General features: G+C 40.4%; 4 protein-coding genes and 2 long non-coding RNA genes across 8 annotated transcripts; 2 read left to right on the top strand and 4 right to left on the bottom strand.

Annotated features, from left to right (window-relative positions):
* Nucleotides 1–2,730: 2,730 nt before the first annotated feature.
* LOC145435699 (uncharacterized) lies at nucleotides 2,731–5,658 on the bottom strand. Its single transcript, XM_080312992.1, has 2 exons — nucleotides 3,798–5,658; nucleotides 2,731–2,854 (listed from the first exon to the last, which is right to left on the bottom strand). The coding sequence occupies exon 1, from the start codon at nucleotides 4,953–4,955 to the stop codon at nucleotides 4,179–4,181; it is 777 nt and encodes a 258-aa protein (XP_080169118.1). The 5' UTR covers nucleotides 4,956–5,658; the 3' UTR covers nucleotides 2,731–2,854; nucleotides 3,798–4,178.
* A 9,195-nt stretch (nucleotides 5,659–14,853) lies between these two features.
* LOC145434838 (cytochrome P450 3A14-like) lies at nucleotides 14,854–48,680 on the top strand. The gene is made up of 13 exons (XM_080312069.1): nucleotides 14,854–15,382; nucleotides 15,791–15,896; nucleotides 19,908–19,960; nucleotides 22,259–22,355; nucleotides 24,268–24,482; nucleotides 25,509–25,663; nucleotides 41,885–42,015; nucleotides 42,394–42,475; nucleotides 43,088–43,248; nucleotides 43,329–43,417; nucleotides 43,477–43,614; nucleotides 47,892–48,048; nucleotides 48,239–48,680. Exons 1-13 carry the CDS (start codon nucleotides 15,312–15,314, stop codon nucleotides 48,323–48,325), a joined length of 1,542 nt encoding a protein of 513 aa, XP_080168195.1. The 5' UTR covers nucleotides 14,854–15,311; the 3' UTR covers nucleotides 48,326–48,680.
* Nucleotides 26,810–37,606, bottom strand: LOC145434896 (uncharacterized). Its single transcript, XR_013913625.1, has 2 exons — nucleotides 34,829–37,606; nucleotides 26,810–27,004 (listed from the first exon to the last, which is right to left on the bottom strand). It is a non-coding gene; the product is annotated as an uncharacterized LOC145434896 (long non-coding RNA).
* LOC145434854 (uncharacterized) lies at nucleotides 27,206–34,804 on the bottom strand. 3 transcript variants are annotated; one of them, XM_080312095.1, is made up of 7 exons: nucleotides 34,436–34,800; nucleotides 33,714–34,373; nucleotides 33,019–33,127; nucleotides 32,763–32,959; nucleotides 31,930–32,043; nucleotides 30,991–31,095; nucleotides 27,206–28,287 (listed from the first exon to the last, which is right to left on the bottom strand). In XM_080312095.1, exons 4-7 carry the CDS (start codon nucleotides 32,865–32,867, stop codon nucleotides 27,958–27,960), a joined length of 654 nt encoding a protein of 217 aa, XP_080168221.1. In that variant the 5' UTR covers nucleotides 32,868–32,959; nucleotides 33,019–33,127; nucleotides 33,714–34,373; nucleotides 34,436–34,800; the 3' UTR covers nucleotides 27,206–27,957. The 3 variants fall into 3 exon arrangements, with proteins under 3 accessions (XP_080168221.1, XP_080168223.1, XP_080168220.1); XM_080312097.1 differs by having other exon boundaries at nucleotides 32,829–32,959; nucleotides 33,714–34,804; XM_080312094.1 differs by having other exon boundaries at nucleotides 33,714–34,800.
* Nucleotides 38,796–40,126, bottom strand: LOC145434885 (uncharacterized). Its single transcript, XR_013913612.1, has 4 exons — nucleotides 39,735–40,126; nucleotides 39,148–39,633; nucleotides 38,965–39,082; nucleotides 38,796–38,901 (listed from the first exon to the last, which is right to left on the bottom strand). It is a non-coding gene; the product is annotated as an uncharacterized LOC145434885 (long non-coding RNA).
* Nucleotides 48,681–55,375: 6,695 nt separating the features above from the next.
* LOC145434837 (cytochrome P450 3A11-like) lies at nucleotides 55,376–71,126 on the top strand. The gene is made up of 13 exons (XM_080312068.1): nucleotides 55,376–55,885; nucleotides 57,140–57,245; nucleotides 58,511–58,563; nucleotides 59,691–59,787; nucleotides 60,334–60,548; nucleotides 61,637–61,791; nucleotides 62,456–62,586; nucleotides 65,902–65,983; nucleotides 66,181–66,341; nucleotides 67,675–67,763; nucleotides 67,823–67,960; nucleotides 69,069–69,225; nucleotides 70,866–71,126. The coding sequence occupies exons 1-13, from the start codon at nucleotides 55,815–55,817 to the stop codon at nucleotides 70,950–70,952; spliced, it is 1,542 nt and encodes a 513-aa protein (XP_080168194.1). The 5' UTR covers nucleotides 55,376–55,814; the 3' UTR covers nucleotides 70,953–71,126.
* Nucleotides 71,127–72,089: the final 963 nt, after the last annotated feature.

Below are 72,089 nucleotides of genomic sequence, written 5' to 3'. Positions count from 1 at the left end.
CAAACTTATGCACCCCTCAGACCCAACTCCCCCGATACCTCTTTACCGCTACTTCTTAGCACAAATTGTTGGACTCTTTAGTTAGTTGGCATAATTCGCGCTAAGCGCGAAAAATTTCTATCATTCATGATTGAATCGGTCTATATGATCGGGAATTGCATATATATTGCTGTCAATTTTTACCCTCTCTCTGCTCATGTATACAGATTTACCGGTAAAGCTGAGTGAGGTGTCTTGGAAAATGTAGGGCCCGTAAATAATAATTGAACATATTCGGGCGGACCCGTGGGTGTAATGTAATGACTTCGTTACGTAATGACATTTCGTGGCCTGTCTGTTATGTCAAAAGATATTCGAATCGCCCATACGTACTAAACTAAAAGACGCACACGATTTCAAATTGGCATTTCTGCACTGACAATTAATTTTTCTCTGCGATATGGCATTTTTTGTGGGGTTCTGATTGCCAGGACAGGAACATTTGGCGCCAGCCATTTAGGCGCCTATGGACAATTAAATATGTATGTATTATCGTGTATATATCGAAGTCGGTCAGCAGAAAGGCAGTCCTTTTCCGCCAAGGTTTTCTCGTTCTGGCACACTTCTCGGAGTCGCATGTTAAATGGCCTGAAAATTCATATGCCTTGGTGCGTCATGGTGTGATAATGGCTGACGCCGAGATGCCCATTTCTATAACTCGTGCGTATTATTTCTTGGAGGAAGGGTATTCAATAAGCAAGAAATATGTGAAATATAAGCACGAAATGACGCGCAGCGCGAAATTTTTTCGAAAAAGTTGTGTGCCCCCTTCGAGCTGGAGCCCCCCATCCCAATTGGGGGTTTGGGTGTGGCAGTTACGGTCATGGACGCCATTTCAACGCGTCATCGCCCCCTTCGTCCGTTTTCGCCCCCCTTGGCTATTTTCGCCCCCCTGGACCGACAAATCGCCCCTGGGGGCGATATCGCCCACGTTGGGAACCACTGGACTAGACACTCTCGATGTGCTGCAGTCACATCTGCCAACCATTCTACCTGACTATAATCAACTTTGCACTTCTCCAAAAACTCATTGATGTCGTTGAGATATATAGGAATCAGTTCCTCCACCACGGTGTTTCAGGAATCAATTCTTCCACCACGGTGTTTCAAGAGATGTATCCGGTTCTGGTCCAATAATCCATAACATTTGGCAATTACTAGATGCGGCTTTCAGAAGTTCAAATATATATTTTTATCGCTGGAGTTAACTGGGCGTGAAATTGCTTGGAATGGTTTGGAGTCTGGGACATGGAACCCCCAAAGGATGATTTCGGCTTTGACAGCCATGAATCCGGTAGATTAGTTTTCGATACTTCGTAACGATTAGCGTGTATGGTCGTTGCAACCATATGACTTCAGAATTTATTCCAATTGAGGCAGGAACGTTTTGAGCCGTCAACACAAATCTCAACATTATAACTTCGGCCTTTCATCGATGCTCGAACAATTCCGCGGTGTGTGTCTGTTCACTGTTCACGCATTGTCACTTGATCCTGATTTATACTTCAATTCCCTTTACAGAAAGCATTTTTGCCAGCATTGAAATGCTTCATCATGCCAGAAATAAACACCACTTCATTGACATTTCCAGCGGCCAACTGTCAACAGTACGACACAAGTAGGCTATTTATAAATCAGACCGGTATTTATCCCTGAATATTTAGAATGAAAGAATAAGGCAAGACGCATATGATAGAATTTATCGAAAATAGAAAATGCGCTAGCATACTTGATGTTCGACCAGGTAGTTGAAGCAGGTTTGGCTAACAAGTACCGTAGAAAAACGTTGTTAACATTGGTTACTAGGCAAGCCGTTTCCTCAGTATCCAAGTGCGTCATGTATCAATGGCTTCCCACCTTGCCGGTCGTATACTGTTGATATGAACAATGTACGATATCGCACATAAGGTCAACCATGGCCTACTAAAACACGGCCTCACACCAAACATTTTGGTAATCTTAGCATTCGCGGCCACACCTCAAAATTCAATATAACCGACCTCAAAGATTCCAATTGTTTTGGACAATCGCAAATCGCCTAAACAATGCGCGATTGACTCCGCCAGCCCATTGTGTCGCCACAAATAGTCCACTCGGACTTACGAAGTGTTCCCAGTGATACTTGGCTTAATCCACACCGCTACGCATGCTGTTGATCGCGTCGGCATTTAAATTTACGGGTTTTCTTTACAGTGCATTCATCTACGGACGGAGTAGAACAGTGGATCAGTATTTCGCCGGCAATCCCACAGTCGTCGAGCATGTCCACGTCCAGTGTCAAGTCGAAATACAAGCAATTTCTTCTAAATGGATACTTGCCGGCCTTCAGGATTACCGGACCACGACCTAACATCGACCTCAACCTCCGACACATGCCACCTCATTTTGTCTGCATTACTTTTCATTCTGTGTGCATGTCTCTTCTTTACTTCGCCTAGGCTAAGGTGGGCTGATCTTGAAGCTACGACTAGCGACAGGCCACTGCCCGTTTTCGCATCGCTGTTTCCGCATCGCAACTGTTTTCGTATCGCTAAAACTTTTCCTAGCCTATGACTCCTACGCAGTTATATTTATACCCCCGCCTATCAATATCATACCAGGAAACGCCTTTCAATAGCAACATTCTTCAATCGAACACTTCTGATATTGCTCCTCGTTTCTCACTCGACTTCAATAACAACAGGTACTCAGTTCAATGGAAGATTCGTATATTGCAAAAATGACATGTTTTGGTCAAAACTAACGACTAAGTTAGTCAGACGTAACAGAAGAAAACAAAAAGTAGCACAAAACAGAACATATCAACATACTGAGCCTATTAGCCAGTGTTGGGATGACTCGAGTCAGACTCGAGTCACCTTTTTCGTGTGACTTGACTTGACTCCAGTCACTTTGCCAAAATGACTTGACTTGACTCGGCGTATCAGAAATGTGGATTGACTCGTGAATCGGAGCAAAATTCACGAGTCAATTTCAAGTCATCAAGTAATCGGTGTCGATAAAAATCACGGTATCTTGAATATGTTTGGATTGTTCCGAAACGCTGATGTAAACTGTGAGAGCGACCAATCATTCAATGATCGTGTGTTTTACTGAGCCTCCATTGTTCTCTCACAAATAAATTAACCACAAACGAAGTGATCGAAGCTTACAGCTGATATTGTCGTAAACTAGTAGTATGGTAGATTATTGGCAATAATTTCATTTCTGTTTCCTGTTCATACCTTAGCCAAATCTCATGTTTTATTGAAATTGAATTCGAATATAGTTTAAATAGTACTCAACCATTGGCGCAGGCTCGAATTGTATCGTATCAATATGTAAATGGGTAATGTATTGCATGTTATCAATTCGTTTCTCTATTTTGGCTAGTAAATATAAACTGAGGCTATGTAATTGCTCCGTAGTTAACCAGTTCCATGTATATGTGAGCGATACAGCGCATTCTTTCGTGTATATTTAACGCTATGTCCGTTCATCGGTTCAGAATCAATGACCACTCAATCTGTCTTTCAGACAGTTAGCAAAATACAATGACTTGATCATACCTCATACTTCGAAAAGGCAAATTGACTTGAATTGTGACTTGACTCGTGACTTGACTTTACTCGACTTGACTCGAGTCACCTTCAAAAAACGAGTGACTTGACTTGACTCGAGTCACCTTCGAAAATCGATTGACTTGACTTGACTCGAGTCAAAATGTGCAATGACTCGAAATGACTCGTGACTCGAAGGTAGTGACTTGATCCCAACACTGCTATTAGCAGCGTACTTCACGGCGTCGCGTGTTGGCCTATACTCGAGGTGTTCAGAAACATTTCTGACCTATACTTACTCGAGTAGGCTACTTCTCATTTTCTACTTTACCTTCTACTTCCACTTACTACTTCTACGCGTTCGTTGCAATCGGTTGGTATATGCAAGCGTAACAGTGGCGCCGCGGGAAGTATTGCAACATTGCCACCAAAATAAGGACTAGTGAGATTGTACCCAGCTCCTTTTGGACAAGAATAAGCCATTATCACCAGCTTATCTCGCCTTTAGACTGGATAGAGTGTAGGCCAGTTGCTCCACAGGCCTAAGCTCACTTGCTTTTCAGCACCTTTGCGCTGGGTATTCCTGGGCGATCGTCTCAATCAACAGATTGTACAATGTACACTTCCCATCGACCCAAAGTAAGGGACCGAAACCATGCCTCTGATAAATGCGAGGGAAACAACTCCGGAGACGACCCTCGCATAAAACGGTTGATTTGGTTTTTGAGCGGACACCACGACGTCTAGATACACTGCGAGAGTATGCGCACCAGTTGCGGCCGACACAAAGTTACCTGAGTGGTTAACGGTATCGTGATGATATCCGATACCGCCCAGACCCCAATATCCGCTCCATTCATCGATCTGAATCATTGTGCCCAGTTCCAATTCGGCAAGAATCAAGCCATGAAGGGTTGGCTTGTCTCGCCGTTCCACTGGGAATAGCCTCAGCTCTCCTGCTTTCCGATGCGGTACATTATCAGAATCATAGGAAATTGAAACTTGTCGCATTTCAACAACCCACGGACCACTACGGTCGCGAGTTTGCGGAGTAGAAGCAGTAGTAGTACCAACATTTATGTTGGGATTTCCGTTGGACCCTGGACCATTATCAAGATCCGAATCAACTCTGGAATCCCCATCGCTATCACCACCATCGCTATCACCGCCATCGCTTTCCTCGGACACCCGCTCAATGCCATCCTCGTCACCATCGACGCTACTACTCACCTGCCGGTTATCCCCGCGTAGCATCCGACCGATGTTAGCCTTTCTTTTGCCACGAACAAGGGATTCATCAATCTCGACCACGATCCCGATTCCCCCCGGACTTCGTACGCCGTCGAAAAGCTGCGATGCATATCTCGCGGCAGACATTACGCCAGTCGACAATGGTAGACTCAGCGATCCCCAGTGACATCCTCATGTCAGGGCCCAATCTAGCCATCGACCAGTGATAGATGATCTGCATCACCTTCTGATAGCTGAGTTTGATGTTTGCGCGACTCATACCGTCAGCGAACGCAAAAAAGGTTCCGGTCCTCGGGGACACGCGAGTCTTGCAGGCGTTGCGGCGAATTCCAATACACGTGTCAGGGTCTTCGCCTTGCTCCCAGCAATCTCGGGCAGATGCAGATGTTAGGTTACGGAATCTTGCCCCCCAGCGAAGCCTTCCTGTCCTCCTGCATCTCCTGTTGGGGCATTTCCGGAATGATTCAGGCGTCCGAATCAATCCTTTGGAAACCAAACAATCTCGCAAACGGGTTTCATCGTTCAAAATACGATACAGTCTCGCCTCCATCGTAGTTTCGAAGTAGAAGAACTCCACGTGTATTTTTGTGTATATATAGATAATGAGGATCGTATAGTTCAATGTTACTGTAAGGAAAATCCGTGAATTTAAATGCCGACAAGACGGAATACGGGTTTTCATAGAAGGGCTATCCGAGGTTCCGTCACGACTGCAGACGCTACAGGGCCAAACGAGGTACCGCTGCATTCGTCTCCAGACCACGCGTTCATCGATACCCGATACAACCGTATCGGACGTTTGTCGGACTCGGAATCGGCCTCCAAAATATAGTGTCCAGTGGTTCTCAACCTTTTTCGCCTCGCGGACCGGTAAAATTTCAAAAAATGTCTGGCGGACCGGTGAACTTTCAAAATTGAAACGAGGCCAAAATGTAAAGTATGCAACCGTTTTTTGCAATTATATGGTGCTATAGAGTGACATTTAGAGGGTTTTGATCGTAGTTAATTATATTCACGATGGCACCCATGTGATTTTATGGTAGTGAGTCTTCCGAATCGACGTAAAATTGCCTTGCCAGATAAACGTGCTACCGCCGAGATTCGTTTACAGTATTTCGCGCCGAAGGCCGTGGGATTAAGCGACCACGCCAACTGCAATAATATTCTTCTATTTGATAATATCGAGAGAAGAAGCGTATCGGAGTCGAACCAAACATCTTGTCGTGCTACCTTGCTCATTCCCACTGCCACCAGACGAAGGCTACTCTGCCAACTACGAATACAATGCGTGCCGTAAGAAAACACATTACAGCAGCTATACCGGCCATCCACAAATCCGGGCCGAAAAGCACTTCTTCAGCCCTCCCCAAAACGTTGGTCTTGGGACCCCTACAGGGCGATAAGTCAAACTTCCGGGGGATTCGCCCCCAGACCCTACAGTTGGGTGGATATTTCACCTGTACTTGTGATCACATGTATTCTACCCAGCGTAAGCAGAGAGTTTACGTAACTGATCGCGCCAATGGCTAAAGTTTTCGATCATTCACAACCGAAGCGGTTTTTCGTGGCCGAATTTTTGGTCCACCTTTCTGAGTCCCATGTTAACCTAAACTTCATTATGTGTTGGTGCGTCGTGACGCGGTAATTGCTGACGCCGAAATGCCTATAAATCGGGTCGCCTATTAAGCAAGACATTTAGGCACACTAATTCGTGCAAAGCGCGAAAAGAAATTGAAAAATGCTGGAAAAAGTTTCAAATAAATACGCTGATTTATTTTCATTGGCGAAATAATTTTAGGCCCTTTTCAAGCTCGGCCCCTCTCCAATTAGGCGGTTTGCGATCCCCCAGTTACGTTCCTGCACAAAATGAATGGGCCGAAAACCAATGATCAAACTGCGCTGTTTAGCGAAGAGTGAGCTCGTATCTGTTCTGTATTTGTCGCTCGCAAGTCGTCAAATAAAACGTCTTGAACTTTAAGTCAAATCCAATATGTTTCCAGCCCTAATGTTACCTCACGAAGTTATGAATCAGTTTAAAATTTGATGTTTTATTTCTTTTATCAATGGACCAGCGTTCAACATTGCATCTTGAAATTAAAGAATAAAATTGTAATATACCTGGACCAGGCGGACAGGCAGGAAAGTCGTCGCGGACCGGCGGTTGAGAACCACTGGTGTATACGGCCGTAAACCAAACTTTACGCTGATTGGTCGAGAAACAATGGCCATAGAAACGGCGCAGCAACGGAAGACACTGCATTTACCTAAGCCTAGTTGGCACTACGATGTATTCCTATATCCGTGTAGACCAGGGGTGGGCAAACTTTTGAGCTCGCGGGCCGCATTCAACATCTGAATTCATTCGCGGGCCGCACCATATAAAATTGGGATTATAAACGAAAACGCGATATTGATATTTGATTATATAGTGAGGACATGGAGATAATATACGCAAGTGCTTATTCAAAACAAGTCAAACATTGCTTTGATGATATCGTACATGCGTCAGAAACATATAGTCGCAAGATTTCATAGGCTGGCGAACCTAAATAACCAATTTGTCAAAACTATAGAGATGAAAGTCGGTTGGCCCGATTCTTAGAACAGGATTGAAATTTAAATCTGTGAGCAGCGATCTGTTCATAGATTTACTAATTCCACTTTTGGTTCAGTTCCAGGACTCACAATGCTGACAGCATCGTAACCAGGTTAGCTTCAAACAGGCGTCTACTATGTGTAGATAAAATATAAATACCCAATCCTACGCATACAAACGAAGCTACCTAAGACACGCCCGAATCGTTTTTTATAAACACAACACTGAAATAATTAAAAACAGAGTGTCCAATCTGAAATCCCAATCGTGATCCAAATTATGTCAATCTCGTTGCAGCTATCCCGCTGTGATATTAAGTATTTACCTTAGATCAGTGACTCTCAAACTTTTTAAGACACGCACCCCCTTATGACGGTGAAAGATTTCACGTCCCCTTATCGTCATATCACAAAACGCAACCAGCATGCTAGCAAACCTAACCGGTAGTTTAATGGCATCGAAGGTTACGACTGTGGATGAGAGATTTTTAAATATGTAATTCAGACTAAATACAGAGCAATATCTTTGAATTGGATGTAAATCGCGCGGAGCGCGAATTTTTTTTCAGTTGCGCTCAGCTTCGCGCCCCCATCAGATGCTTTCACGCCCCCAAGGGGGGTCTGCCCACCAGTTTGAGAACCACTGTCTTAGAATTATCATGGTGAAATATACTAAGAAATAGTTAATCAAGTCCCTGCATTAATTCGATTTTTAGTACGCATTTTATCAATAATTTTTAAAAGTTTCTTTAGACTCTCGCGGGCCGCACAGAACGGTGTTGCGGGCCGCATGCGGCCCGCGGGCCGTAGTTTGCCCACCCCTGGTGTAGACTGTATAAAAACGACAAGATTACAGTTATATGTATATTTTTTCATCAATAATAGAATGAGGAAAGGAAATAAAATATTTAGTAACACCTACTAAAATATAATGCCGAAATACTGCTGTATTTATAAATGCAGTGCCACCAATGGCAATAAACTGGGGAAGAACAGATCCTTCCATTCATTTCCTTCCAACGCAAAATACAGGAAGGATTGGGAATGCAGAGTAAGAAGGCATGACGCCAAGCCTACTTCCACAAGCTTCGTTTGCTCCTACCACTTTTGAAGGGAAGATTTTGCTGCTAGTGCATTAGATACACCAATACAGTTTCGAAAATTACGTCTATAGAGAGATGCGATTCCCAATCACAATCTCCATGGTGAAGCAGAAGATACGCGCATTGCAAAAAGGCGGACCCTGAACTCCATGGCGTGTCAACTGCCTTCCTCCAATGTTGTGGATTATACCTATTCATGAACTAGTTCTGTTGAAGATAGAGATATGTTAGTCCAGTTCCGTTCCAAATATAATAAATTGAATTTTTTGGGCAATAAAGAATAGAGAAATGCGAGTTCGAATTATGACGTGAGTACTTGGCTGCATCACATCCAGATAAAATTGCTCTCGAGTTTGGGAATGTTTTGTTTCCAGTCAGGGTCTCTTGATACTTCGCAAATCCGCGTATCCTTTGTAGTCCAAACAACAAAATGTGCCCAGTCACTATTTGTGGCTGAATTTGATGCCAATAAGAGTGATTTACTTGTAATTATCCAGCAGCAGTCAAATAAAAAATCTTTTTCTCTGATATCTTTCCAAGTTTGAAGCTCATGAGCTCATCGACTGTTGTTACGATATCTCCAGGGGCACTTTACCTCAAGCACACCAACTGCTGTTGCTCAGGTAGAATCACTCTATCAGGTGAAGGAAACAGATATCCACATGGAAAAAGAACAAGATCAATCTTTGCTACATTCATATGAGTGATGCTACATAGTAGCCTTGAATAGCCCCTTCTTCGTGCTATAACCGCCACAATATTGAATCCCTGTTCATAATGCACTGTCCTTGAAGTGATTTGAAAAGAGATGGTGGATTTGGAGTACCTCCTGTCTTGTTCCTCTCAAAGCAGTCCAAAACCCTACCAAAATTGCTGCATGTGAGTCGAAGAGCCCTGTATTTACCCAATTCTGCACATTCTCTCTGTACTGATGTCCTGTTGGCAAGGTAGCTAATCTGCATATGACTAACTTTGATTGCTTCTAACCCTAAGATTGAGGTGATGGCTTTGAATATTCCATTTCAAGGCTAAACGATGGGAATTCTATAAATCAGGATCACCAGATGATAATGTAGGATTTATATGTGCAGCATTCACAACATTGGAGGAAGACAGTTAATGACACGACATGTATCTTTATTTGGAAAAAGGTGGGTTCAACCCCCTAACCCAGTGGTGAGCAAACTTTTGAGCTCGTGGGCCGCATTCAACATCTGAATCCATTCGCGGGCCGCACTATATAAAATTGGGATTGTTAACCAAAACGCAATATTGATATTTGATTATATAGCGAGGACGTGGAGATAATATATGTGCTTATTTAAAACAAGCCAAACATTGCTTTGATGATATCGTACACGCGCCATAAACATATGGTCGCGAGATTTCATAAGCTGGTGGACCTCAATAACCATTTTGTCAAAACTATAGAGATGAAAGTCTGTTGGCCCGATTCTTAGAACAGGGTTGAAATTTGAATCTGTGAGCATCGATCTGTTCATAGATTTACTAATTCCAATTTTAGTTCAGTTCCAGGACGCAGAATGCTGACAGCATCATAACCGTGTTAGCTTCAAATGTGGGGGAGGGCGCCATGCCATGATATTCTATAAAATAAAGGGGTGTTCGAGTAAGCAAAGGCTTAGTATCGCATTTCCATATCAATACTATCATTTACATCCCATGATGTGGACGACTTCTTATTATTCTGTCAAAAATTGACACCTCCTGGGATGCATCAGTATGAATCAAGCTCTCTACACCTTCCGCATAGCTCCACTTGCAGCTTTTGACAGTCCATGCGAACGAATCACGATCGTTTTCACAACTACTTACTTACTTGAGTAGATTTTAAGTCGGTCAATTCTATTTCAAGTAGTTTTAGGTTGCCAATGAAAGAAGTACTTCTGCTTGTACTTGAGTATATTTTTTCGTCGCTACTTCTACTTGAATAGCTTTATTGACTACTTTGACCACCTCTGCAAATTAGACCACGTCTACTCAATCAGGTTAATCCGCTCGCCTATACTTCATGTGCTGCTACAATCTCTCGCCTATAAAATATCAGTGTGTGTTCGAGTATCCAATAGTATTAACTTGGCAGGCCTGAAGCAAAACTATACCAAAGCTACCTGTATGTAATGCGTATGTTTGGTCGATTGAATATGCGACGAGTCTTTATCATTCGAAGAGTTTGAATAATTCAGTGAATACAATGCCATAGGAGCGACGGTGATTACTACGCCAGGACTTCATAATTATGCATTGTCTTACTCGAACGATTTGCTTTTGGTGTGATATAGGTAGGGTGGCAATTAAAACAAATAGTTGTTCAAAACACTTCGTTAAAAAATGTTTTAAAAAATGTTTTAAACAGTGTTTTAGGCAAAGGCCTTTAATTTTTTTTTTAAAGTTGTATAATTAATTAATTATGCCATAATTGTGTAAATACTTTTCGAAAACATGTTGTATGAGCTTACGGGCGACGATTTCCACCCGATATAGCCGACGTATACGATATGGGATGGTTGGAACCCTCGAAATATAGTCGGTTCCACAGCAAAAGTAAGTAGACATATATCATTGGTAAGGAATGAATGTTCTGATGACGATGACGACCGCCAACCGTAAAAATGCATCAAGACGATGTAGTCCTGGTTAAGATATTATTTTGGTCCGTATATGACATGGGTTGGAAGCCTATTTCGTCAAAAGAGCTATATATATGCTATATTTCCAATTGTGAATATCAATACACCATGATATCACTATTGAATATGCGTGACGCCGTGGCTCGAAAAAAAGCATGTTTTAAACAAGGGCCTTAGCCTATTGTTTTAAACATGTTCGTTTTAAATGGATTTTTGTTTTAAACACAACCCTAGATAGGATAGGCGTACTTCCATAGAGCATAAATCGGTAATAGCTTTGTCTGAAATCGCAACTCAATTTTGCTCGACGACGCGTAGGGTATATTGCGTATCGTTCAGGGTGGATGCGCAGTACAAACGCTAGCGCGTATAACACTGATTGTCGATTTTCGAATGAATCCAACGTGTCGACCGTTTTATCATTGTAGTTGCTTTTGTGTGTAGCGAGATAGTAAAATCTGTAACTTACTTTCAATGCTGCATTCATTGCAGGGAAATCGCAACTTAATTGCATACCTAGAATAATAGACGCCATTTGTCCTTATCAGTATAGCCTTATAACTTCCCGACAATAACATACACTCCTTCTGGCTTCGAATGATCTCATACCACACCGAGTGTTATGCGGTGTGCTTATCGTACTGCGGTCTTTCATAATACAATGTGAACCGCGTGGTGGCAATCGCAGCCTATAGCGTATCAGTGAAATCCCACCGTCGAGCCTCTCCAAATTAACCTAATACAGAAGAGCAATATGACTGAGTAAGGCCCTGAGTAAACAACGCTATCGTCTCAACGCTACAGGTTCTATTTTGGAATTGATGTACGGATGTCAAACCACCGCCGGCTCTAACTGACGGCAGCATTATCGCGTGTTGATGAGTTTGTAGACAGCATTGCCGTCACAATATCAGAAGAGATGTTCAGTGCGTTTTTGTACTAATTATGAGAAAATGATTGGTATTTGCTTTGGACACATGCTTGATACCGAAGGGTCATTGACGTGATATCACAGTGCGAGTGTTAGCTCTTCTGAGTTTGGAATACGACATATATACATTCTACAATGCCGTCATACTACACTTACTGAGAGCGCTGGCTGAACAATAATTTCCGAGGAAATACTGTTGTAGCTTAATTTCAGTGATACAGCAAGAACCCTTTGCAGTCAGACCTATAAATAGGAGCTGGTAGCTATCTAGCTAAGGGCTAGTGAATTACCCATTATATGTTTCCACGAATGTCGTCGTAGGTACTAGGTTATAGAATGTTGATATTTGTTTACGTTCTATAGTTTCATCTTTCAGTTTCAGGCGACTGCTGTATATACTCATTTTTGATATACATCAATGTTGGAAAGCCATTTTCACAGCAATAACTTGTTGAAAAGTAAATTATAACCACTGTCATAGCTTCCATAGCCCGACTTGCTGTAATCTTAGGGTGCAACAGTCGCGCTTGTTTATGTAGTAAATGCATAAGTTCGTCAACACATGTAAACTTGTCTGAGATCTGTGAATATGGGCCTTCACGCATGACGTTCTGAACTCAAAAAATAAATTGGTTCTATGTTGGTGAATATGAAATAAATTCAAACCCATCCTATCTTCGACTAGCTACACACCTACCTGGCAGTAATCAGCAGCAAAGACTGTAGTGGCATGATTTCATTTTTTACAATTCCAAAATAAAACTGTGCAGTGAAATCTGTTTCTAAATCTTCTCCGTGGCGCAACGTTCTTCGTACCCCTTAATGTCCAGTCTCGTACTGTAAAGGGTTACGAATACCCCGTCATGCACACTGGATGCAACATTATAGGGGGGGATTTGAGTATATTTTCAAGTTCGAGGGGCTGTCATTTTCATAAACTGTCCAATAGAAAGGTTGTTGGTTGATATTTGTTACATTGTATGGTTGAATTTTTGATTGAAAATAGTTTAAGGATTCAATCAGCTTGGAGTAGAAAAATATCGCGATTTTTTTTTCGAAATTAGTATACTCAATTTTCCCCAATTTTGTGGGAAAATTGAGCATACTGTCCAAATAGCACTAGAAGTAAGCCTTATCCCCGTGTTATACCCAAATGAGTCATTTTATGGGAAAATTGAGTATATTTACAAATTTTTAAAAGGAAACTGAAACAAAATCTGCTACGGTTGGTTAAAGAGAAGCTTTTTCAGAACGAACCGCATAACGAAATAATTCAATGGTGATGTTTTACCAACTGTTTGCATTTAAATCAAATTTGAGAACCCCTCTTCTTCTAGGAATTGGTGCTCTGACTTTTCCAATTTTCCAACACGCCTCCATTTCGCATTGTGATTATCTAAAATATGGCTTTTAATACTGATTGCATTCGTGTTTCTCGGGCCCAGTTTTTCAAAATATTCTTCTAGGCTATTTTCAAAGGCCTGAAAACTCCGACGTCCAGTGGCTGCAGAGCATGCAAGGAATGAGTTGAAGACAAAATAAGATTATGCCGTTATCTCGGCAAATTTCAGAGCATTTATATGTAATATGCCTGCCATGACCATCCAAAATAAGTAAGCAGGGTTTATCCAACGATTGTATTTGAGTTGCAAATTCCTTGAGCCAATTCTCAAATACACAATCTTGCATCCATCCACTTGGAGTAACAGCATAATGTGTTCCCTCTGGGCCTCCAGATGTTTAAGTATCATATATATTCGGGCCTTTGTAGACTACAAAGGGAGGCAGATATGATCCAGCGGCTGAGCAGCAAAATAGTGAGGAATATGTTGTTTTTCCACATGTTGAATGCATCATGTATGCTGCTTCCTTCCCTTTGCCCCATAAACTTTTTGAGACCTGGGGTCAGTGCTTAGGCCAGTTTCATCCAAATTGAATATTCTTGTGGGTTGGTTTTCCAAGTTATTTTGTTTCGGCATGTCAAGGTATTTACCGAAAAAAGAATCGATTACCTCACATGACAGGCCTTCTGCTCTTGCTTTCGTCAAAATCTCCGACTTCCTTCTCGAGATCCCTCAACTTCTCTTCTCGAATTGAGTTTCTTCTGAGAGTTTCATATGGAATTCTGTATAACAGCTTTTTCCTCCCTTAATTTTCTTTACTGCCCGTTGCAATTGCTGTGTTGTGTATTTAGGAGTTCGCTTTTTCTTATAATTCTTGGGCTATATTTTGACTGTTTTAACAATTGCATTCTCTAATATTTAACAAAACCTGCATAACAAGATTCAACTGAGTATGATTTGCAACCGTGGCGACATGATTTGCAACCCCTCTAATAATCGTGGGACGGAGAAATTCCGCATTCAATGGTATACTCAATTTACCCGCCACTTATAACATACTATAACCAAAATACCCCAAAACATTATTTTTTAAATTAAAACTTTCTCACACCACCATTGACAATATCCATAGCCATACCCTGTAGTATGATCAACTATCACTACTTGAGTGGTATATCGTTTTGCAATAACCATTTTTATGTCACCTGTGAAGAAGTTGAAAAACAGTGTTGAAAATTAAAAAATGCGCCACAAATTTTCAATTGCATGTGGATGCTTATAATTTTCCTGTAAGGAAAATGGTTATTAGTCTTATCTATAGCTTGCATAGTGAACTACTGAATGAAGGCAGAACTGACAAATTTGAAGCACATATGTTTGACCAGAAGAAGTTTTAGTCAGATGTACCCAAATTTCCCCACCTACTCGAGTCCCCCCTCTATTGAAGGACACGCGATGAAAATGAATGAGGCATATGTCGATAGGCGAGGTCGATACGTCAGATCGCGGCTCGCTAATCTCGAGTGCTCAAAACAGTATGCCTCTTATTTACACGTTCAAGGCCAAGGTGTTGTCTGGTGGGAAGACTAGGACACGTCTTCGCGACTCACTCCCATATTTTACGTCTTATCGCAATCTTGCGGCTTTTGGAAATGAGAAATTATTTATAACCCGAACTGATCTTAGTTAGTGGATGAAAATATTCGCGCCGCAGATTATGACAGGGCAGGAAGTATATCGTACAGAATTCATAACTCAACCTCGAGCCGTGAATATAGTTAATCCGGAATCTTTTGCAGAATTATAAAGGTCAACTTTAAGATTAACGAATATAATCGGAATATCAACCGGTACGGGTCATGTTGATTCCCTTCGATCTCTTCTCGCTTGAGACATTGGCGCTGATTGGCAGTATTGTGGCCCTCGCCTGGTGAGTGGTAGCATGTTCAATTTTGCTACGAGTTCTGTTTCTGTGAGCAGGGACAATACCAGGAATGGTATAGCTTGCCATACCTTGACTGCGTGTCCTTTACAATGTTGAATGTCACATATGAGGAAGAAAATCAGTGTAAATCCCCATTGACTTTTTGATTTATTGAATTGCGTGTCGGGCACCCGTAGAGCTTCTTTGTCATGTATTGACATCCTCCATCTGTCGTTGCAGCGTATTCGTGGCGGCATGATACCATTTAAATTGATCTCTGAAGTAAAATGTCTTGCCGGTTTTGCCTTTGCCTTCCTTATTCTCCGTTTATTCGAGGAGCCAGTTATAGCAAATCAAGAGTTCATTGTCCTATAGATCTTATTAGTTCCGTCAAGTAATGCGACCAAATTGCAGGTATTACGTTCACCGAAAGTGGCAATATCACAAAGAACTCAATATACCTCACGATCCACCATCGCTTCTCCAGTTTGGACACTTGGGCAAACTCTTTGACAAAGAGGTAAGGACCATAGTTGATCATGGTCACGCATTAAAAGGGGGCTGGATCGTATTTAATTCCAACCAAAATCTTAGCATTAGAGCAGTTCAGTAAAAAATCTTTCCTCGATTCATAAAAATTTGGAAGTTGAAGATGGAAATTTAGGGTTGCGACGTTTCGTAACAATGATATTACAACAACTATATGCTGATATCAATTGATGCGAAAAATTGGGATGGCGTGAACGTGAATTGAAGAATTCGCTTTGAAATAAAAAAAAATTCAACCCAGCAATTTCTACATGAATAGTATGATGTCATTTTCAAGAAAAGTCATTTTTTTGCTTTTTATTAGGGATGGTGTGAACGTTAGGTTAACGTTTGCGTTCTGTCACTTCTGTGTATGAAACTCGGAAATTTAGATGTTCACGTACACCAGTGGTTCTTAACATTTTTTCCTTCAGCGCCCCCTTTCAAAAATTATCGTGCTCCAGCGCCCCCAACCTCGTATTGTAAGGAATGTAAATAAAGACAAATAATAAAGTCAATTAGTAAGAGGGAGGGCCGTAACAGCACTTCGCCAACCCCCCTAAAAAGGATTGCCTTGCGCACCCATAGCGTGATAAACCAAACTTCTGATGGCTTCGCCCCCAAGAACCCCGTAGCGTGATTTCGATGGTCAGCAAAGTTTGTGTGGCCTGGTCGCCCTAGGTACCAAAATTTTCTATAATGTATGAATGAATAGGTGGTAATTACATATATAAGTCGCTATAAACTTATTATCCTCTCAGCCCACGTAATCAGATTTACCAGTAGCGCCGAGGGAGCTGTTGTATTGGAAAATAAAGGGCATGTAATTAATATTTAAATATATTCGGGCGTGCCCGTAGGTACAATTAATTCGTTACCAGGGCCGTAACAGCACTTCGTCAGCCCCCCCCCCCAAAAAAAACGTTGGTCTTGTCCCCCCCCATCGCGTGATAAACCAAACTTCCGGGGGGCTTCGTCCCCAGACCCACCTCTGACTATCCGCTATTTGCTGATACTAGTCATCTACATTGGGTGTCCATTTACTGAGCCAACTATTCTCGCCTAGACGCGCGAAGCGCGAAAAATCTCAATAATTATTGATTGAATTGGTCAATATGATCGGGAATTGCATGTATATTGATATCAATTTTTATCCTCTGTCTGCTCACGTAAACAGATTTACCGGTAGAGCTGAGTGATGTGTGATTGAAAAGGTAGGACCCCTCAATAATAATTATACATTTTCGGGCGTATACCCGTTGGCAGGAATGAAACGGCACTTCGTCAGACCCCCTGAAAAAACTTGGGTCTTGGGCTGCCATAGGGTGTTAAATCGACCGCCCCCATCACGTTGTTGGCTTTTGCCACGAAATCAGCTGTACTGTTTAGCGAGCCAGTGCGAAGCGCGAAAATTTTCGATAATTCATGATAAAATCGGTCAATAAGATCGAGAATTGCATATATATTGCAATCAATTTCTTGTCCTCTCTGCTCATGTTACCAGATTTACCGGTAGAGCTGAGTGAGGTGCAATGTTCCCTCTAAGCTGCGCACGTGCGCAGTGCTGACACGATCTCTGCGTACAGAAAATCGACGTTGCGCAAAACAAATCCGAAGTTATGACCTTTTTTTAGTCGTTACGCACTGTTGTCCAAGGGCCTGCGCAGTGAGTTGTCGCGTGTGCGCAGACTCGTCAAAACGTAGAGCGAACATTGTGAGGTGTCTTAGAAACTGTAGGGCCCGTAACTAATAATTAAACATATTCAGGTGGACGGACCCGTTGGTATGACTTCGTTGCATGATGTTATTTCGTGACCTCCTGTCTGCTATATCGAAAAATAGAGAATCGCCCAACAAGGATATCTAGTTTTATATATCCCTGTCGCCCAACTAAAAGATGCGCACGATTTTGAATTGGTATATCTTCACTGGCATATAATTTTTCCCTGCCAGATGGAATTCGTCTTCTGAGGTTCAGATTGCCAAGACAGGAACATTTGGTGCCAGTCATTTAGGCGCCCATGGACAATTAAACCTATATTTCTTTTGTAGGCTATATATAACGAAGTTTTCGGTGTTAATTTGCTCTGAATACTCATTAGGGATATGTCCTACCACCACATCATCTACTGCGAAGCCATTTTTATCCAGCGCCCCCCATATCGCCCCCCTGAAGCCAGCGCCCCCCATATCGCCCCCTGAGCGTTTCTGCCCCCTTCAAAATCGCCAGCGCCCCTTGGGGGGGGGCGCTGGAGGCAAGGTTAAGAACCACTGACGTACACAAACGAACCTTGGAAGTTTCTGCACCGTGAACCTTTTTCATATATTGCAGTTTTCACTTCATTGTTACATCTTTGGTTGAAATTTATTGCATTTAAACGGCGGGCCACTCTATGCATGGCACTGGCAGCATAAGAAATCCACGCAACAACGAGCATCATGCACCTTGAAAATCTCAAATATTTTACTTGCTTTGTTACAAAAGTTTACTGGAAATATCCAGTTTTTTTTTGTGAATGTTTAGGGCAGTGGTTCTCAAACCGGGGGGCCGCGAAGCGTTTTCAGGTGGTCCGCATAGCCTCAAAATAGTTGATAGGCTAATTTGAATTGTTTTTTAAAAAAAAACATCTGAAGTGGGGCGCGAAGCTGCGGTTAACTAAAAGTTGTTTCTCGCTCCACGCATTTCCCCCTAAATTTATGGTTGTTGCCCTGTGTATAGTCCGAATTTCGTATTTGAGAACTCTCTCATCAACAGTCATAATCTTCCATGCCATCAAACTATCCTTTGCGACTGCTAGCACTCTGGTTTCATTTTGTGATATGACGATAAGGTGGCGCGAAATTTTTCACTATCAGGGGAGCGTGTCTGAAGAAAGTTTTTTGAGAATTACTGTGCTGGATATCATTTACTAGGCTTGACATTAAATGTTCATTAAAAAATGTTTGTCAATGTTAGGGCCATATTTTTTGCGATTATGTGTCGTCGGAAGCGTAACGCGTTGTTATTACATTCGCCACCACCTATGTTGTGGAAATGGATTTTTGGCACTCGCTAATATCCTTTCGAAGACGCGAATTTCCAAGACACGACCACGTATTTCAAGAAATGCAATTGCAGAATTCGCTTTGGAATAATAAAACTCAGTTGACACAATCTCTACATGGATAGTATGATCGTATTTGCAAGAAAGTCATTTTGCTGCTATTTATCACTGAGCCTACAGGTATGACGTCAGATGACGATTGTACGATAAATGAGCTAAATCTGTACTAAAACTTTCTGGGGTCCGCGGGGGTCTTCACGGTTCAAAAGGGGTGCGCAAAGACAAAAAGGTTGAGAACCACTGGTTTAGGGGCTCTGATGTGAGCTTGACCCGCGATCACACATCATCACGGGTGAAATAAACCACAATGTAGGCAGTCCCCGAATGATGCTTATTTAACCAATCAATGAAATACATATAAAGAATACATCGTTGTCTAATGTAAAAAAATTAGCAGGCGTATGGGGTCCATCTTGATTTGATATGTTTATCGTATCATAAAAACCAAATCTGTGTGCTTGGGGTATATATATCAATTCACTGAAATGTTATTTTGGAATTAGCAATATGACGTCACGTGACGTCATGAGGTTCACGTCCGCGTTCGTACAGAACCTTCCAAAAAATTTACGCTTTTACACGAGCCTGAACTTTTCAGAGATTCACAGTTCACACCATCCCTATAATATATGTTGTGGCAAAACTTGGTGAAAGCTACCATAATGATGCATCAATAGGAAATTCCATGAACGAATATGAACATAGCGAATAGCTGAAGACTACTTTCGAATGTTGTTCTGTGATACTAAAACCGCTTTTATCAGATCTGGCCATGAATTATGTCAATGTGTCATGTATTATGTTATGAGTAATTGTGTTTTCAGATTTTTAGCCTAAGCTTTATATTCCAAGGCGTTGAATACTAGATCAGGAACAACTAACTAATTATCTGTTTCTAGACGATGTTTCAATATGATAACCAGATGAAGAAAAAGCATGGAACAATTTGGGGGTAGGATGTACTCGCAATTTTCTATATGGTTAACATTCATTCTTTTCTCCGAACCATGCATGCGATCATTCATTGTGTTGGTAGAATGTCATCACTATATCAACTGTAATAAAAGTTGGATGTAAATAAGGATCACATAATAAGATTATATCTGATAGCAAACATTAGCGAAGTTGTTGATGACGCTACTTTGAACAGTGGATCCCAACTCCCTACTAATCTTATAACTGCGAAACCCCCACACCCGGTCATGCTTATCAGTAGTTGCGTATCAACCAGTGTCAGCAAAAATTCATGGAATATAATCTATGAATTGCACTTGATATATTTCAATACCACAGAAGCAAAATACCAACTTGTATCAGCATTCAGCATGCTCCAGATTATGTCATGAAATCAAGTAGCATTAAACGAAATTAGTGAGAACCTTACGTCGATATCCAGTTATCCACCTTCCGACCCATTACACCGTTACAGTTGTTCACTTTTATCTCACCCTTACAATGCTTCATTTCTTTACTTTGAGAATCCAATTTTAAAGTGTGAACCTATATCGAAAGCAAGCCTATCTTACTACTAGTCAGTAAAGTTTGTGCATACGTCGCTTATATAGGTAAATTCCAACATGTTATACAGATAGGTTATCCACTCGATACCAAAATTAACTGAATCACATTAAACATTCTACTGGCTAGGTTCCTTTCTAGAAATGCACATGTCGCTTTACGTTATACAGTGATGGCAGACTTCAAAACAGGGATGAGAAGATTGTATATTTTCACATCCACATCCGCTTTCATAAAGTCCATAAATCCTGAAACTCACCAATATCATAATGATTTCAAGACGAAACCCGGAATTGGTTCATATTCATCAAAAAGTCGTCAGGCCCTTGAAAAATATTAAAAATGTACTGTCTCATACCAAATCCAGCTTCGAATTGATTTAGAACAGTGGCTCTTAACCTTTTCGTATTCTCGGACCCCTTTTAGACCGTCACGGACCCATCAGATCCCCCAAAGTTTTAGTTCAAATTTAGCTCAATTGTCCTGCAATTGTCATCTGTCTTGTTCAAATGATATCCGTAGGCTAGTGATAACCAGCAAAAAATGACTTTTCTCAAAAATAACATCATGCTACTGATGTAGAAATTGGATTGAATTTTGTTATTTCAAAGTTAATTTTGCAACTGCATTTCTTGAAATACGTGGTCGAGTCTCGAAAATCCGCGCCGTCGATTTGCTATGAACTAGTGCCGATAATCCTTTTCCACAAAGATAGGTGGTGGTGAATGTAATAAAAAACGCATAACGCTTCCGACGACACATTCGGGTATGATCGCAACAAATATGGCACCAAAATTGATAAACAATTTTAATGAACATTTAACGTCAAGCCTGGTCATTTTTATGAAGCAGCTCATCTTGGGTGTCTGATTTCAGAGACTACTCCTATTCGTTTCGAATCCTTCCTATGTTTTCATTTTATCGCAATTTTGTGAGTTTTTGAATTGATGACAATATTAATAAACTGATACTGATAATGACTGAAATTATTATGGCAAAGGGTTATGTATGTCACAAGAGAAAATCGATTTTTGTATACATTTCGAAGTCACCATGATTGAGCTTACTAATCCATATTTTTATTTTTTTTTCACAATCCCCAACAAAATATCGCGAAATAGCAAAATATATGCATTAGTAGGCTATTGGTAATTTAGCAATTAAAATGAGTCTGAACAGTAGGATATTTCAACTCGGACGGCCATTCTGTTGATGCGAGTTTTGGAGATTTAGGTACTAGTAATGAAGTGAAAGTACCTCGCGATTTTCCAGGTTTAAAAACACAGATTCAGGTTATCAACTATTTTGAAAATTCAGAGGCTTCGCTGATCCCTAGGGGTCCGCGGACCCCCGGTTGAGAACAACTGATTTAGAAGATCTTTAAGTATGATCACGATCAAGTAGTATATTGTTTCAGAGGTCATGTCACAGACTTGTTTGAAATAATATACTTTAATATGGGCCCAAGTAAAGATGAAATGATCAGCGTTCCTGGGCCCTTTGCGACCCGGCTAGTTTCGTTTTATTCGAATAATTCGCAGTTAGCATCCAGAAGATTATCGGTTTAACGTGACCACAAATGAGTTTTTTTTCAACGACGCACTGTAGTATAAAAATAGCACCACGTTACTTACCAGCCCAAAGATGATATATATGTATGACAGTTGGGGGTTGATAATTCAGGTATGACAGTGTTGGAACTGCCACTCAATAATACGTCTTCCAATTTCAGATCTTATGCATTTCTCAGTCCGAGTGTAACAATCCACGATCCGGATATGCTGAGACAGATATTCATCAAAGAATTTCATTCTTTTCCTGCTAGGCAGGTAACAAAAATTGACTATAAATTATATCTATGCGATCTCTAGCAATGTTCATTCTTCAGCCATTATGTGACTTTTGACACGTCACAATCCCGGATATTGAATGAAAGGGATGACATCCACGTGTTTCATTTATCAGGTGTATATGCGGAAACGAATGTTTTCTAGTCTACTACATGTGATCAGAGCCAGGACCGTAACTTCCGCACCCCAACACACCCAATAAGGGGGGGGGAGGCTTTAGGCGCCCCCAGAATTATTTCGTGAATGAACATAAATCATAAAGTATTGTTTTGGAAATTTAATGTTGTCAAATATATAGTGATTATTGGGAACCATTCCCCAAACAAAGAAGGAGCATGACTTTAAAAAAGGGCACTTCGGCGCACCAAGACATATGAAGTTATAAGCCATGTAACATGCGACTCGGAGAAGTCTGCCAGAACGATCAGCAGCGAGAAGACCTTGGCGAAAAAGAATTGCCTTGTGCTGACAGAAAACTTCGTTGTATATAAATATATGTTTAATTGTCCATAGGCGCCAAAATGGCTGGTGCCGAATATCCCTGTCCTGGCGATCTGAGCTCCACAAGACAAATGTCATCCTGAGGGAACATTATTTGGCAGTAAAGAAAGAGCAATTTGAAATCGTGTACGTATTTTAGTTAAGTACGTTTGGGTGATTTCAATATCGTTTGACATAGCAGATGGAAGGTCGCGAAATAGCATCATGTAACGAAATCATTATACCAACGGGTGCGCCCATAGCGTTGGGACTTCGGGATCAAATTTGAAATCCCCGGGATTTTCGCTTCTCAATCCCGGGATTTCCCGGGATTAGAAAAGTAGTCAAATACACATACAAGCAACACAAACAGCATTTATTCTTTGTAATGTTGACGCGAAAACGCGACAGTAACAAGAGTATCATCGTTTAGACCAGCGGTCTTGAACACAAATTTGCTCGCGGGTCAATTTCGTAGTTTCTGATGACGCGGCAGGCCGCAGAATTAAATAGGGGTATAATGTGTATTTCCCAGTAGGCCTTATTAGACGAAACTTGCAGACTGGCATTCCATACACAATGTGAAAATGTGATTCAAATTATAATATTCACGTTTGCCACGAAAAAGTCATATTTTTAAATATTTTCTTTAAAATGATGTTGTGCTTGGCATAATTTGGCGAAATAGTGAGTTATAGACAGTTAGACACCATGCGAGACGACAAATGCATCGTGTCATCGTAAAACCTGTCGCGTTGTAATTTCGCAACTAGCGGACATTTGACATGTGATTGCGATTCAGGTTTTTGAAGTGCTAAAGTACTGTTACGGTCTTGATCAGAGCTGAATGTTAACCATTACTTCCCGGGTTCCATACTATAACCAAGAATGCCATTACCGAGATGGACATTACCGAGAATGCTATTACCGAGAATGGACATTACCGGGAACGGACATTACCGAGAATGGACATTACCGAGAACGGACATTACCGAGAACGGACATTACCGAGAATGGCCAATGCCAAGAATAGAGCTTAATTTAACTGACGTTGTCGAGAAATTTATACTTGAGAATCGATACCGAATGTAGTAACGCCGTGATGCACACACACGACCTGTTCATATGCATGACATGCCTGCATTGCATATATTGCATTCTCGGTAATGTCCATTCTTGGTGGTGTTCATTCTCGGTAATGTCCATTCTCGGTATTGTCCTTCTCGGTAATTGCATTCTCGGTAATAGCATTCTCGGTATTGACCGGACACCTTACTTCCCGTTCCTTTACAATTGTAGGACCCAAGCATAATCAAATTGTATCGCCGCTAGGTTATCTGTTTGCGATAGTGAAGATGCCACAGAATGAATAATCTCGCACCACATACGAAGATCACATACTATATTTCAGAACAGTCTCATCAAGATAGGCGGAAAAGAGCTCAATGTAGGCCTCACGGTTGTTGAGGGTAGCCAATGGAAGCGCATTCGGTCTTCCCTCACTCCTACATTCTCAACTTCTAAGATCAGACAAATGATCTACATCATGGACAGATGTGCAGACAACGCTGCAGCGGCTCTGGACCGCAGTATCAAGTCCAGTGATGGAGTATTCAACTCGAAAAAGTGAGTGGAACGACCGTGTAAAAAGTATAGTCATGGGCGCGACAGGATTTTATGGGTCCATCATAACGGCAGTAGTCATTTTGGCTCCACGATGCTTAGAGACTGATGATTGCAGCCAATTTCCAATTTTATTGACGACTTCTTTGTACGCCGCGTTCTTCCCGACGCTGACAGTTTTTGGCAATGTATGGGCCTAATAATACAAGATATCTTTGCGGTGCGTGGACCGATTGGATATTGTTACGGCCGGAACGCACATAACATTGTACACAATTGACCATATGCCGGAGCAGGGAAGCGACAAGAGGCATCTGTTTTGTGTGGCGGAGGTTGCCCAGTCTAAATATAGATAATAAAGTATCGGTGGTCCAACCAGAAAATTAATAAATCTTATGTATGGCATTATAAAAGCAATTGATATAACCTACAGAATCCAACGACTCTTAACGTCTGGGATCTGAGTGGTTTAGCCCAATACTTGCGTCATGTTCTGATTTTCAATGGAAGTAACATGATTCTCGACATTTTGAGTATACGACACAATGAAAAACGAGAGTTGGGCTTGGGACAGTTTTTCCTCAAAACTAACTCATCCTGTACCCTAACTTCAAACCACATGCGCAAGTCTCATGTGCTCATTTCCCCCATGCCCATTGCCCATTGCTTGCCGTGGCTAAATAGCTTGGTGGTATGAACGGCAGCTGCAACACTAATGGATTGCGACTTCGAGTCCTGCCGGAGTCGATTCCAGAATTCCTGCCTAAGTGCTGGTGGTTTTTCTAGGCTCCTCCACGCCGTTTGATCTTCGCAAGCGGTGTCTTGAGCAAGCCGAGAAGTGGGCCGTGCTACAAGTCGTCAGTTAAGGAATCAAGATAAAGACAATCGGCCTGGTGTAAATGACCAATGTAGTCGACAAACACATTGAATAATACAAAAAAATATTGCTTATTGCTCATATCCCAGGCGACCGGTCACTATATGTAACGTGATTACAATTTACCGAAATACCCTCCTCTCTTTTTCCAGGATATCTTCCCGGCTCTCTCTCGACATCATTTGCTCATCCGCGTTCAGCACAGAAGTGAACTCACAAGACGATACCTTGAAGGAGCCGGAAATAGCGAAGCAAGCCAAGAACCTATTTTCGATATCTTTTTTCAGTCCGTGGTTCGTTCTGTGCTGTGAGTATATTTTCCGGTCGCTGCAAGCGATTTCAGTTAAGAGCGCCGAGTATATTGTTGGCACTACTACCCTGCAGCCATTAGTAAAATACGTATATGAAACTAAAACGGGATATTCAAAAGGTTGGAATTCCAAGGTTGTGATACAGGAGTTACACTGTGCCAAGATGCGTCTATATTTCACTCACGACAGACGCAAATCTAGTTAACAGTGACTCTAAATAAGGATGAAAATAAAAGGTTAAAATGCACAAGGAAATACGCTGAACCCGCAACCCATTGCAGTAATGCCGATAAAATACGGAAGTAACTAACAAAATTACTGACCTATTACAGATCTATTAAACATGAGTGACGCAGGTGTTTTCGAATTGGGGTGCATTGTTTTCCTCGGTTTGTTGCAGGTTGCAGGAAATTCGGCAAATGTTACATGCATATTAAAAGATCGCTCTAGTGTGGTCGCGACCCAAATTCATACCCTTCGCGACCCATACTTTGAGAACCCCTGCTATAGGCATAAGTAGATGTGTTACCGATGGCACAGTGGAACGTAAAGTCAAGTTATATCAGATTTGCCGTTTGCCAATTCACGTTTGATTGCTCTCAGAAAATGCCATTATTAATCATAGAAACTGAATAATATATTTACCCCTTTCTTGCATTTTAAATTTGTCTGGTTCGATGCGTCAAGAATCGGAAATATCCATCAAATATGTCAAGCACTTTACATTTTGAAATTGTACGTTAGGGTTGTTCAGAATTGACCGACTTTCAAAAAGTCCAGGTTTTCAGTCCGATTCCCATGCCTTATACCTTGAAAACATATTCTGGCTACTTTTTTTTGTAACTCGTCCCCTGCATCCGTGTGCACATTGAGCTGGAAGAATAGCAGCTGAAAATAGGGGATTCCCCTAAAATCTCAGTGTCACGATTTTACCTAGCCGAGTTAAAGTGACATATAACATGGATTTATGCAGCTGTTGCGGTTTGGAGTGCTACAAAACCCCACTATATAAGGCATTCCTAGTTCAGGATAACATTTCCATGTCCCACACTGCCTTAGAACTGCTCAAAACTACCTAAAACTGATGGTCTTTTTGTTGGATCACATATCCTACACCCCTCAAACCTACCCGGCACTGTTCATCAATTTCCTGGATCCCCATGTGCAAGAATACAACTGCAAATGTAACATCCACTCACAGCCACATAATAAACATCACAAGAAACGAAAAAATAAGGCAAAGAAAGAGATCAACTTGGCAAAATATTACATAAATCAGGTGGATGAAATGGTTGCTTTCGAGAAATCTGCATATCTGTTCCGGTGATCTTCCACAGCTTGTACACTGTAAGCTAAAACGCGTGCATTTATGCACAAAAAAAACACACAATATTCGATTTTTTTTTTAGATGTCACATTGCGTGGTAGCGATGTATGTCATAATATTGTGTGGTCTGAAGTGGCATGTCAGTACCTATCGCTGCAGAGCTCGAAATTATGTATCTGGAAATACCTCCACACTGTGGATCCACAGGCTCTTCTCGAAACAATATTTTATTTTAAAAGAGTCGGTTGTGGAATGTACAATAAAAGAAACAGTGTAAGTTGCCGTTAAATATGACAATACAAATTGAAAACATAACAATTTTTTGACACAGTAAGACAGGATTTTATACAGTAATAACAGAGATTCTTGCAGGTACAGAACTGCAATAAACAACTGAATAGTATGTGCTGTGCATGTTGAAATGAACCCAATCATTTTCGGATGACACTCGTCAGAGGTAATCGTCAGCAACTAGTGGAGAATTGGAAATAACATTGTATATCAACAATCGTATCACAAAATAGGCCTTCACCAGCATGAAATTTCGCGAGAGTGAGCGTTTAATGCACTATTTCCATGCAGGTGATACTATTTAACAGTAATAACAGTATAAAAGAACTGGATTCGGAACTAAAGCAAGGTGTATGTACAGTAATGTTGTCAATAAATATTGTTTCTCAAAAATTGTCTGGTTTCATGATCAAATGATTGATTGAATTGCCAAAATGCCATAGTAAACCAATTTTGGCTAAACAGTATGTTATTTGGAACAGCCCTAATATACAGTGCCACTAAAAACGAAAAATTTACTAATGAAGGCATAGCAAAAGTCTAGCCACTAAAAAAAACGAATTATTGTGCAAATGCAAAAAATAACGAAATCCACTATGTACAGGTACATTCCATACCAAAAGAAAGCACTACTCACAGTCCAAGTACTTGGAGCAAGGGAGATTAATTAGCCTACATTTTTTCAATCGATTGCTGGGCATTCTGATATTTTTTCCAAAAATGGACGAACTTGTTCGACTGTAATCCTGAATTTTTATCACCAACAAGGACACGTTGAATGAATGGCAATATTTGAAAGACCTTGGGATAACTAAGATCCCATGCGGAATAGCATGCTACGAGATCAATAATCATCTCAAACGGTCTTCTTTCGTTTTCGGATATGCGCTTGATGGTGATGCGATCGGCCGCAATCCACGACTGTTCATCTCCATTCTCACGACGTGCAATCAAAAGATGTGGAGGTGTCAACTTTGAAGTCGTTAAATCGACTGTATGTGCCTGGAATTAAAACAATATGTTAGCTTTAAATGATATTGCCAAATGTTCATGTGCGAATCCAGAGCACATGACCAACTTCAGCTAGAAATGCTTATTTGAGACTTCTCATAATGTAATGACTTTCTCTTGACTCGACTTGACTTTTGATTAATTTCTCAAAACACAAAAACGACTCGAAACAATCTGTGTATTGACTCGACTTGAGTCATTGCGCATGACTCGAGACTCAGATGGCCAAGAAAGACATTTCCACCGTAATTTTGAATAATACTAAAATAACCACACTATTGGCATTTCTTCTATTCGTACTGGCACTAAAAAATGCTACCAGAAACTACTAAAAGGAAAATCAATGTATTATAAATGCGAATAATTCGGTATCACCAAACAGTCATAAAAAATGGGTTCAACAGAACTGGAACTGGAAACTGAGCAGTCATCACAATGACTTGGACTCGGACTTGAGTCATAACACCATGAATCGGACTCGAACCTCTACTTGTTGACTTAGAATCGGACTCGACTCGGCGGTGAGTTGAAAATGACTCGACTTGATTCGAGTCAATCCTATAAAAGTGACATTGAGTTGTGACTCGGAGCCTTGTGACTTGGTTACGACCCTGCTTCTCATACTTAAGATATAAATGTAGTTGAATCGGCGAATAGTTTAAAGGGGCACTGTTCTCTAAAAATGATGTCGTCTCAAATTGAATGGGCGAAACGAGAAAAAGTTTTAGGCCACAGCCATATTTTTCACAATGCCACCGTGAAGGAGCTGCAATTTATTGAATTTTTTGCAGGGGAATCATGCTCCAGCAGTCACACAGAAATCGAACTTTATATCGTTGTCAGCCGATGTTATGAAGGAAATATGTCATACAAGCAAAGGTCGTTTAATCACCGCGTGCAACGGAAGATGTTCAGTCAACTACAGAAGACAACTATATGAAGTTCGATTTCTGCGTGACTGCTGGAGCATGTGGAAAATTCAATAAATTGCAGCTCCATTACGGTGGCGTTCTGAAGAAAATGGCTGTGGCCTAAAAAATTTTCTCGTTTCGCCCTTCACTTTAAGACCACATAGTTTTTAGAGTGCAGTGCACCGTTAACAAGCTTAGCTCCAAAGGGCAAATTTATAATAAGTTATTATATTATTCGATTATTAATTGAAGCTTCAATTAATGCACCAATTGTGTTCAGATGCATAAATTTCTCTACATCATCAGAATCTTCAGGGGTACCAATGAACCTCGGACCTCGTTCGATCATAACTTGTTAGCTGCTTATTCTTAAAGGGGCTCTGCGCTATAAAAATTATGAGGTCCCAAATTAACTCGCAGGTTGAAAAAAAATTTGCCATAGACATCGTCTTCAGAAAGCCACCGTAATGGTGCTGCAATTCAATTATGGTTAACATACGAACTGCTTTAGGAGGATTTGTCCTCCTTTTTCAGGTTTTTCAAATTGTCGTCCTAGGACGCCTAAATGTCTTCCTTTTTGGCAACTCCAGTACTGTTAGTGTGAAAATCCTCTCCCGATTACAAAATATGACAAACATATAAATTGAAAGAATTTTGCATAAGACCCGTTACGCTCGAGCTTTCGCGTTTCTTAACCCATTGCGAAATTTATGGTGCGTTAACTTCACCATCGCTTTACTCGTTGTGACTTCTATATTTTCGCAAAGGGTTAAGAATTGATGACTCGCAGCCACGTCAGTTGGTCTTAGTACGAAATTCTGCAGCTCCATTACGTCGAGTGCAGTGTTTAGCATAGCATAATATACCTTCGTTTTAGGACGGCTCAAGAATTTCGATCATATTGAAAGATTTTATTAATAGAACTTTTATGTATATCTAAAACAGAGGTCTCAAACTCAATATGCTAGCGGGCCAATTTCCTACTTTTTGATGGTGCCGCGGGCCGCAGGCACCAATAATAGGGGAATTCAATGTATTTCTGAGTAGGCTTTATTTGACGGGACCTTGCAGACTGACATTCCACACACATCTTGGAAATGTGATTTACTATTGTGAATTCATGCCTGCCACGAAAAAAATCACATTTTAAAATATTCGAACACAATTGTTGCTGCACTTGGCATAGTTGCTGTATATTTAGTTGTAGTCACCATGCGACTGTACAAATGCATCGGGACATCGTAAAACTATCGTGTTATAGTTTTGCAGCTAGCGGACATTTGAACTGGCACAATTATAGGTAGAATACTTTAAAATTTTAAAAAGATTGATCTGATGTCAGAGCATTGGAGCAGTGCCGCCTAATCCGGGTTTCGATCATACTCCTGATAACAACGCTATTGATGATGTCATTACCCAAGTCAAATTGAATCAGCATTAGATTTACGCTCAAATTTGGAACAGATCTATTTTAACTTGAATATAATGATTACTGTGCCATAGCGTTAGAAATTTCCAATCGCCGAAGTATTCATTGACCTTCCATTGCGTGGTAACTTTTGAAATTGATGTAATAGTGAAGTTTGATGAGTAGTTTCAGGTTTCTGGAGTAGTTTTGGGGCAAATTTCCAGTTTTCAAAGTAAAAGGGGATATTTGGCAGTTAAAGATTGTCGAATACTGCGAAATCCTAAATACCGTCACGGGCTGCATAAAATGGCCGCGTGTTTGAGACCTCTGATCTAAACTGAAGCAGATCCATACTAGACAGGTAGCAAATCTTACCTGACAAAGACATATTGCACTCAAACCATGGTTCGACTTTATTTTCTTGTCTGTGAGAGCCTTCTGGAGTTCGAGCAGGATATGAATTTCATCGTCTTCATTTCCCTGCAAACAATTAGAGTCATAATAGGCACAGGTGAGGGACATTCCTGCAATTCAAAAGTTTCCATTCCATCCATCACATTCCATTTTAGATAAAGGCAAGTTTGGGCATTAGCACTGTACGCAAGTTGTGGAATTATTGATTAAATGCGCGCTATCTCGTTTGCTATCATCTGAAGACTACTAATTCTTGTCTGCTTTTTTATACACTCGTATTCCCTCGGTGTCACTTGTCAGTGTTTGATTTGTTATTAGTACTGCGCATTGTGCAGTACACGGCGTTGAATTACGTTGTTAAAAATTGATGCAACACAAGATTCTCGATGGCGCAAATTCTGAATTTATTCGATTAGTTTGAGCAGCAACATTCTATGCTGATTTCACCAAACTTACGATCCTTATTTGATGTACAAATTCGACTTCATCGTTAGAAACGTAGATTTCATCGGGTGCTCCGAGAAAACCATCTCTTATTGCGATTTGACGAGCAAATATACCTTCTACAAATTAAAGTGCATTATTTGCATCGGTGAGGACCGCAAGCCGCGTTTAAAATATTTCAGCGGGAAATCGCATTGCGTAGCATTGTGCGATGCGATATGCGTGACCAGACGAATCTCGCTAAATGGTCGCGGCCCCGCGTAACACTGATAATACGACTTCTTGAATTACAACTGAATATTAGAGTCAGAATGGCCATTTTAAAAGATCGTGGTTTTGCGTTTCAAAAAGAGGGATTTCGACACCACCTGGTTACGCGCCTGCCGCCACCCCATGCAAAAATAAAAGTCAGTGCCTATGACTGTAGCACTGTTAATTATCAAGCATGATACCAACCTCTTGATCAGTCTGATTTCCAAAAACTTTATCAAGAGTGAGAAGCATTTCCATGTACTTCTCATGCATTTCTTCAACACTTCTATCAACAAGCAGTTGAAACTCATGTCTGATCTATTGAAAATAACAATGCGTTACTCAGAGCTGTTAGTCATGAATATGCACATCACTTAAACAGGTTACCTAGAGTAAGTAAATTCATCCATATTATTCATTTTAAAACACATAGCCTAGTTATTCAGAATAACGCGAAACAATAACTTCATATTGTTTATTTATTCGCTAAAAGCTTTTCGACTGACCCTCATCAGTAGCGAACGTCAGTGATATGGTGGATCAAATTCGAAATGTAAGAATTATTTTGTGTCTAAGATGTAATAATGACAAAAACAAACAACTAGTAGACGGGAAACATACGGTAGTAACGATACAATACAAACGTTAACGAGTACATATTCGGTTATAAATAACCGAGAACACAGCACACATTAATGAAATATTCCAAGGGTTTAGAGGCGTTCATTCTGCCTAATTGACCATGTTGTTTCGTAGTGAGCTAACAAAAATATCCGCCTCGTGCAACAGCACGACCAACTTTTCAGCTATGGCGCTGCAATTTGCAAGAGCTAAAAATTTTTTAGTTGTCCAAGCCTGGTATAGTGTACACTGTAAGCATGTCATGTAATGGGAAAATAGTGTATGCTAATGCAATAGGAAGATAAATATGCAATATAATTGCTTATTTTGCCGAGGCACACAAACAATTTCAATTTACTGATTTTCGCAGTTATGACTGCAAATTGAAGTCATCTGTAAAGAATGAAAGACCTCACCAGTCTAATATCTTGCAGCATTGGAAAGCTCTTCAAAATTTCAGCAACGCCACCAAATTCTAGCACCTTTAACTGATTGCGTCTGTCGTGATGAGTGAACTTCATGAGAGTGATGACATTCGGCCAATTGGCACCAGGTCTATTGAACTCTGTTTCCAACTGCACCCTGGCGTCTTCAATCGTTATATTAGGGTGACCTTTTGAATAAAATGAAACTTATAAATAATAAAAAAACGAATAACAATCATCCAATCACCTGATGAGCCTTGACACAAAGCATGCGCTCTCCATGAAGACGTACCAGATGCCTTTGTCTTTTGTCAGAGATTCCTCAACTTTTGCGACCGCTTTTTCGAGAAGTAATACTGAAAAGCATTTGATCATGAATGCACTTTAATATATTGAATTCGGATAGGATTCGGGCAGTAGGTCATAGTCAAGAGAAGACGGTGCTTCATAGCAAAACAAGTCCAGTGTCTTCATATTTTTGTGTCTCTTTTTACAATGGCTACAGAGATCTTCATATTTTGAATACACTATGCCACAGATCCTGCATGACATGATAACACTCGGATGTTGTCTGTGACAATAAATGTGTAGACAACAAATCGGTAGTTCCGATAAAAGGGCACAACCAACACTTTCCATTAGACATTCTACCAAACCATATTAAGTAATTGAAACAGGTCAAGTGCCAAGAAAGATGTACATAACTTCATTTGCAAATGAGGTTTCATCACTCGGTCTATTATGATATCTTCAGATGAAATTATTAAACAGCATTAGCTCCCATTTTCATGGTCTGCTCTTAAGGCGCATCAAGCTGCTAGATCGAAAATAGGTAATCTATATCTACTCATACCGCTGGGCGCTGGTGCTGCATTTGAAACTCGATAACATGAACATAACATTATTTACAGATGATGTTGAAAATTTACATAAACGAATTACCTTGCAGTAAATCAATGTGCTCCCTCTCCATTCCGTTTTGAACTAAAAACATCTCCATTCCCTCGCTATATGCTATTTAGATTCACGTAACAAAGACCGACAGATTCACGGTATATCTCACTCACTCTGGTCCTGCGTGGTAACGATCGATTGTCTCAGGATTGCGTCATACAGTCACGTGACTCAGTAAGTCATGCGTAAAGAAGAGACAGTTCATCAATGATAAAATACAAAGGGTACTACTATAGAATGTTTACATTCTATAGTACTACTAATAACTGAATGATTGCTATTCTGTTGGCAATGATAGCGGTACCCGATACGAGTAAAATGTTCAACGTCGGGGTGTTTCATACATATTTGTATGACAAATTTCTTCAGTAAGTTCGGTAGGGAAATAATATGATCAACCTTTTATTTTATCGCAATCTCTTAGTATGTTGATCTGATAATTTGTTTATAATAAACTGAAATGAGTAACAAGCGATTAACTATAAGGATTAACGTGACTATCGTAGGTATGTAAAGTCAGATCAGAGCAAACCTCAAGACAGCGAGTCGTCAGTCAGGTATTGGTACAGCATGACCATAATATCTGATCACCAACCTATTTGCTTGAAGCCCGGTACCACTGTCGGTTACGATCTTGGTTATTTATAACTGTAATAATATTGTTAATTAAATACTGCAGCCTGAAGTAAAATCTATAACTTAGGACATACCGATCAAATCACATATTGCGAGGCTGTTCGGCGTGTATCAATATTACCGCGCTTTAGGCTGCCTGGGATGATATATCACATCAATAGTAACCTCGTGAAGTTTCAGAGTGGAGATTAGCAAGCGACCTCTCAAACTTCCTCTCAATTGATATCCGGTATGAATGCTTGACACCACAGGAAATTTGTCCGGAATGACTATACTGATATGCATGTGAGCTCATAGACACATCATATGAGCATTAACCCACATCTTATGACATTCACTGATGATGTGTGGACGTGCACACAACATGGCGGATTCTCGATGTCAGATCTCAGCCGATAATATGTGTCAGCCAAATATTGTATCTACCTATGCACAATGTTGTGTCTCATTCAACGCTGTGAATTTACAGTGTAGGAGGCTCGCTCGCTGTTTTTTGTCATCCGTTATGAACGCAGCATAGTCGGTATTCAATTTTACCATACGCTCTGCTGCATCATTAACTACTTCAACAGTATTCACAAATTCTTGAGCAGTCACGAAATCCGGATCAGTATGCCATTCCGAAACTGGAAGACTCAACCAATCATGTTCCACATGTATAGCATCAAATAGAAACCACGATTCTGGCCCAATCAAATCGACCATACTCATTGACTTAGAGACAGAGTCAGAGATCAGACTGAGAGGCATACCTCTGCGAAATTTTTCAGGGATTGGCATTTTCAGCAATTTAGCAGCCATCGCTTCCTTCAGGTTGTCAGGAATCTTTGGATTAGCCGAGAACATGGTAAATACCACCATTTCCTCAGTTAGATACGAATGATGTTTTCGCAATTTCTTGTATGCCACATCAGCAACAGTGAGATCGCATAATGAAAAGTTTTTCATGTCATGAAGGAATTTGAGATCATTCCAAGGTGCGTCACATGCAATACCAGTTTTCAACCCAGCTGGAACATAAAACAAAGCAATGAATGTATTGATTCGTTCCAACTTTTCAATGAACTCTTCAGAATAGTTCATTTACTCACTCCACATGAACATTTTTGACAGTACAGGACTTGACTCATCCATCTAGCGCTATGAGTAGCACCAGGCTTGCGAAAACGATGATGAACATATTTGTCATCCAAACTCGCCAAAGTGCCTGTTGCACATTCTCTGTAGTCATCTCTTATCAAGACTTCTTTCTGCTTTCCATCATTGGGTTTCATCAGTGGAATTATTTCTTGCTTTGCTTCATCAGCTTTCATCGCCAACCAGCTGCCTTTAATAAACTTCAGCGCTTTATAGCTTCTTGATTTATCAATATGTTTCCACTTCTTCTTGAAGGTATTAAAATCCGTGTTTTCAGGGCCTGTGGTTGTCGATCCAAACAAACACTTCCAAACCTCTCGAATGATCAGTTCATAAATATGATGGCGACAGGCATTGTAGAAAACTTTCCTGTTATCAATTCTTCAAGTAACGGAACCGCACCTTTGTTTTTACCAGTGTTTGAGCATGTTGTGTCAAACACAAGAGCTCTAACAGATTTTGGTAAATTCCAAAGTTCCAGCAGTTCAAATGATGCATCAGCCTGTGCTTTTCCTGTAGCACTTTCCAGAGTTTGAATGCCAAGAAGTTTCCCTTTCTTAAATGCGCTGGAATACGCAGACGATGCGAGCACTGCCAAGGCCTCAAATTGATATCCTAGACGACTCTTAGTGAGCTTTCCATCACAGTGCAATGCAATGTGCTCTGGTGGATTGGTGGATATTTTTTCAAAGATAGATTCGGAAATTTTCAAACGATTTGCAATGCGTCATCGATAGGTCCCAGATCTTGAAAGATGGAAGTCATTAGGGTTGCCATCGCAAGCTTTAATCAGTGCTGCAGTTATCATGGTAGCGGCATTATCACTGACTTTCAAGCGATCAAAAACCTGGCATAGGTCTTCGTCGCTGAATAGGTTTACAGGAGCTTTTAGAGTCACAAATTTAGCGGAATGACCAGATGTCGACTGTGCAAGTTCAAAATCAGTGCTGTGAGAAGTGTCAGCTACCTGTGAAGATATAGATGAGCTCTCTGTAAATTCACCTTCGCTACTTGATGCTGGTGCAGACTCTCTTACACTCATGGTCCGTCTCTTTTGTTGCATGATTTTCGCTTTCAACACTTTATCTTTGCCACCGATCGTTGCTAATCTCGGACCCCTTTGATCCTGATAAAATGCTATGTCTTCACGTTTTTTATCATCAGAAAGAATTCTACTCGCTTCAATTGTCGCTATCGCGTCAGGGGCTCCTATATCCCATAGCTTACTCAGTTTGGCTTCAAAGTTTTTTTGATACATATTGCCGGCCTGCAGTTTTCTTTAGTGACAGCCATTGTTTCCATACTGTTTCCAATCTTTTAGTGGCATTGACTTTTGTGATAGTCTTTATGCCAGCAAGTAACCAAAAACGGATCACTTTGCATCTACTGCGATCTGAATGTGTGACTTGACTGGTTCATTTTTTAAAAATGAATGCTCTCTCAGGTGTAGCACATATTGCATAACTTGCCTCAGAGTGGGCAACTTCGATCCCGTAATGGCTTCCTCAGATGGCCCAACTAAGAAATGCTGTGTCTGCGATCGTGTTCTTCTAGTTTTCTTCGGTACTGCTGTACTAGATGACGATTTTCTTTTTTTTCAGACATTTCGCACTACAGCTAATCCTAGAAAAACAGATATACATAAACTCAGTCAAGCAACAAAGAATAGTGGAAAACATTTCAGTTCTTTTAGAGTTTTAGGTCAAACACATACTGCATAACTTGCACAGGAGTAGCCAGATTAGATGCAGTTATAGATTATCGAAGATAGTTATTCCTAAATTGGAAAAACTCATACCAGGATATTGATATCTTGGGATATAACAAAAAATTTAGAGCAACCGAGTGGCGGTTTTCCCCAGTCACTTTGCAAGCTTTGTTTCTATCCCAGTAGAAAGGAAAAGAGTATCAGGTCTATTATATCAAATAGTTGTATACTGCTATAATACTATGTTCACTAATCACGCGCTAAACTCGCTAATAGCATGAGTCAAAACGCCGCCTGATAAGTCCTGCACCTCAATCGTAAACACAGTCCATGAACAACAAAGCAGCAAGGCACCTGACTAATCAATGATCCCCGTTTCACAGCCGTGCTCAGCGCTTCATCAGCGCTAGAACCACTGAGCTATATAAACACTGGAGTGCGCTACTCGCGATATTTACGTTGTCACTAGAAACAGTTGCATTGTGGGGGATAGGCTGGACGATTTAGTGCAGGAGCTTATGGAAAAACGTCCAGTTCCAAAATATATTTGATTCGTATTGGGTTTGTAGTATTTTATACGAATGGAGCTTTGAATGAATAATCATCGTAACATTCAGGATTTGTTTCAGCCCAATATCTCGTGTTTATATCTGTGTTATCGGTGTATTTCAACATGTCGAAGATATAAGTGGTTTCGACTGTTCGTGGTAAAATAAGGTTGTCTATGTGTCATCGTATGTATTTTTTTGTGGTTATATTCCTGATGTAGATTGCTTTACTCGTTGTATCCAGCATATTTTACGTGTACAGAAATAACCAAGCTGTCAAAAGATGTATATTGCCAGTTCAGTTATCTTTCAGATATATGTATCTATAGGAAGTAAAAGCATCTACGATTGTCAGCTTGAAGTTATTATCGGAGCGTGCCTCGGAATTACCTATCCTGGATTCAAAATCTTCATACTTCAATGGAGCTGATGTGAATGCTATAACTGCCAGCTGTGAATATTGCTGATGGAGAAAATTCAGCATCATGGGACATATCAAAAGGCACTGCTGAAATCAACTGAATGCCATTGTGGTTATTCTACGTATTTATTGGTTCAGCGTATTTAAATAAATCCAAAAAAGAGAAAGTAAAGATATGTCTGCTATGTGTGGCGATGGGGTAGTGATTTCTGTAGAAGTGACTGAATGAGTTCATTGAATGAGAGAAACAAGAAATGCATGGGTCCTTATTCAGATGTAGCTAGAATTGCCCAATTCACAGTGAAATTGGGGCTATGTTGGTTGTAACAGCAATCTGTGCACTTTGGGAGTTCATAATAAATATTAATTTTATCGAATCAAAACGGCACAAGATACAATCTAAACGGCGTACATGTATTTTATCATAATTACACCTATAGCTACCCATATACGTGTGTACATGAAGCTTGGCTCGTTTTGCACTTTCATGAAACCAGAAATTAGTTTGGATTCAAAACTAACTGGAGATGTGAACTGTGCTGCCTCGTCACACGAAATACCGCGCTGTACTGTCTCGTACCAAAATACTGAACTCTCGTTTTCAGAAACACCAGCTTCGGTTATGAGAAACGAATTTTTCTATTAAAATAACAACATAACAAATAAAAACAGAAATAAATTAATTGTTATCGACTTTACGTCGCCTTCGGCGTAATTAACGGTGATCTGAAAGTCAAATGTGGGATATGTTAGGGCTTAATATCTGCGAACGAGGTATAATAAACGAACCGATTCTGATCTTAGTTCCAATTTAATGGAATTTCTTCTCTTCTTACGCGGCACAGGCACAGTCACATTGAAGGCCACCCCACTACGGGTCCTACGACGACGACGTCGTTTTGGGGCACTGTTCAAGATAAATGAACTAACATATGAGAAATTGTTCACTTGAAGACACATTGATCGACATACCTTGATGTCACGACAACGTCATTATACCAAAATGCGTATAAAATAGTAAAGAAAGTGTGTTAGCCTTCCTTAGTGGAATAATACTGAAGCGTCATTGCAAATGATTGCAGTTCCTTAGAGTATTTGACTCCTCTTCCACCAGCTTGTAGCTTCATACGTTGCAAGAGCTCACTTGGTAGACCACTGAATTTTTGTGACATTACCTCCACACACGAATCGCTTATCAAATTGTTCTTCTTAAGAGATGCAATGACCTCATCCAGAGATTTCACTTTTTTTTGCAGACGGTATGTTCTCATTCTGGCTGCAACCAACCTCTTTAATTTCTGCGACCCTACGGCGTTGCTGTTGAACGACTTTTCGAGGAGACGTGTGCGCACAGTAGCTGTGGTCGTGAAGAACTACTTCAGGTTCAGCGGTTTGTGCTTCATAATGCCGTTTCTTATCTGGAACTGCAGAAGGTCTCACTCGTCGGTTGTTTGAAGCCTGAAATTTGTGAATTTTATGTTAACTAGGGCTAAAATAAAGGTAAGTAATTGGAACTCAAACTTCATAAATATATAGTCACTGTCTAGTGTCTACCGTACCTTTGGCCTCATATATTTTGGAAAATTCAGAAATCTTGTCGGCACCGCATTCGTCTTTAAACGAATTCTCCCGCCAACATGGTAAATATCACTTTCTGAAAAATGATCAGAACAGATGACCGACGATCTTGCTGGCTCCCAGTCTTTTCTTCTAATACATTCTATCCATCTTTCTTTCAGGGAATCATTGGTAGGAAAGCTGCGTTGTAGAGAACATTGTATCAGTTCACAAGTAATTCTATGATACGAAGCACACCAAATTGACCATTCTTTGTTATGAACGATGATAAAAGTAGCAGGAACATATGTGAAATTATCTTGTTTGATTTAGATATATCTGTTACTTTCTACCCCAGAAGGATAAACTATTAGGTAACCTTTTAAATCCAAAGCCAAAGGTTAACCTAAAAAAAAACATCTTACGAGACAAATCAAACGTCTCGCACGCACAAAGCTATAATGAACTCGACCACGGAATTAGCAATTTGAACTTTAGTGTGAGCATCTGGCACCAGAAATATAGAGTTATTACTCAACTATGCTGGACAAAACCGTGTGGCCCTCAATTATACCTTTCCTTTTAGTCCTACCTCCAACCTTCACGACAATTTTAAGCAAGGATTGAGTACTAAGCTAGTTATTGGCTGAACTGCCCATACAGAATACAAACAGTGATCTGGCTGGTCATGCTATTACAGGTATACTGATGAACTGACATGGTGCTGAGACTGCTGATATAGTCTGCTCTGATCATACCAACATCAATATACTTGTGACAAAATGTTCTGGTATAATGACACTTCAACATGGCCTATTCATTAATGCTGTGGCTTATCTGGACATTGATTAACTGTGATGGTCAGGAAATATTAAAAATAGAAACTGATTCTTCAAAGATAGTCTTGCTGCCCTGCATATTCTGCCATTCACTCACCGGTGCAATGTTCTTGGATGCCGACGCTTTACCAAAGACTCTTCATCGCTACTACCATCGCTATTACTTCTCATATATGACTCCGTGGATATCTTTTTCTGCCTTTTACTGCACCCATAGGCGCAACAAACGCTACCACCAAAACGAGATGTCTTCGACATGTCGAAATACACAGATAACACAGATATAAACACGAGATATTGGGCTGAAACAAATCCTGAATGTTACGATGATTATTCATTCAAAGCTCCATTCGTATAAAATACTACAAACCCAATACGAATCAAATATATTTTAAAACTGGACGTTTTTCCATAAGCGCCTGTACTAAGTCGTCCAGCCTATCCCCCACAATGCAACTGTAACATGGTGACAACGCAAATTTGCTTAGCCGGAGATGGCAGTAGTTCGGGGCTTGGCTAGAACATACGCGTCACGTCAATGAGAACACACGCCATTCCTGTCGAGTCACTGACAACGGGGGAATCCCCTAATTCCGAAGAAATTTTTAGGTGCATGAGAAAACGGCAATGTGCACACGGATGCAGGGGATGAATTACAAAAAAAAGTTGCCAGAATTTGTTTTTAAGGTATAAGGCATGGGAAACGGACTGAAAACCTAGACTTTTTGAAAGTCGGTCAATTCTGAACAACCCTATTGTACGTGCGTTCAGGTTTTGCTATTTCGAAGAAGATCTTCAAATAATCATGTGGCTCAACCACGCCATATCATGTTGACGCTATGATCCACTCAAAACATTGTTATGTCCCACTATCGAGCCATGATCAATGACCATGACCATAGATCGAAAACCTCCGAGGTATAGCTTCCGAACAATAATATGATAATGGATTGTGGCTTGCATATGCAAGCATTTGGACGTGGACTGGACAATCACCAGTATTTATCAGTGTTTTTCAATTAGTCTACGCTCTGGTTCACATTACTGTATGACGTGACATTAATATCATATGATAGCTCTGTCCCCTCGTTCCAAAGGGTCGAGCCGAAGCAAATTAACCTTCAGATGAAATCTTTCTACTACATCATTTAACATTCACGAAACTACCGCCTGTGGCTGATCGGCCTCATTCGGCGGTAACGTGTATGGTTGCATAGCGTTGTCGTCTGCCGAAAACCTGAATTTCTTTTTACGAGACTTGTAAATAACGAGCTAAATCACATGATATTCAGGGTATGCAATTTATTTTCCAGCTCTTTTTCCGCCGTTCGAGAGGTTGATTGAATATTTCAACGTGACATTATACGACAGAGGGGCTGTTGATTACTTCAAAGCGCTCACCAATCACGTTATCAACAGTCATGAGGCAGATTCGGACAGTAAGGTATGTACGACATGGATGGGCCAATGATGGTATATAGACCCATACCTGAATTTTTTTTGAAGTTCACGAAATAGGTAACATAGGAGATGAAACAGTTTTTAAGGGCAGGGGACATGACTGAGAAATAACATTTGTGTCGTCCAAGTCCATCTCATAAATTGCTATTTTCAAATTTCGTTTGTTTTGTTCATCGTTTTTTTCATTATTATCTTGTAAACAATGTAAAGTGACAATGTTGAGATAGCTGCCTTAGATAGTTGATAGAGTAGAAAGTAGCCTTAGATAGTGGAGATTGATAAAATTTCCGGCAATCGTTGTTAGTTGACCATGGAATGCAAAACTGAAGCAATATTTCATTGCGTTATATCTTGTGTTTAGTCGAAGGGGGTGGACCTTATGCAACTTATGCTGAATGGAGAAATATCTGAGGAGAAGGCGAAATCGAACGCGGTTGAAAAAGGTATACTGCCTAATTTTTCTCGATTACCGTCCCTAACAAAATATTCATCGCAATAATAATTATTTTTCGAATCTTTTCACAAATACCACCTCGCGTTTAAAATAGTGAGGGTTAAAGGAACGAGTTTCGAAATATCAAGTCAATCCGACAAGCAAATTTCAAATTTGCGAGTGCGCAAATCTATCCATCATCGCAACGTTACGTAAGAACCTAACCTTATTTAAGAAAACAAGTCATGCAGAGTGCTAGCGAAATTTTAGCCATTCATCAGTCATGGATGAATTAGATTGACTACGAAACAAATATTTATAATTGTAATAACGAATAACTTGATGTTGAATTAGCAAACATCAATACCGAAAGACAGTATAGTATGGCATATGTTCTGTTTCGGCATGACATAGTCTGTAGTTAGAATGGTGATATAGTAATATGTTAATCAAGTTAATCCAATAAAAATACATCATAACCAACTGCGACACCAATTCCTCGCTGAATATGTATACGATAGCCATGATACATACGATTCATACTATGTATTGGTACACCAGGACCTAATACTTACGTGTTGATTCACTCCAATAGTAATAATAGTATTATCGTCCACAACAGGTATGGACAGGAACGAAATTATCGGGAATTCAATGCTTATGATCCTTGCCGGGTACGAAAACACTGGAAACACCATGAGCTTCTTCGCTTACAGCCTTGCTCAGTATCCGGAAATTCAGAGAAAACTGCAAAATGAAATAGACGAAACATATCAAAAAAAAGTAATCCCTTTTTTCGTTCTTAAATGGTGGACGTTCGTAATTCTTGTTCGGTGGGGATTTTATATAGATTTACCATTTAGGGGAAATTTGACTACGACAGTGTGAGTGAAATGAAGTATCTTGATATGTGTCTCAACGAAACGTTGCGACTCTACAACCCGACTCTGAGGTATGTCTGCTGATACAACCATAGTTGAAGTCCTATAATGTGGCTCCCATCGCCTGCAGAAACGCCCGTATCTGCGACAAGCAAATCACTATCAACGGCTTCACGATCCCAAAAGGAATGCAGATCAACGTTCCGACATTCGCTCTATCGCGCGATCCGGATTATTGGGAAGAGCCGGATCTCTTCAAACCCGACAGGTGACCTGGGTTGCATTTATAACTAATGCTTATTTAAAACATGTTGTTTAAATAATAGCTGATTTATACGATATGGGATGGTTGGTACCCTCGAAATAGTCGGTTCAACAGCTATAGCACGAAGATATGGATCATTGGTACGGAATGAACGTTCCGATGATGATGACCACCTACCGTTAAAATGCTACATGACGATGTAGTCCTGGTTAAAGATATTTTTGGTCCGTATCTGATAAGGGATGGAAGCCTATTTCGTATTTACTCTATATTTTCAATCGTGAATATCAATCCACTCTGATGTCACAATTGAATAAGCGTGACGTTATGGCTTAAAACAAAACACAATTAAAAACATGTTTTAAACAAGGGCCTTGGTTTTAATCATGTTTGTTTTAAATTGCTTTTTGTTTCAAACACAACCCTACAGGTGACACATTGTTGCTGGCAAACCGCAGCCATGCGTAGATGCGTGTTTTTGGCTGACATTCATATCTGCTTGATTCAACCGTTCTTATGCGTAAAACTCAATCGAAGGAACACATTCAATTCCTAATTCGTAACAGCGCTTGGGCAAGTTCAAAATACGATGTGACGCAATCATCCATGCTAGCAGTGGGTCACCTTGAGAAGGCTACAGGAAGAACTGATCTAAATTCAAAGGTCAAACTGCGCGCCCAGGTTAAATTCGCAAACCAGGTCCGCTATAGTGAGCTAGACATGTGGTTCTGAACCGCCGGTCCGCGGACCGGTGCTGGTCCGTGGCACGGCTCCCGTCTGCCCGCCGAATATATTCGAATTTTATACCTCAACCTACAAACGCAAGAAGTTGGTCGCTTGTCCATCAATTGAAGAAATTTAACATCGAATTTTAAATTTATGTGGAAGTTACTTGTGAAAGCCACGGATACTTCGATTTGTAGAGACTCAATAGAACGGCGTATAAATATCTAATACCAGATAGACAGTATTAAATGAAGCTTCCAATATTGCATACACTTATCTTATTTGGATTCTGGGTTCACTGGTCCGCAACATTTGTATAGAGTTTTTACCGGTACACGAGGTCAAAAAGGTCGAGAACCGCTTAGCTTTACTACAGTAGCGGTCATAGACAGTAACGGACTTTACACCTGAATTGTCACAAAACACACCATGCGGAGTAGTCATTCGGCCTGACCACGCGCGACTGTTTTGAGAGGATGATATTGTATTGATGACATGTATGTAATGCATGATTCGAGTTTATGGATCTGATGGACATAAGTTTACTCCGCATGACAGATCCGGGTAATTTCAGTCACAACAATAGCCTTTAAAACTACAAAAAGGCCCACAACTTCACTTGGAACGGTAATGGCATCTATAGCTATCAATTTTCTGCTACTTTTATTGCAAGAGAGAAAGATAAAATTTCCGGGGCAAAACCAGGTACCGTAAGTTCACGTTAGAATCTAAAGCTTTAAATAGTTAGTAAATAGTAAATTAGTAGTAATAAATTAGTAAATAGGGCCAAAGAATAGCTTCGATAATAATAAAAATATCATCTAATTGATGACTTGGAAATTAAATTATATCCTTAATAGTGCACATTGTATCATCGTAACAGTGCATTGTAGCACAAGACTGCGCAGTTGAACGGCATTGAACGGCAGTATTGTCATAAAATCGCTATGGAATAGGTATGACCGAAAATAGCAAATAATAGGGATTGTAGTGTCAGCTGTGTATTTGGCATCATGTAGGCCTATTTATGGTCGCGTAAGTATCTGAAATTTCCAAGATGTCCCAATTGAGGTATAGGTCGTAACGAGAGGTATACTCAAATATGCGACTCAATTCGAAGCCTAGCCGTATTCCTGACGCGAGTCATAGCGATTCCATTGGAAAAAAACTCCGTATAATAGGATATTATAGTATAGACTTAGAGTGGGTAAGCAAGAGACCCTCATTCCACCCGGTATTTTGGGCCTGCCAAATATCTTCAGAGAGAGGCATCGGGGGCCCACGAACGACCTTGCAAAACGGAACATAAATATCGTACATGCTGTGTTAGCCGTAAAGTTATAACTTTACCATCGCGCGGGAATATATAGTATCATGAATTCGCTCCAGCAATTTTCCGATAATGTAATATCACATTAGAATGGGGACGGTATTGTCATCGTTCCGAATCTGTCTATCCTCTACCTCTGGGGTGGGCAATTATTTTTCTCCGCGGGCCAAATGAGAAACATAAATACGTTGGCGGGCCGAGAGATTTATTTTAGCTATATTTTCCAGCGTATTTTAATTTCATTTGTCAACTAAATTCCTAATAAATGCTGCTCAGTGAATGTGTTGATATTAGGTAATGAGAAAGTGACGGTTAATTAAAAATATCTATTTGCTGACATGATTCGTAACATTGTTAAACATACTGCATTTTTGCTTTCTCAAAACCGCTATCCACGTTCTTCTATTATGAATTTAAAACAGTGGTCTCAAACTTTTTCAGGCACTGTTCTTTTTATGATAGCGAGCAATTTCGAGCCCCCTTATCATGATATCACAAAATATTAAAAAGTGCAACCGGAATGCTAGTAATCCCAATAGATAGTTCGATAGTATGGAAGATTGTGGCTGTTAATGAGAGAATTGTGATATATATAAAGTCCCACAATACACAAAGCAACAACTATAAACTGGGGTATATCGCGACCCTTCTGATGCTTTCACGTCTCGCAGTTTGAGAAAAACTGCCCTGAAAAGTATATGCAATAGTACAAAGCTTATTTTTGTGGTCGCTGCCTGCCGAGCAGTGTACAACTTAAATAACCTTTATGTTAAGCGAAGCTTGCAGTTTTTCTGAACTTCACCCTCCCTTGACCGGGTGTTTTTTCGTGTTCTTGTCATAAGACCGACTTTTGTTAAAGGTTCTTAATCTCGGCGACATTCTCGGCAAAAACTGAAATGACCGGTTTACCCCTAACTTCAGTATAGTGTATTTATATAGTGTTCTAAATTCTAAACCTAAATCTTCTTTGAAGTTCAGTTTTCGGCTTTCTTTTTTGGGCATGACGGGTAATCCTTTTTGTATGCTGATAGATATGATGAGTCATATAGCAATCACAAGCACTGATTGACCTGTTTTACGAATTAGGGATTGGGAAACATATCACGTAACAAAATGAAACTGATACCGTATATTGCGTAATTTGACAATGGTAACAAGGAAGGTTTGAACTAAACTATATGGAAAGAGCGATTTCTTTTGTCTTCAATTGCTACTCATACTTTGCCACGTTGCCTTTATTTCGAATCTGGACTACGCATGCGTACGTAGGTACCTAGGCAGCGTTATCGTGGCATATTAATGAACATACTTCAAAGTAAACGAATTTCCTGTCCATTTGATAGAGCCAGTTTTAGCCATTCAAAAAGCACGTTATATGTTTTGATTTACAAGGAACCTTTCGCGGGCCGCACAGAATAGCTTCGCGGGCCGCACTTTGCCCAGGCCTGCTCTACCTACATTGAAACAACCAGACATAAATTTATGCGTATAAAGCATAGACATTTTGTCGTATCCCGAAATATCGTGACTCAGTAACGTATATACCGGAGAGTCCAGCCCGAGCTATTAACCCCTGTGGCTGAATTCGTGCTATCATGTCGTAGAATTCTTTAAGATTTGATTTGTATATAGACGAGGTTGAAATACATTGCAAGGGTACTTATACCAGTAGGTAACTTCAGACCGTGGTGCATCAGACCCTTAAGGGAGATAAGCGCCACTACAACTTTTAACCATATTAATAATACTGCAATAATAGTATATACCGGATAAAAATATATTAACTGATCGGTAACAAAAATGGTCATTCTCTGGTAAAACGCACTTTTATCGATATAATCACAGACAAATTCGAATTATTGTAGCCTTCATAAATAGCAATAAACTTTATCTTTGAATTCTTGCATACCGGGCATAGAAGTGATTCCGCCTGATCGCGACTGCTTTAAGATTACAATATTCTATTAGGCGGATGTGCAATTCCACACTATCTGACTAGCAGATTGAATGCAATTCGCACAACCAACATTTGTAACGTTTTGGTACAATGCGATGCCTCTGATAGTTTCATTAACTGCCCATCGAACAGTACTTTTCATTTTCTCGAAGTGAATGGTGCTATTTGTAGGACTCAAGGTGCTCTCGGTAGTGTCGGAAACAACAATATCAAACTTGGAACAAATGCTATCTATGTGCAACATGAAATCTTGAATATACTTTGCAGAATGGAGGACATGAGCCAGATCGATAATATGGTCTACCAGCCGTTCGGCGGAGGACCGCGAAATTGCATTGCAATGAGATTCGCGCTGATGGAAGTCAAGTTCAGCATTGCCAAACTGCTTCACCAGTTTAATCTCGAGCCTACAGAAGATACGCCGGTAAGACTTGCGGTTCATGTAATGCAGAAACTCCTCGTCTAAGTATAGTAATCATATCCATTTAGGACAGGTAACTTATAATCTAATCTAGAACTCTGATATCGGGTCTGCGCGGCCCAGAACTCACAAACAAACCCCAAGCCATGACCAAAATTAAATAATTGTAATCATGATCATTTCAATCTTGCAGAAACCCCCTTTGAAGCTCGCACTTGGACTCGCCGTTCGACCAGCGGTGGATTATAATCTTCGGGCAGTCCGGAGACATCAGACATAGGAAACATCCGGATATTTGATGTTTGATTGTTACTTTCTTGTTAAATAGACAAGAAAACAATATCACGCGCTTTAGATATCAAACGATATTTTCATTATTGACTTGGCTCATTTTGCATGTGATAAGCAGACAATATAGGCAATCTTTCAGCCTTGGCCTTGCGTCACTCTCTTAGAGTACTGCCGTAGGTAGATCTGCATCGTTCACGGAACCCTGAATTCGGGTTGCAGTTGCATGGCAGTTGTAAAATTTCATGTCGCACATGGCAATAATCGTACATGCTCAATTATCTGTGTGAAATGTAGGCGAATTAAGACTGCTTGTGGACTGACAGAAATACATCCGATAGTCGAAAGCTCTTGGCGTCAAATTGCACTTAATTGCAATAGAAATGCAGACTTAGGGACAGTCATTAGTTGGGCAAGTTTTTGCAACTTTTTTTTACAGCTTCCTAAATACTCGTAAGATATGTAGAATGCTGTTTTAAGCTATTGGAAGGAATCTTATAGTGTAACTTTTTGCAGCTTCTGCCATTTTTTTCATGCAACTTTTTCGATTTTTCATGAACGTATTTTCGGTTTTGGTGAAATACACGGCCAAATTCGACTGAAACACCGTAAATCAGCATCGAAGTGCGGGTATTTCGGGAGCTGAGCCGGTAAATTGACCTTTTTTTAGTCAACCGAGAAAAATGTGGTCTTTTAGTGCAACTTTTGTCAAAAATAAATAAATAAATGCAACTTTCCGCAGATTTGACTGCAACAAAAACTTGCCCTAGTCATTAGTCAATGGCCGCGAGAACTTGATACTAGGGTTACCATATTCTGTAATCGGGAAACGAGGACACTTTTCAAAATTTTCAAAGCCAGAATCCGGGAGAAAAATCTAGAGAAAATGGTAAAATTTTCTCACTTCGTGGTCGGCTGACTAACAAAAAAAAAGATGAACTTTCTCGACCAGCTCCCGAAACACAGTTTTTTCCTTCGCGTTTACAGGTGGTTGACTAAAAAAAGGTCAGTCTTCCGACTCGGCTCCCAAAATGCCCGCCGGAGGTTTACTCTCACTCCAATCTCACAGTATTGTAACCCTACTTGATACGCACTGACACCCTACTTGACACGCACTGAGATCGAGGAAGTTCCATTCTGGAGGCGTATGATGCACTTGCATCTGTTACACCTGGTCTCACGACGTATATAGGGTATAAATAACGTGCAATTCATATTAATATTTGTCCACGAATTTTCATGAACAACTGATTTAGAATATTATACTGGCGTATTTTCCACTCAAACTCAGCACCGAGCAGAGTCTTCGAATGCAAAAATTATCACGAGGAGGCTTAACACACCAACAAGCTAAGCTTTTTGCAAGACGTAGGTCACGCGATGGGATTGTTTACGTTTCATTATTTTGCGGGAAAGTGACGTGAGACTTTGCTATGTCAGCTGTGTCTTCATTGTAAGTGATGGGTAGGCCTACTCGGTTCTGCAATAACAGGAATAAATACTCGGTGTTGTAATCTGTGTGTATCCGGCCAAGCAGTAATCGGCCAAGACGCCTTATCGGTAGCAACGAGCTCACGTCATCCCGACAAGACAATGGGTTTGCAATAAAGGATGCTAAACCAGCGACGCGTCGATCATTTATGCCTGCTGTAAACCACGTCTTTGTTGGATTGAGGTTTTCTACTCTTCTTTCACGCATTTTCTACGTCAGGCAACGGGGAGAAGACACACAAGACGCAGTGGCGTAGCAGCCACTTGGCGGTTCTGGCTCTGCGGCAGGCTCCAAGGGGGCGGCAAAATGTGGCTGCACAGTGAGAGAGAGAGATAGAGAGTCATGGTATTCTTTTTCACCTGCACCATCGAGATGCTTCGACGACGGAGATGCGGTACGGACTTTTTTTGAAAATAAGGTCATCTAGTCTGCACCCACGTTTTTCCCTCTGTGATTGCTGAGCGCCCTGTAGCGGGGATAACCGCGGATGCCAGTTACCAGTCAATGCCGATTTTTGGGGAATTCGCAGAAAAAGGAGAATGTCAGGTAAACAATCAGATGATGACGCTGGCCTCAGTGTTGTTGAAGAAGTTAGACGATGCATGTTTCAAGCTTTGGACAGATTTAAACTTGCTGCTGAAACTAGTTTTACCGGCATAAACCATTTAAATGATATGTTTGGATTTTGGAATTCCCACGCGTTGCTGCAAAGCGAAAGTCACAATTTACTCACCAGCGCTTTTAGAAGCACTTATGACAACGAGGTGGACTTTTTGGAGTTAGCTGCGAAGATTGTCATGCCTTATACCTTCTAATCATATACTGTAAATCATAAGATTGCTAACTTTTCGTACAAACCAATGTGAGGCCTCTGGAACGGACACAAATTAAGATATGATCATATGAAGTTGTTCAACTTGACATTTTAAAAGGCTTAAAAGGCTGGTGCGGAGCAGTGAAACCACGTTTGATCGTAGTGCAACAGCGTTTGATGTTTTACAGTGGTTAGTTAATGCAAGGCTACTTGATTCGACACCATATTTATGCTCGTGTCTGAAACTTATATGGCCATTGGTGCTTCAATTCCGAGCTGTGTGAGGCGAGATTCTCAAAGCTCCAACTGATTAAGTCTTATTTACGTTCTACCATGAATGATGATCGGTTATCAGCTCCATCCATTCTGTCTATAAAATGAGACTACGTTCAAAAACTTGAATTTGAGGATGTTACCACTGATTTTGCTTTGAGGCGGCTATTGATTTTCTATTTGCACAATACAATCATTCGCTATGTCTTGTCTTTATTATTTTTGGCCTTATTAACGTTGAGATGGCGAGGCTGAGACGCGGCATATTGTTTGTATTTGTTTTTATTGACAAGATTGCTTGAACATGAATCTATGTCGAAATTTGCTGCGGTCTACTTAGGGGAGGGGGCGGCATTTTAGGCGAGAGCCAGGGGCGGCAGCACACGCTGCTACGCCAGTGACAAGACGTAGCTAACTATATTCCGAGGGGGTGCACGGAATACCAATTGTTATAAATGACTCGTTTCTGAAGCGAAACACCAAGCCCTAGTGCGAAGCATGGACCGGAGCCGGATTTTTACAATTTTGGCCGGACCGGATCGGAGCCGGATCAGTACTTTTTCTGTTACGGCCGGAGCCGGATCACTACTTTTTTGATCCGGCCAGAATCTTTATGGATAAGCATGACTTTTATACCTATATAACTACCAACCAACCACACGTAAGTAACCTCCAAGCCAGTGTGAACATAAACGAGGCATATTTATCAATTCACGGAACCTCCGTACCGTGTAGGGCAGGATTTCTAGCCGGACTTCTTCATTTTTTGGCCGGACCGGATTGGAGCCGGATCTGTACTTTTCCTGATACGGCGGGAGCCGGATCAGAGAATTGAACAACCGGATCGGAGTTGGACAAGAAAATTTGTCGATCCGCTTGTCACTACCAAGCCCCCGTGCCGAGTTATCGGCCTCGTGAATTTCTATTGCCTCTGATTCGTAACTCGCAAGTACAGGAGCTTGATATTTTGTCTCACTTGTATGGCCAATATTGAGAGCCGGCTGACGGTCAAATCGCAAGTGCCGAGTGTGTATATATAACGCTAATTAGGTCGTAAAAGAATTCATGAAAACGTCGAATTGCTTGTGACATAATCATGTAGTAATTCTGACTCCATAGCATCACCTACCGGCTCAAGGGAATGTAAGTCGTAATATCCAAAAGTTTGTACGTTTTTGTGGAAGTACAGTCAACTCCGCTTAAATCAGATACTTTGGATCCGCTCACTTTTGGCCAATTTTAGCGGGGAAATGGCTTTATCCAAATCAGGCGAAGAACTAATCTTCCGTTTGATGATCAAGCATAAAGGCAGGTGATGCGGTAGAGATAACTGTACTGTTAAGTACAGCTGCGCTATACTCCAGAAATTACAAGACTATGTCCAAATTAAGCTGATAATTTTCCGAATTACCTGGAATTTCTGGCTTGCAATGTCAATTTTTGTTCCTTTCTCGAGCATTTCGGCCAAATAAAACGGTTGTCCGGTTATCCGGTATCCGATTTAAGCGATGCTGACTGTAATTGAACGAGTGGCACTCCTCGCTGAACGGAATTGTTGCCAATGTGTCAGACGCGTTATAATTAGTGATGAGCGGATAGTGCTTTTCGAGACTCCGAATCACTCCGACAAATTTAGTGCCTGAGGAAAAGTCCCTCCGACTACGAAGAGCTCAATCCCAGACTCCGAGATACTCTGATGAATCTCGTCAAGTATCCGAAAGATAATTAACTACAGGCAATGCTCAACGAAAATGCCTTGCTAGATCACTATAGTTTGAGATAGCTCGTGGCCAATCATACCATTTTAATCATATCATTAGAATGGCAAGCATGGTACACTTGGTAACGTGTTTTACTAAATAAATGTGATAATATGGTTGGCCTTATAGTATTGTCTGCTCTCCAGTCCCAATTGCAGTGCAGATGGCTGATTTTTATGCACTTGGCAATCATTTTTGCATGTTACATGTCGTATTACAGCTTTACAAGGTGTCGACGGTCTGTGTTTTGGTTTGTAATCATAATCAACAGTGTATATTGGTCAAACCTATCCAGCAATATCGAAGACAAAAGTTACAATACTCAGAAACTCTCCGAAAAAATATCTGTAGTAAACTCCGACTCCGCTCTGACTGTCACAAAATCGGCAAAACTCCGCTCCGAATCCACTCCGACGCTCATCACTGGTTATAATGGGTCGTAAATACATCGTGTTAACACATTTTAATTTCTTGCGTGGATACACCAGAACCGCAACGGCCAACATGCGTCTCATTACTGGCAAAATGTTTGGGCCATATAATCGCCACTAATATCAATAATTAGGCGTGTATCGAAAAGTTACTAAGCTTTGTAATTTTTTTAGAATAAAAGTCTAAAAAAGCAGTATTTTCTCATCTCCATATCTCTGCAGACTGGATATGATTGCATATTCGGTAAGGCCAGCATGTTATCACTCTGAAAACAATAGAATAGAGAGCTTCTACTCCCCGATCTGGACTTGATTTCGGATTTGGATATTATTACATTTAGTTAAATTAAAAGAATCAGGTGAAAACACATCGCCAAATTATATTAATATGATGCCGAACCAGCTTGGCTTGAAATATCAAAGTTATGGAATTTCCAGAAGCATAAATACCTCCGGTGACCTATCGAGAAGAACTGCGCCTAAGCTAGTTGTGTATATTGCCTGCAAATGGTCAGTGTAAGATGCGCCTAATATCTATCTTTCAAAGAGAGTGAATAATTTAGTGAATAAGGGCTACACGGAATGCGATGATTACTGCAAGAGGACACGCAATTTAAGCATTGATTACGTGCATTCATTGATCCACATTGAGCGATTCAGTCGCAGCTCCCTACAGCCAACATCAACAGCCTGAGCGATTCGTATGACAGCTTCTGTGATTCGTCAAACTCGGGAGCTTTATGTGGATCTGAGTATTTATTTCTTTATGAGGTAATTGTAGCTTGCGATGCGTTCGTTGCTAGAGTGTATGGGAATGACGGTTTTCGATACAATCCAAGGTGTCTAGCTATACCGCTTATATCACTGTAGCTACTTTGGTATTTAGGAAGACAGCGACTTAAATCTATAACCAACCATACTTTTAATACTGTATCGATTACATGCAATACTCAACTTGGTATGTCTAGAACAGGGGTGGGCACTTATTTTCCAGAAGCGACAAATGAGAAGTAAAACGTACGTTGAGTTTCCGAGTCAAAAGGTTGAACTATACTTCCTTCGGCGTATAAATTTTATTTCTAAATTGAAATTCCGAAGATGATTCTCTCTTAGCGATGGCTGACTGCCTGTATTACAGTGTGTATTTTTTCTCATGATTCCGGGCCGAATAATATTTCTTAAACACGGCGACCTCGCTCACCACAAACTAAAAAGACGGGTTTACCTCAGGATTCAATAAACAAATACTTTGCGATACAACTTTTCTTGGAATGTCGGCTTCAGGCTATCCTTTCTTTCATGACACGCAGGTTGAGCGCTAAAATAGATGACAATGACCGCAAATCACTTGCACTGATTGACCGTGTCTACGAAATATGTGGATCACACGTAATGCAACAATGCCAATATGCAAAGGAGTGAAGTAAACATGCTACAATGCAGTATATGGAAACAGTGACTTATGAATTGTAGCAACATACGGCTTTATTTTGAATAACCCATACTATATACGTGTGCAGCTACGTAATCACAGTAGGCCTACATAGATGAAACGAACATTGAACATTGAACAAGCTTCACAATAAACGCATTTACGGTTTAGTTTATATAGCCTATGATTGCAGTTCAAAAGTACTTTTTATATTCTAAATTTCAATCATCTTTTCGCAGGCCTTCACAATGCGCCGCGGCCGCATTTGGTCCAGGGACTGTAAAATGCTCAGGTCACGTCCTTATCGATTACTCAAGTGTTTGACTGTTCGTGGGTTGGCGGTAACATAACATCCTTTTGGCTTCGAAATTATCTGATACGTTACAGAGCTGTACGCGGTGTGCTTATCAGACTTACAGAGTACGTTAAGTGACGGTGCGTCGGCAATCGTAGCCTGTAAACTTATCAGCAAAATCTCACGGTGGAGCCTCTGCAAATTAACCTAATACAGAGGATCTATATTTGTAAGGCTCTGAGTAAACAACTTATTCGTTTTAATGCTAAGTTCTATTTCGGAAATGTATGATCATGCCCATTGTCCACATCACAGCCGTGGAAGATCTGACAGCAATACTTTATTATGTATTCAGCTGAATATTTCGAAGCCGGTGTTGCAACACTGATACAACATCGCGATATCGTAATATGCTACGTGTTCAATGAGCTTGCGTAGTAATTATGAGAAAGTGATTTGATTGCTAGTCACCTTGAGCAACTCTTCGATACCGATGGGTAATATTTAACATTGATATGAACTTACAGTACGTGTGTTACTCACTCCGAAAACGACAACCGTCGTTCACGATGATATCAAATTCCAGTCAATGAGAGACCAGCGTGCACAAGATTGACAGAGCAAAGATTGCTTGACCGCATCTTCAACGATTGAGCGAGAACAATTTGAAATACGTTCGAAAGCGTTGAGTTCAGTATTATACTGTTATTAATAGCAGTAGTCCTAGGTGTCCGAGATGGCTGCTAGGTTGATGGAGGTAGATTGTCGTTTCAAGCTCATCCTATCTGTTCATGACATCGCATTGTGTCTTTCGTACCGCGTTCTACATTGTGTGAGAGGATATAAATGATGAAACCTCAGATCATAACATCGCATATTATAACTCAACCTCGAGCTTTGAATATTGCTAATGTGGTATCTCCTACAGACTTATCGGAGCAACCTAAATATTAATTAGTTCAATCATAATAATATCTACCGATCATGTGGACTCCTTTAGATCTATTTTCGCTGGAGACATGGGCGCTGCTCGGCAGTATTGTGGCGCTAGCCTGGTGAGTGGTTGCATCTTTGATGTCATTGCCAGTAGGACTATGCAAAATCAAGTGCCTGAGTGATTCGATTCTGATTCGAGAATCAGGCTTCGAGTCGAGTCGAATATTCTAGAATAACTCAATATGAAATCATGGCATCATGGAAGATGTGGGAAGTTAAAATATATGTGCGTTTTATACGATCACGAAGAATTTAATGCCACATTAAAGTGGGTAGGCACAATTGCGCAGATAGCGTTTCCACTAACGCGTATGGCTTTGGACTACATGTTTCGGATGAGCCTTTGTTTAAAACATATTTATTTTAAGCCATGACTTTACAAATATTCATTTGTGTAGTCATAGTGGATTGACATAGACTATTGAAAATATTGGATAAATATCGCTCCTTTGATGAAATAGGCTTTCAAGCCATGTTATATACGGACCAAAGATATCTTTAACCAGGACTACATCGCCATGCAGATGCAGCATTTTTACGGTTGGCTGTCATCATCATCAGAACATTCATTCCGTACCAATGATCTACATCTACGTACTATAGCTGCTGAACCGACTATTTCGAAGGTTCCAACCATCCCATATCGTATAGGCTACTTATATCGGGTATGGTATTCGTCCGTAGGCTCATACAACATGTTTCTTTTGGAAATTATTCACACAATTATGGCGTAATCATACAACTTAATAAAAACACAATTTTGTTTTTAAAAAAAAAGGTTTTTGTTTAAAACATGTTTTAAAAAAAGTATTTTAAACAACCATTTGTTTTAAATGCAACCCTACTTCCACAGCGCAAAAATACCATCGAAACTATAATTGTCGATAAATTATTTCTTAGTGGCAATGAGCGTATAATTTCAGTACTCAGAAAAATCCCTTCCCACCATACTCAACTAGAATCACTGGAATTAATACTAGATTCACATTCGAGTACTCAATCATTTTTCCCATCTGTAAGTGCGAGCCTTTACTAAAAAGTTGAGTATCGCATATGAGGCAGCGAATCGTGCACCTATTATCCCGCGAAGTGCATACCAATGTTTGGAAATGGGGAATGACACGTGGTTCGGAGATAAATTGTCGAGTGAGTTTTCTTGTCATAAAATATTCTACTTGGCGAAGCGTTTGCGTTTCTGAGAGGGTTACCGGTCTATCTCGCAGCGTGCGGACTTAGAAAAACGCACTGTTGAATACATTCTCCTGCGGATGGAAACCTTATTATCTGTGTTAAGAAATGCTATCGAATTTCAGGTATTATGTTCACCGAAAGTGGCAATATCACAAGGAACTCAATATACCTCACGATCCACCATCGCTACTCCAGCTCGGGGACTTCCGTAAACAGTTTGACAAAGACGTAAGTACTGTAGGCTACCTTGTACACTACACGAAAGTCGTGTTTCACGCCGATTTCCAACATAATGCGGGGTACAATTCAAACCACCGATACCCTTTCTAATGACAGATTTTGCATTCAAACCCTTTCCAGTTGGCGAAAACCCGGTCAGGTATACGCCAATCCTTAAGAAGTTGTTTCACCTTTACGGAGTGCGATGGGCTTTGGGTTATTTGTACCACTCCAAGAAGGCGGATATGGGTTCGCGTACATATCAAACTATATAGCGAGTTCAATTGCTGCGACAATCTATTGATTTAATATGCATACCATAGACCAGGGACGGGCAACATACGGCCCGTGACGTGATTTTGAGCGACCCGCACACAGTTTTCGGTGGTCTTAAATGATAATATGGCCGGCTGTCACAGTCTTTCGCAATTCTCCACTACTTGTTTACTACGTCAAATTATTGTGACTGTATATGTTATTCTTTCGTGCCCTTTTTCGGATACAAGTAATAGTGATTGTTTGTTATTCTTTAGTTCTTTGTTTTCTTTGTGTCCGACATGAGTTCAAAAAACCTGTACAGTGTACACAAATTTGATCGACCACAGATATCTCATTGACTTCAACAGCTATTGAAGTACATTACGTTAATAACTTCATTGAATACTTTCTTCGGTCTCTCTATGTTTCAAACATAAAGTTTCCATTAAATACGATTGATCGTTGTAACGGTGGATAAGTACGCGTTTAATATATCCATTCAGGAACCCGGCCCGCCAAGTCCTTCTTTTTCCTATATATCCGGCCCGCCGACTGAAGAAGTTGCCGCCCATGCCATAGACTCATTTGATAGTACGCGTGTGCAAGACTTCTATGTTATATTGTTTACTGTGCCATTTTTTATAATCACAAATAGAAGTGAGCAGCTGCATTGCTTGTGATAAACCTAGTGCTTTGGCAATGGAAAATGATATGAATGAACAGTGAATAATGCGCGGTGAATACGGTTTTCGCACTGTGCAATAACATTCTGACATAGCTTTTAATCAAATCATCCGATGAACTTTGTTCATAAGCGTAATCACGAGCGGAGGGATTTCATCCACGAATTCAATCTTGCCCATCTTATAGTATTGGTGATAATTTAGAATATTAGATCATGTCTCTTCGCCTCTCTACATTCTGAGCCGAAGTCGAAGAATCCACGGTGTTGATTACTAGACTACCTCATCTAGCTAGATTTAGAACGAACTAATAATTACTATCTGTCCTTGCAGACGGGGTTTGAATACGATAATCAGATGAAGAAGAAGCATGGACCAATTTGGGGGTAGGATGCTCCCATCTTCCTATAATTATTAGCTTTCATTCTTTTTCCGGGCCATGTAATGAAGACGATCGCTTATTTATTATATGAATCAGTAGAAATATCTCATCTTGTCCAAATCCAAATCCAGCTTAGAACTGATTTTGTAAAAATTTTAATTACAATTTTAACGAAATGTTAGTAGAACTAGTCATATCCTAATGTAGCCGTTCGGTCGTAGTCCTTGCTATCTGACTAAATACTTCAGGTTCGACTGGACCCAGAAACACATTGTACATCCGGCGGATATATTACAACGAAGGCAGGTACAATAAATACATCAATACTTCCAGTCCAATCCAACACAGCAACAACTCCATACAAAGACAACCCGATTCCAACTCCATACAAAGACCAAGTCCAATACACTTCCTTTTTTACAATCCCGCATGCTACCTTGCGCATGACTGGTCTTGCAACCAGATGTTCCGGAGTCAATATGGATCCGTAACCGAGCGGTTACACTAAACCAGTGGCTTTTAAAATTTACTAATATGCCTAACCCATGCGCTATAATCTTCAAGCCTTCGACATATCCTAAATTTTTGCCTTGTGACAAAAATAAAAATCCACCAACTACACATATCTAATACTTGACTATATATTGTATGGAATACTGATGCGCAAAACGAGCTGTGCATCAACAACAGTGTTAAAAAACAAAACCATTAAAGCGTGATTTTGCACAACATACAAAGATATCATAATGAATGTTTATTGTCGTATTGGCCTTGTGTAAAAGACCATAGTAGTCGACAAACACCATGATTACCACCAAATAACAACAACACTCAAATAAGCTGCTGCGTAAACGTTTTGTTGCCTGTTGAACGATATCATTATCGAACTGTCGGTATCCTATGCGGCCCATATTTAGCAGTTAACACCTAAAAGATGACACGGAAGACTGACGTGACTGCGAGATGTATTTTCTGGTTATGTAGGTTATAATGTGATGCATATATTGCCTATATCTATAGACGATGTACCTCGGTACTCACTCCATCGAAGAGACAGATGTGTATGGCAGTAGTGGTCTATATTTTAGGATTTAGAGATGGTAAATTACAACAAATGCCTTCCAATTTCAGATCTTATACATTTCTCCGACCCAGTATAACTATCCACGATCCGGATATGCTGAGGCAGATATTTATCAAAGAATTTCATACTTTCCCGGTCAGACAGGTAACAAGATTTGAACAAATTATAGCTTAACAACAGCTTTCAGTGCTCAGATAGTCGTTTGACAAAAACACACCGCCGGATATGAAATGGAAAAATTGTCGTCAAGGCAATTATACTTCAAAGTGTATCCACTACATATGCAAATTTAGGTTCCCAAAATCTTTTAACTGTAATCAGAGTGTGGTGCTAACCATCACCATATGTGCCCTTACAACTTGGGGCCACTCACAATCAAATTGTATATCTACGAAAGTGGTTTCCAATCGATCGCGACCCATTCTCGATTTGAAAATGTTCCGTTACGGACGTCTAATTTTGGTAAGGTGTACATTAAAACCTGGTCCGAGCCTATTTGAGGGGAGGGGCTGGCTACTAACGTAATGAAAGCTCCGCATCTTTGTGGTCTCAGAAAAAAGGCAAACGACCTATGGGGTCGTATCCCCAGGTGGGAGACCCCTGCGCTATGGGATTGTCTATTTGTGAAATTGGCAGCTATACCATAATACAATCTTGCATCACATATCGAGATAACATACTATACTCTAGAGACAACTCACCAAGATAAGCGGAAAAGAGCTCAATGAAGGCCTCACGGCTGTTGAGGGTAGCCAATGGAAGCGCATTCGATCTTCGCTCACTCCTACATTCTCAACTTCAAAGCTCAAACAAATGGTTTACATCATGGACAGATGTGCAAACAACGCAATTGCGTCTTTGGACCGCAAGATCAAATCCAGTGACGGGGTCTTCAACTCGAAAACGTGAGTACAAAAATTGCGCCCCAACAACGCAAAGTATAGTCATATGCGGGAGAGGATTCGATGGGACCACGATAGGGCGGCCCCGGGATGCTTAGAAACTGACGGTTCTAGCCAATTTTCGACTGTCGTTTTGCTTTGTATTGTGGACTATACAGACATATTGTAATATCATATCTGTCGTTATAAAATCAAATCCAAAGAAAGTTACAGTTTAACTAAATAGGCTAAGCCAGTGGTTCCCAACTTTTATCGACTCATCGCCCCCTTATCAAGCTCGACAGAAGTTTTCGCCTCTCATATTTTCGGAACCGAAAAAGAGGACATTTAATCGAGGAATTTTATACAGCTTAACTCTGATCGCCTATTAGTTGAATATGGACGTTCTTACATTTGCGGCTGATCTGAGTAGTGTCTGCGCTAAGCGCCTGGGAACATCAAGCCTTACGCATTTTCATAACGGTTTCCGACATTTGAGCATGCGACACAAGGAATAACGACCGTTTTTATTGCGTCACTTTTCATGTGACTCGATTACGTAAAAACTTATACTATACCTTATCCCCAATTCTAACTTCAAATCGTATGCGCAATTGTTGAATGCTCATTGCTCAAGTGTCACACGATCAGACGTCCATGTAGGCTACCCTTCGTTGTTGTGGTTGTTGTTGTTGTTGTTGTTGTTGTTGTTTATTAAACAACAAGATTTGGCGCTTTTCGCTAAGGGGCTTTTGCACCGCGGCCCGTGACATTGTATGCTTATGAAATTATGACATAATAGCAGAATGAAGTTGAAATACTCAGGTCATAAAAGGCGGTCACACGATGACACAAGCCAAATTTTAGAATAACATAATACACTCGGTTGCACGATAAAACAAATTCAACGACAATTGGAGTTATGCGAGAATCGATGAGCAAATCGGAAATACAAAATTCACTTTAAATTGGGCACATTTATCGATAGTAAATCTGCGATGAAAAATGATATTTTTGACAACTAATTAAAAATGAGCCACGGTTACGGTGTACCCTTCATTATATCTAATATAGTGATCCGTAATTAACATGTACTTGCTTTCTTCTTCCAGGATATTCTCCCGGCTCTCCCTCGATATCATTTGTTCATCAGCGTTCAGCACAGAAGTCAACTCGCAAGACGATTCCGTGAAGGAACCGGAAATCGCGAAGCAAGCGAAAAACTTGTTTTCCGGATCTTTATTCAGTCCTTTGCTCCTACTGTGCTGTGAGTATATTTTCAGGCCGCTACGCGATGTCGGAGTTTACAACACGAAATTGTCCTCGCTATACTATCCATCCAGCCAAGAACAAAGTACGCACAAGGCTTCACTATGAAAAGGGTCGCCATTGGTATTAAAAAAATTTACAGCTTCGAGGTTGTGATACACGAGTTATACCATGTCATAGATATGTCTATTTCACTCCTGAAGGATGAATATAGGCCTATATATGAATACTCAACACATCCAACGATGTATGTTGAGGAATCGCATATTTTATGTTTATCTGATGCACTCATTTAGGTATAGTTTTCATTGAATGTTTTTTAACAATGGCATAATGATGCATGGCTTAGATATGAAATCATTGACATAAGAGCCGCAGATCAGATCGGCAATTATCGGTATTTTACGCACTGCTTTCGTTCTATAGACTAACCTCCCGTATGACAGCAATCACACAGTCGCTATGATCTTTCTATTGCATGATTCAGCTGTCAGAAAACCGCTGCGTTCGGTAGTTCACCTTTAGGGATGTCAAACTGTTATGACGCGTCATCCTCCATGAAAACACTTACTTACATACCAAAACTGGCTTACACAACACCGGATTAAATCATTGCATATTCTCAGTATGTATTTAGAGGCGAATTGTTATTTCTTTTTCAGTTATCTTCCCGCCGTTTGAGAAGGTGATTGAATATTTCAACATTTCCTTATTCGGAAAAGGGTCGGTCGGATACTTCAAAGCGCTGACTAATCACGTTATCGGCGCTCGGCAGTCAGATTCAGAAATGAAGGTGTGTACGTCAAAGATGGTTACGCTACCAGCACTATCAAAGTTGCTTCAAAAATCGCGCACTGTACAATCACACGTGTCCAGTACAAAATAGCAACGGTACCGAATTATGATATATGTCAAATGGAAGATATTCAATGATTCCATGGGCATGGCTTCGGCCAAACAGCTACCTCAGGATCAAATACATGGCAGCTCGGTGCTCATCGAAGTTGACCCGTCGCTCTCTCTCGTTTTCAACGTAGAGAAAAAGGCAATAGGCGTTAAGATGTCTTGAGCTTCGAACCGTTCCACAGAGTCGCTCGGAGACAGCTAAATCCGGACCACCTGCTACCACTACTAACAAAATCTGTACAAACATTTCGCGAAATCGATACGTATTTCGATTGGCTTTAAAAAGCGGAGCCCTGTCCGTAAATAATTCTGCTTTTCAGCAATATGTAGTCGGTGCCATTTTTTCAATGTCACAAATTCCGAAGCGAGTATCTCTAAAGCAGGGTTCGGCAACCTTTTGCTAGTCACGGGCCAATTTTCGAGTGTACAAGTTTTTGGCGGGCCGGAATTTTTCCTAATACTATATTTTACGCTCACGTCGGTACATTATCCTACATTGCTGCAATATCTATCATACCAATCACAAAAAACCATGTATTTACACTTCAACAACGCTGAATAAATGTAACAATTGACGCAGCTTGCTTAGTGAAAGGTTTGATGAAGCAAGAATCAGACCATATTCTAAATGGGCGTCCGAAATACGCGATCTTAGTTTTGCTCTTCGTGAATTTCATTGTTCAAAACTATTGTTCCATGCATACGTGCTACCAAAAATCGATGTAACTTCTTTTGCATTGTTGGTCATGCGGCGATAAACACCAATTTCAAGAACGTACTACTCGTCAAAGTCATGCAGCGATATGTACGAAATTTGTCATTCAATTCAAGTGCATCGCATTTCAAAAAGGCCCTTTTGAAATTTTCAGGCAATGGTATTGGCGTCCACATTAAACGGAGTACTAAATGATCAGAATTTATTTTGTAGAGAAGGAATGTCGGAACAGCGGATGAATATTCAGTAATTAAATTTCATTGCACAATTACAAATGTAGCGTTGGTATTCGGTTTTCTCTCCTCCAGTACAGGAAAGTGAGCATAAATTCATTTGTACTGTTGACATTCTCAGAGTCGTAGATTTGTTTCGAATGCGCCTTAGCAACATCTCATGTATTCAGTTGTTTCCCCCGAAGTTGCTAATTCAATTTGTTCAGATGTGACGTTAAATGTACCAGGATAGCACGATCAGCTACCCATTTTGGATTACGAGATTTATAAGTCGGCGATATTTGTATTTTCGAGGAAAGTTGCTATTTCATTTCAGTTCATACAGTCGTGCAACCATAGCTGCTCGACTTGATGCGCGAACATGGCAGATATACAGGAGATAGCCATATTGATTCTCTGCTTATAGTAATATCTGGCTTAACTGTTGGTGATTCAGTTTGTGAGACAAAATCATATTAACAGTTTTCATCATTGTGGCCGAAACACTATTCGTGTTTGTTGTCTTGGCGCACAATGCCTTCTGGTGAATTAAACTATAGATAACTAACCTACAGAGGCTATTTATCTATTATTAAACAGTGTAAGTTTGAAATTTTGTCATTGCGTCTGAGATGTTGCAAGTGTTTTTGAAGCGGAGGAAGGACACACTTATTGTCACACCTCATCAGAATGGTAAACCCTTCAAAAAGTATGGTAGCCTACACCTTCGGTTGCGAGATCCACCCGATTGATCAGCACTGATCTAGTCTACTCCAAAGTTACTTTCAGTGACTTTGGTCTACTGTACAGACAATCTCCATCTCCTACTTTAACCGCCTTCGCTTTGTGGCGTACCAATAGACTAATATACGATGTAGGCTACTTATATCGTAGCAATGCCACATTCTTTCCAAACATTGCCGAACTGCAGATTGAAACTCATTATGAAACGGCGGGCCGCATTCTTGTGATAAGACTGATTACTAATTATTATGTTGCGGGCCGCATGCGGCCCGCGAGAGTCTAAAGAAACTTACTAAAATTATTGATAAAATGCGTACTAAAAATCGAATTAATGCAGGGACTTGTTTAAACTTCTTCTTGTATATTTCACCATGATAATTGTAAGGCAGTGGGTCTCAACCTGGAGGACGCGTGCCCCTTGGGGTCATGAAAGCATCTGAAGGGGATCGCGAAGCTGAGCTCTACTGAAATTTTTTTTCGCGCTTCGCGCGATTTACTTCCAATTCTTAATCATTGCTATGAATTTCATATTTAAAAATCTCTAATAAATAGTTGTAACCTTCCATGACACCAAACTATCCGTTAGGTTTGCTATAGAATCCTGGTTACGTTTTGTGATATGACGATAGGGGGCGCGAAATCTACACATATAGTAGAAGCGTGTTTCAAGCTAACATGGTTATGATGCTGTCAGCATTGTGTGTCCTGGAACTGAGCCCAAAGCGGAATTAGTAAATCTATGAACAGATCACTGCTCACAGATTTAAATTTCAATCCTGTTCTAAGAATCGGGACAACCGACTTTCATCTCTATAGTTTTGACAAATTGGTTATTGAGGTCGACCAGCCTATGAAATCTCGCCATTGTTTCTGGCGCGTGTACGATATCATCATATCAATGTTTGGTTTGTTTCAAATAACCATATATATTATCTCCATGTAATCACTATATATAATCAAATACCAGCAATATTACGTTTTGGTTTATGATCTCACTTTTATATAGTGCGGCCCGCGAATGGATTCAGATGTTGAATGCGGCCCGCGAGCTCAAAAGTTTGCCCACCCCTGCTCTAAAGGCATATCTTGCTCCACTCAGTAACAGGAAAGAGAGTCAGGGTCTGCCTGGCCATTGTCGGACTGCGTATTTATGATTGTTGCTACTGACGTATAGCATAACCCCCGAACTTAATCCAGAACTGGGGTCTCTTTTGAGCTGTCACCAAATAAATCATCATTTAATGCCGATCGCCGATCGGATTTTCAACATGTCGACAAGCCTTCTCGTGGCGCCACTCTAAGACGACTCAGCTCAGCGTCGACTTCATCAATTAAAAGGGCCTGCTTCTGTCTAATAAATTGACCTTTTTAATTTTATTACTATTTAATTTATTTTGTTTGTCCCTTTTGTCATAATATATTGTCGAAGACAATGTTGATATAGTCAGCCCCCCAGAAAACGTTCGTACTGTAGTAGACCATGGACTGTCAATCTGAAGTTCTTTTCTAAAGTGTTATATCCTGTATCTAGTCGAAGAGAGTGGACCTTATGCAACTAATGCTGAATGGAGAAATATCCGAAGAGAAAGCGAAGTCGAATACGGTTGAAAAGGGTAAAGTGCTTTATTTTCCTAACGAAATATTCATCGCAATAACATTTATACTTCGAAGCTTTTCACAAGAATATCCTGTACCTTCTCGCATTAAAAATAGTAAGTGTCAAATCAGCGAGACCAAAATAGTTACTCGTTAGTATTTAGACTCCCATTAAATAACCCACTACATTCAATGATAATGTCGTTCACAACAGGCATGGACAGAAACGAAATTATCGGGAACTCGATACTCATGATCCTTGCTGGGTTTGAAAATACTGGAAACACCATGAGCTTCCTCGCGTACAGCCTTGCTCAGTATCCTGAAATTCAGAGAAAACTGCAAAAAGAAATCGACGAAACATATGAAAGAAAAGTAACCATTTCATTCAGTCTTAAATAGGTGTGGGCGCAATGAAACGAGTATTCGACCCAGAATCGGGTAATAATTGTAATGATTAGAGTCGAGTGCATTGAGGAACGATTTGTTTCGCGTATAAGATTACATATGCGTTCCTTTTCACTATGGCTGTGGTTCTCAGCTTTTTTGTATTCGTGGATCCCCTTTCGACCGTCACGTAACCCCTTTGGACCCCCTAAGTTTTAGTTCAAATTTTGCTCAATTTTAGTGTAACCGTCACCTGTATTGTTCAAATATTAACCGCAGGCTTGTGATAAACAGCAACCGGATGACTTTTCTTGAAAACAACACCATATACTATTTTTGTAGAAATACAGGAAAAAGTTTTATGATTTCAAAGGGAATTCTATGGCTGCCTTTCTTAAAATACGCGGCCTTGCCTTGAAAATCCATTTCCACAAAGATAGGGGTAACGAATGTAATAATAAGGCGTGACGCTTCCGACGACATCTTTGGGTATCATTTCAATAGATGGCCCCAAAATTGAGGAACAGATTATTAATGAAGATATATCGTTCAGTCTAGTCATTTCATTTCTATCTAGGAGCTCATATTGAAGTTATTCTGGAATAGCGTTTCTGTATATCACAGAAGAATATAGATTTATGCAAACATTTTTTTCAAAAACCCCGACAAAACATCTCTAAAGAGCAATATGATTAGATCAGTAGAATATACGACAGTATTTTTGTGAGTCCTAAATTTTTAGCAGTTATGAAGCGGAACTGACTAGTGATTTATCTAATTATCAACCATTTTTCAAATTTGGCGGTTCCACGGGGCACCTGAATATGCTTCGCAGACCCCCGGTTAAGAACCACGACACTAAGGGTTAATTTCCTAACATGAATTATAGTTTCGATACTATTTCCCCATCTTGGAAGCCTTTGAGTATCCCTTGGTTGTATCAGATAATCCAAAACCCGTTGTATAAAGCGTTAGTGGAAACGACAGTTCAATCGTAATCAACCTACAACATTGTCGCAAAGTGCAATAAAGTAATTATGGCGGAAGAATGTCAAATTGTCTTCAGTGTATTGCATAACTTGAAATATTTTCTTTGTGGTCGCATAACGGTCTGTATTTCAACTTTCCTCAACACTCGTCATGGTATGACGTCATAAAAAGTGGTCGTCGAATACTCGGCGCGAAGCCTTATACTCTATTTGAAATCGAGTCAGTCAGTTACTCGCATTTTGCGCATCGATCCCTACTATCGAAAGCAGTAGAGAATCTTAGTCGTTATTGCCTCCTCTCGGAGGAGATTCAATACAGATTCCTTTCTCAGGGGAAATTTGACTACGACAGTGTGAGTGAAATGAAATACCTCGATATGTGTGTCAACGAAACGCTTCGTCTCTACAATCCTACTCTGAGGTATTTCCGCTGATACAACCAGAATTGTAGGGTCAAAACGTTGGTCTTACTGTCTACAGGAACGCTCGTATCTGTGACAAGCAAATCACAATCAACGGCTTCACGATACCGAAAGGAATGCAAATCAACGTCCCGTCATTCGGTCTAGCGCACGATCCAGAGTACTGGGACGAACCGGAACTCTTCAAGCCAGACAGGTGACTCATTGTTGTCGGAATACCAGGACAATGGGTTTTAGTGTATCCAAACGTTAACCGTCGCATAATCCTACTGTTTTCATGAAACTCAATCCAAAGATTATGTCCGGGCCTCCACATAAACGATGTGTACCGACATACTGGTAATGTGCATTGGGCCTGGAGGTATTGCAATTGAAAAGTAATCACGAAGAATCGGAACTAAGCACTTTGTCCACATTCCTGACCCATAAGATAATACAAAGGAATATGAAGGATATTTGTCATCGTTCCTTATTTGCGTAAGGACTCCTACGTAGGTATCTCTGAAAGCGAAAATACCTGGCTTTATAGACAGGGTTGGCATACGGTCTTCAGATATGTCCTTATTTTATTTTGAAGGGTGGTGACTAATAAAACTATATAGTCCTTATTTCTTGGATTTGACCTTATTTTTATTTGTGTGCTCATTTGTCCATATTTGCGGCATGGCTGTTTTTATTTTCGGCAATTAGGCCGTGACGACGACCAGACGAAAGCCCATATTTATTTTATTTTAGTCAACAGCTCACTTAAAGGGCGTGAACAGGTGACAACATAAATGGCCAAGAACACTGCACTTTTTTGTATCCGGTTTACTATGTTCGCGAAATGTCTGCCTGTTCTTAGTTTTAACCTTGATTATAGAGGCTAACTTCTCCAAAATTAGACTTGACACCCCATGACGTAGGGTCCTATGCTATACCGATTCATATATGTATTACTGATTGGTAACGAAACTGTTTTTTGGGAGTCGTCGGTTGATGAAATGAATCTCTCTCTCCCTGTCTCCGCACTAAAATGTACGGTGTTGAGATAATTATAGAAAATTCCGATTGTTGTAGAAGCCATCAACACTAATGAACTTCGCATCTGAATTGCTGTAAAACAGACCGATTAAATTCAATTCGTCCGACTAATATGTGCAACCTTTTAATATACACTTCGATTCTCCTGGCTAATGCACTAACTACTGATCAAACCTTGCTTTACATAGCGTTTGTGAGATTCTAGTTCATTTCGATAGTTTTCGAAACAACAATATGTACAATGTATATGTGCAAGATTACACATCTATTGTACTTTACAGGATGGAAGACATGAGCCAGATCGACACTATGGTCTACCAGCCGTTCGGCGGAGGACCGCGAAATTGCATTGCAATGAGATTCGCCCTGATGGAAGTCAAGTTCAGCATTGCTAAACTGCTTCACCAGTTTAACTTGGAACCGACAGAGGATACCCCGGTAACGATATTCAATTTGACGCAGTGCAGAAACTCTTTGTATAGATATCATCGTGTATACCTGGAGTGTCAAACTCGACCTGCGTCGCGGGCAGGATTTAAACCTTCAGGTCGTGCGCGGACCACACCAGTCGAATAATTTCAAAATGTTACCTCGAAATTCATGGCCTTGTTTTTCACTTGAATACTTTATTATCAAGCGTTATATGATATTGCTGATCAAAAGGGGTTATATTCTAGCAACACCGTTATTCGCAAACAACGGAATTGGCACCAATACGGTGATTGACCCGTTGAACACAACTTTAAACCGCTAAAACTATCTCTATATTGGCGATGTCAGTTGGAATATTTCTATGCTTCCGTTGTTGTAGTCCTAATTTGTCGTTAGCCCTGCGTATGTGTTGTGAGGAATACAAGACAATAACCGTAAACGCGAACGTTAGAATTTGGCTCATTATCATTAAATCGCGATACGGTTTATTCTCTGGAGGCCGGGGAACATTTGAGTCAGCAGTGATACTGAATTGCGACCACGGATATTTGAATTATATTTTTGTGGAATATTCTATTCTCCATGTAACCTGTAACGGTTTCGCACTAGCTTTTTTGCTTCTCTGAATAACTATTGTTTTTGATGAATTTTTTGATAAACTCTGAATTCAGAGTGCAATTTTTGCCTTCTCGTCAATGTGATCGACATGTTCCTAATGGTGAGTAGACTGAAACTACAACACCACTGTCAGAATTTTGTCATGTAGCACATGAACATGCTTGATATTTACTGTCTTGATGGAATAAGTATTTCATACTAAAAGTCTCCACATTTGTTAGAAATATGCTGGATAATACAAACATTTTTCAATCGACTAAGAATTGCTTTGCGGGCCGGATGAAATCGTCTGGCGGATCGGATGCGACCCGCGGGCCGTATGTTTGACACCCATGGTGCATGCTCTATATACCTACTGATATTCTGATTATATACTGATATTCTGATATATACTGATGTTCCAAAATCACTTTAGAAAGATTATGCCGCGTCACTGCCGATGATTGTATAGGACAGTCTACTAATTAAATAATGCATGATTTAGTCATTTTGCTATTCCCTTTCGAAAGACCTTTGGCAGCTATCTTTCAATTTGTCCAGATGGCAAAATCCACGAATGCGTTTTCAATAGCAACATAAGAAACGTTCCAGAATTTGTACATTGGGCTAATACCGTTCAATCGCGTTCAAATCAACACGATACAAGTCTTAAATGATTTATTTTGCAGCATGGAAACGCAACCTTCATATGTAACAAATGCTTATGCGTGACGATTTGTATGGGCATTTGACGTCATGTTCAATCAGAATAAATTGATTAAAATTCGCCAATTGGAGATCCCTTTCAGGAAAATATATAGGCTACTAACCTATTTTTGCGATGTCGAGTACTTATACGTAATAACGTCGTTTGGACACCCGAGAACAGCAAGAGAACCAATAACATAGATCCACTGGCCCCAGGTCATCCATATTAAAAGAGAAAGAAGCAGGTCACATACTCCCAACCATAGATCTATGGAGAATCCTGTCCCGCAAGGATGACAGAATTAATGCTCACAACTGTACCTCATTTTCCCGTCTTGCAGGAACCGCCTCTGAAGCTCGCATTTGGAGTCAGTGTTAGACCGGTAGTGGATTACAATCTTCGAGCTGTCCGGAGAAATCAGGAATAGGAAAAATATGGTTACACTACGGTTTTTCTCGGAACTATCATGCTGAATGCGCAATATATGAATATAATACCGCTTCAATATGAAAAATAATCTCTCCTGGTTAATAGTTACGTTCTATTTGTAGGTGTAGTATGTTTGAAGTAACGATGTTGAATAAAAAGAATTCTGTTACGTAAATACCGCGATTTGTTATGGAATATCTACGTTAGTCTTGCTGGAGAAACTTTTTCGCATTAGCGGGGATGCAGTCATTTGAATAGGCCTTTTGCAGGACTTCGATCACGTGACTAGATACGCATAGCAACAACAAATTGGTTAGCAAGCTACTTTCTCGCGCACCTGCTTCAGTGCTAAATATCGCATAGTGTACTGTTGATTTCTGGTTGTTAACGTTTCGGAAATTTGTTGTAGAAGTCATCAGAGATTTACCTATGCTAGATGTCAATCCTGTACAAAGCACATAGAATGATATCGTCCGAATTACGCAGAAATCCGTCGTTAACGTAGCCGTATTTCGGATACAGTATATTATCGTTTTCGGGCTGTAAACGTTCGCAAGTGTCATGGAGATGCGCAAGGATTCAAATATGTTGGATGTCTTTGATTCATGAACTATGTAAACTCCTTGCGTCAAAATGATCAACATTGTAGCCGTTATTTGGTAGTCAACTATGATTTTATGACACAAAATTCGACATTGCAGGACATTGACTGCGTGATATATATTGCAGCATTAAGTTAGGTGTGGATAGTATACTATAGTTGTATTGTAGCGGTAGTTGGTAATCATTGCAGCATTTTGATGATTGATATCGATTGCAATATATATAAGATACTGCTATTTTTAAGCCTAAGAGACAATGACTGCCAGTGCCAGTACGTTGATGTGTTATGAATTCATGCAATGTGCTACATACCATATATATATTAAATATCCTAAGCTATTGTATGACTTCTCAGTTAAACAATTCAAAATATTTAGACCTCTACACCTATATTACAAGTTATTGATCATTCTGTCATGCTGCCAAGTGCCACTACCCGAAGGAAAATGATCATCAGCTCCAATTGAGGGTGAAACAAACTGTCCCGGGGCCTGGATTACTTGATTGATTGCCTGGATTGGATTACTTCACT

The sequence above is a fragment of the Botryllus schlosseri genome, chromosome 3 (genome assembly GCF_051294905.1).
Source record: "Botryllus schlosseri isolate E-star chromosome 3, Bs_hap1, whole genome shotgun sequence".
NCBI classification, from domain to species: Eukaryota; Metazoa; Chordata; class Ascidiacea; order Stolidobranchia; family Styelidae; genus Botryllus; species Botryllus schlosseri.
The sequence above is the reverse complement of the archived record's forward strand: the minus strand, read 5'-3'. Positions and strand labels throughout refer to the sequence as shown.

Coding starts and splice junctions, on each gene's coding strand:
- LOC145434854 (XM_080312094.1), bottom strand. CDS start 32,867: ATGAAGTTCACTCATCACGACAGACGCAATCAGTTAAAGGTGCTAGAA. Junction 31,096..31,929: donor GAAATCAGACTGATCAAGAG/GTTGGTATCATG, acceptor AATTGTTTGCAG/GGAAATGAAGACGATGAAAT. Junction 28,288..30,990: donor GTGCAATATGTCTTTGTCAG/GTAAGATTTGCT, acceptor TTTTAATTCCAG/GCACATACAGTCGATTTAAC.
- LOC145434838 (XM_080312069.1), top strand. CDS start 15,312: ATGTTGATTCCCTTCGATCTCTTCTCGCTTGAGACATTGGCGCTGATT. Junction 22,356..24,267: donor ATTCTTTTCCTGCTAGGCAG/GTAACAAAAATT, acceptor ACTATATTTCAG/AACAGTCTCATCAAGATAGG. Junction 48,049..48,238: donor AGCCTACAGAAGATACGCCG/GTAAGACTTGCG, acceptor TCAATCTTGCAG/AAACCCCCTTTGAAGCTCGC.
- LOC145435699 (XM_080312992.1), bottom strand. CDS start 4,955: ATGTCTGCCGCGAGATATGCATCGCAGCTTTTCGACGGCGTACGAAGT.
- LOC145434837 (XM_080312068.1), top strand. CDS start 55,815: ATGTGGACTCCTTTAGATCTATTTTCGCTGGAGACATGGGCGCTGCTC. Junction 57,246..58,510: donor GTAAACAGTTTGACAAAGAC/GTAAGTACTGTA, acceptor CTGTCCTTGCAG/ACGGGGTTTGAATACGATAA. Junction 61,792..62,455: donor TCCTTTGCTCCTACTGTGCT/GTGAGTATATTT, acceptor TTTCTTTTTCAG/TTATCTTCCCGCCGTTTGAG.